This window comes from Toxorhynchites rutilus, chromosome 2, assembly GCF_029784135.1.
Source record: "Toxorhynchites rutilus septentrionalis strain SRP chromosome 2, ASM2978413v1, whole genome shotgun sequence".
Classification (NCBI taxonomy): domain Eukaryota; kingdom Metazoa; phylum Arthropoda; class Insecta; order Diptera; family Culicidae; genus Toxorhynchites; species Toxorhynchites rutilus.
Genome location: NC_073745.1, coordinates 159,222,495 through 159,283,442, shown reverse-complemented (window position 1 = coordinate 159,283,442; position 60,948 = coordinate 159,222,495). Strand labels below are relative to the sequence as shown.

The following is a 60,948-nucleotide window of genomic DNA, read 5'->3' as shown; positions in this document are numbered from 1 at the left end:
ATTGAGCTTCTAATGAAAATTGACTATTCAGTAATGAATATGTGTTCTATGTGATGTAACGATGTTACACATTTACCATACGGTTAAAAAAAAAAAGTATTAACTGTAGACTAACGCTATAACTTCGATACAACTTTTACGAGGTACTAGATCGCGGTCTCTATCCTGTTGTACCGAAAGACGCCAGAAGGGTTTTGTCAGCGATTTAAATCCACATGCGGTTGTCTGTGTGATCGCTGACGAAAGGGATTCTCGGGTCGATCGCCATGGGTCAATATTGGGTTTGAAAAGGATTGAAAGGTCTCTTTCAGTTCAACCGGCTTAGAGAACGGATCTACGTTTGAGTTAGTAGGAAACAATAGGAGTTCATACACAAAGAAAGTGGTTATAAGGTGATAGAAGTTCTGCAAGTATAAAGTGATTAATGATTGAAATTTGAATTTGAATTTAGATCTAGATGAAGTAAAAGAATCACAGTGAAAGTCGAGAAAATTATAGAGAAAGATTTTATTTTGAGTGGTGTATTAGTTAAGGTAACTATACAAAAAGTATGAAGCAGCAAGTAGCAGCAAGTGCACTTGTTCTCGACCACCGAGGGAGCCACAGAAAAAAAATACTTGCAAGTACTAGAGTTAAGGCAAATTTGTGATTAGGGATAATTTGAATTTAATAGAAAACAACTGTATAGATACTGTATTTCACATTATAATTTATGTTGATTGAATTTTGGCTGTTTGGAGGCTTTTCAATTGTTCGGTTTTCGGGTTCGAGGTAGCATAGGCTCTGGGAAGGCAAACCTTCAAAGGAAACCTTTCCATCCTGGATGTTTTGAATACCAATTTGATTGAATTCTATTCCTTGGTGAGCGCCAAGACAATTCAAGTGTGGGTTGAAGATCGTTGGTAGGAACTCGCCCTGAGGTCTCACGGTCGGGCACGGGAAACTGAAGAGACAAATCTCGCTCCTTCACGGCAAGTGTAATAACTTGCCTGGCGCTTAAGTGAAGGTTGTATCGCCTCCTTGTCCTCGATATCCTTCCTCCCGTTACATTTGGCGCCCAACTAACGGTTTGGTTCTAAAAAAAACAATTGTATATATTATTATTGTTATTTGAATTTGTAGATATATTGAATTGAATTTATTATTAATAGGGTTAGTTTAGTGGTTAAAATTTGAATTATTAGTTTTTTGTAAAATAAATATTCGGATAAGTTATTTGAAATTCATAGTTTTGAAGACTTTAGTTACAACTTCCTCGAAGTTTATTTGAATTTGTATTGGGTAAATTGGATTTCATTTTCATTTCGAAGCTCCACCGAATTGTTCTGCATCACACTTCACATCTTGGAAATTGAGACAACCTGAAATAAAAAGAAAAAAATTTTATTATTAAAATGAATTTTCCAGAGGGAGAAAATTTGGAATCGTATATAAATCCAAATGATTTGGTAGTGGATGAAATTAATTATGAATTAAAATTGAGGTGTTTATCGGTTGAGGGTTCACTGCAAGAAAAACGTCAACGATTACGGAAAGCGCAAGTTGAGGAAATTAGAAAACCGGTTGTGTTCAGAGTAAAGAAAACAATTACTCAAGAACACGATATCGTGAAATCAAATATACAAAATATTAAACATTTACTTGAATTGTTTCCTGAACCAAAATATATTTCGCGACTCAGGCATTACAGACTTAGAATTTTGCGTTCGAGTGCAGTCACAAGAGAGCAGCAACGGTTGAAAGGTGAATTAGTATCAGAAGTTGAGAATTTACTAGACAGATTCGGAAATCCTCAAGACAGAAGAAGCAGCCAAATTTCATCGTGTTTACGGCTGAACTTCTCACAAGACCAAACGAAAGAATTTGAACGTAGGATGGAGGAAGAAATTGGTTTGAATTTTTCGGGGGTTCCAGAGGTACCACGAGTGAATGACAACATGATTGACATACAGGAAGCGATTACTGATCTTAGTCAGAGAAATTCCACAACAATCGGTCGAAGTGAACCTCAGGGATTGTTAGATGAAGCAGCAGGAGGTACTGATGTAAGAGTTTCACAGTCTATGAATGAAGGAATGGTTAGACAGCACGATTTACTGCTTTCTGAAGAACTGACGACAAATAATAATCAAGGTTTACGTGAGCCTCTTTTACCAAGACGACGTGAGCAAACACAAGGCCGAAGCACTGTGAATGAAAATCAGGCAATAAATATGAACCAATGGAAAGAGGAAATGAACATGTACATTCAACAAACAATATCAACCCAAATGGCAGCAATGATGAGTCAAATAACTTTGCTGGTGAATCAACAGAGGACATCGACACCACCACCGCCAAGATCATCACCACCTCCGCCACCGACTTCGCAACTTTTAAATGTCGAGTATATGAACTATCCGAATTCGGTTGCATCGCATGTTTCAGTAGAAGAAGCATTCAGACCGTCAGCATGGAATCGACCGTCGTATGACGCTAGAAACAAAATGCAGGTCCCGGTGAATAAATGGAGAATTTTCTTCAGTGGCGATTCTAGAGGACCAACAGTAACCCAATTTTTAAATCGTGTGGAAATCTTACTATAAATAAAATCGCTAAAAAATAAAGCGCGGTCGTCGTGAACAGTCGTAAACGGTCGTAAATGTTCGTATTCTTGACGTAAACACAAACATAGTGAGAGAGTGAGCAGCTGCGATGCGTTTTTTGTGTGAGAGAGTGTGTGCGTCTGCGTTGTTGCGAGAGTCTGAGTGCAACAGCAAAGCTATTCCAATGACTTTGCGGTAAACTTATTAAAACATAGAATTGGGCCGCTAGTTCTGGCGAAAAATAACAGAGTGACAGAACAAGAGTTGTTGAGTCAAGCGAACTTTTTCTTCAAAGAGGGGTCAGAAGCAGAAGACTGGTACTATACCTTCTGTCACAAATTCACGAATTGGACAAACTTTAAGCACCAACTTCGTTTGCGTTTCGAACAGCCAAATAAGGACAGAGTTATTGAACGTGAAATAATGGATAGAAGACAGCTACCACAAGAGACATTCAACGCGTTTGTGGGAGCTATCGAAAAATTGGCTCAACAATTAACAAAACCATTGAGTGAAGATAGAAAATTGGAAATTCTGCTTGAAAATATGAGGGATAGATATAAGCCTTTTCTAACAATATATCGAATAGATCGTATCGAGGAATTGATTACTATTTGTCATGGACTCGATAAGTCAATGTACAGGAGTTATTCGAATTTTCAAAGACCAAGAACACATCAAATAAATTGTGTAGAAGAACAGGGTTATTATTATGAGGAGGAGGCAGAAGAACAGGTAAATGCTATCAATCAGGGAACCGGGAACCGAAGAACAGCTTCTGAACAGACTCAAGGTTCACAGAACCAGGCTTATGGAGAAAATCAACACAACCAACATACCGACAATCAAGCAAATATATTATGCTGGAACTGTCGTAAATTTGGGCACTTTTGGCGCGATTGTAACAGACCGAAAAGAATATTTTGTCATTTTTGCGGACAGATGAATTGTATAACATCGAATTGTCCGAATAACCACCGATTCCCGTCAACGAGGCCGGAAAACGGAAATTCAGGAAGCTCATAGGAGGTGACCTTTCTGTTAAAAGCAACAATCCTCCGAACATGCCAGCATTAGGGTACATTGAGCGAAATGATCAATGTTTCCACAAATTTTCGTCAACTTTCCGAATTAATACGAAACCACAAAAATGTCCCCACATTTTGGTCAACATTTTGGGTACGAATATTGAGGCACTTCTGGACTCAGGAGCAAGCGCCAGTATTATAAATTCAAAAGAATTTATTGAAAAACATAAATTTATTGTGCACCCAATTAATTTAAAAATTAAGACAGCTGATGAAACATCATATAAATGTGAGGGAGTCGTGTTTATTCCATACACATTTGATGGACGCACGAATGTGGTTCCAACTCTTCTAGTTCCACAAGTGTCGAAAAAGTTGATTTTGGGAATCGATTTCTGGGATGCATTCAAAATAACACCAGCCATCACAGAGAACGGAATCATCAGAAGCTTGACGACTAATGAATATGAGGAAGAATTACACTTCGTTGAAGACCATTTCGGAGAAGAGGAAGATGCAATAGTATTGACCGTGGAACCAGGAAATATTCAAAACCACGAACCATTGATGGAGGATGCAACCTTGGAACTTTCGTTTGCCGAAACACCAGAAAATAAATTGCTGAAAATCACCACAGAGCACAATTTGACGGTAGAAGAAATGAATAAGTTAAATGAAATTGCAGATCTGCTGAAAGGAATTAATGGAGGGAAATTAGGGCGAACAGAGGTATTGTCCCACAAGATAGAACTAATTGATGGAGCAAAACCTAAGAAGCCAGCTCAATACCGATGTTCACCGCACATACAAAAAGAGATTGATAAGGAAATCAAAAGAATGCAAGAACTTGACGTTATTGAAGATTCTCAGGCTGAATGGTGCAACCCACTACTCCCAGTGAAGAAATCTTCAGGAGAATGGCGCATTTGCCTAGATTGTCGACGAATTAATGACGTCACTAAAAATGAAGCATACCCCTTTCCAGATATGCTTGGCATTTTAAGTCGCATCGAAAGGTCTACATATTTTACTATTATAGATCTGTCGAAAGCATACTGGCAAATTCCCTTGGAACAAACAAGCCGAGATTTCACTTCATTTCGAGCAGGGAAACAGCTGTTTCGGTTCAAAGTTATGCCATTTGGACTTAAAGGAGCCCCGATAACACAGACGAAACTGATGAACAAAGTTCTGGGTTTCGATCTGGAACCTTACGTATATGTTTATCTTGACGACATAATCATAACGTCAAAAACTTTAGACGAACACTTCAGACTTCTCAGAATCGTAGCGGAGAGATTGAAGCAAGCAAATCTAACGATTAGCCTTGAGAAATCTAAGTTTTGTCAGAAAAAGATTAGCTATTTAGGATACACATTATCTGAGCACGGATTAGCCATTGATAGTGAGAAAATTCAACCAATTCTAGACTATCCGTACCCTAAAACACCGAAGGAGATCAGAAGGTTCATAGGAATGGTCAGTTTCTATAAACAATTCATTGAACACTTCAGTGACCTAACAGCTCCGATTACTGATCTGTTGAAAAAAGGAAAGGGAAAGGGAAAAGTAAATTGGACAAAAGAAGCGGAAGAATCTTTTTTAAAAATGAAATCTGTGCTAACTTCGCCGAATGTGCTTGCTAACCCAGACTTTAGCAGCCCATTTATAATAGAATCCGATGCGTCAGACGTAGCCGTAGGAGCAGTCTTGGTGCAGATTCAGGAAGGTGTACGCAAACCAATAGCTTTCTTTTCCAAAAAGTTGTCAGCAGCTCAAAAGAAATATGCTTCAACAGAAAAGGAATGTTTAGGAGTTATATTGGCCATAGAAAAATTTAGACACTATGTCGAAGGATCACGCTTTACGGTTATAACTGATGCCCAAAGCTTAATTTGGCTGAAGAAAATCAGCGCAGAGAAAGGTTCAGCAAAATTGATCAGATGGGCACTCAAACTGCAACAGTACGATTTCGATCTGCTATACAGAAAAGGTTCTTTGAACATCACAGCAGATGCGCTTTCGAGGATGGTTAACAATATAGATACCCAAGATTTGGACTATGAGCATCTTAAGAAAAATATCTCCGAAAATGACGTGAAATTTAAAGATTTCAGGATTAAAAACGGTCGCGTTTATAAATATGTGTCATCGGAACTTTCAGACTCAAGATATCAGTGGAAATACGTTCCACCAAAACATGAGCGATTACAGATATTGCAACAAGCACACGATGTTACACACTTTGGGAAATTCAAGACCTTGAAAAAGCTTCAGGAGCAATATTATTGGCCAGCTATGGACAACGATGTACGTAAATATTGTCAAGGCTGCGAAACCTGTAAGCGAACAAAATATCCTAATACAAATCGAACACCTCTAATGGGTAGGCAGAAATTGGCTTCTTTGCCTTGGCAAACAATTTCAGTTGACTTCGTAGGTCCCTTTCCAAGATCAAAAAACGGAAATTCTGTTCTGCTGGATAACAGATCTGTTCTCGAAGTTCGTAATCATTCAGCCGCTTCGTGAAGCGAAAACGAAAGCGATGATATCGTTTCTGGAAAACATGGTGTTTCTAGTATTTGGTATTCCAGAAATACTAATATCAGATAATGGTGTACAGTTCAAGTCAAAAGATTTTGGAAACTTTTTAAAACAATATCACGTTACGCATTGGAGGAATGCCAACTATCATCCGGCGAATAATCCAACCGAACGAGTAAATCGTGTGATAGCAGCTATTCGAACATACCTGAAAGGAGACCACAAAGAGTGGGACAAAGACATTCAAAAAGTCGCGATGGCAATTAGGACATCAGTTCACGAATCAACTAATTTTACGCCATATTTTATAAATTTTGGTCGTAATTACATTAGCTCAGGAGCCGAATATAAACGGTTGAGGGAAACAGAAGATGAAGTGAATTTTGAACCAACAGAGATAAATGAGAATTTGAAAAAAATCTTCGAAAAAGTTAAGGAGAATCTTAAAAAGGCTTACAATAGATACGCGAAGTACTACAATCTACGTTCGAATAAAAATTTGCTTACGTTTGAAATAGGAGAAACGGTGATGAAGAAAAACTTTGTCCAGTCCAATAAATCCAAAAATTTTTCTGCGAAATTGGCAGATACGTTTTCCTTGGCGAAGGTAGTAGGAAAAATCGGATCGTCCTGTTACGAGATTGAAGATTTGCAGGGAAATTCTTTGGGCATATATCATGCGTCCGATCTGCAGAAGAAATGAAATTAGAATTTTTTTTTCAAGCTATGTCTCTTGCATATATGCAGAGTTACTAAGGATATTATCCATAAAAATACAAACTGTTGTTTGGGATCCACAGATTGTCTCTAACAACAATTAAAACTACGAGCAATCCTTGTGAAGTGTAGGTCCTAAAATACCTGCAATGTAAATAAAATTTTAGTTCCGAATTGTTTGGTGAAATTTAAGAACTATTCTTGTATAGGATGGTCCAACAGGAAAGTTACAGCCCTATGAATTAGCGGTCAGCTTACCTGAAACGGCCCGGAGTTCACCGAGTTGAGCAGAGAAGGGAGAGTACGCTGGAAGTCCGTGGGAGTCTGTAGGGCCAGATGATGACCAGGCTGCAATTCGTTCCGACTTCTCTTTGGTCCGATCCTAAACAAATTAAAATGAATTAATTGATTTCACAATATCACAGTTTGAAACAAAAAAAATAGAATATTAGAGGTGAAGTATTAAATTAATAATACTCACTACTTACCTTTATTACAATGCAAATCTTTTTAGTTGCAGTTCAATCACTCCGAACTATTATCACCGATTACAAAAAATTCAAAGGAATAAATGAATTCGCTTTTGTTTGAGATTGTAAACAAACCTTGTGTCAATATACTGTCAAAAACTTATCGTTTTGATGATAAGTCAAATACAGAGATGTGAGCCAACATTGTATTGGAAACAGTTGATTTCATTTGGAACTGGGTTACACCGATATTTGTTCAAATAATATTTATTTGAAATCAAGTTAGTTAGTGATTGCAGAACATTTTGGGTAGTTTTCGGTTTTTTTTTTTAGGTTTCTGTTCGGAGTTTTCCGGATAATTAAGATTTGTTTTTTAGTTGTTGCATAGAGCGAAGTTGAAATGGATTTTGGTTGATAAGTTATCAACATACCCTTATAAAAAAATAAGGATATTGCTTGGTGTGAGCAGGTTTTATTCCAGAAGGTGTTTTGGAGGTTGAAGAAAAATAAAACCCAAGATGTAAATATCCACATTCGTGTAAACCTGGTAACATGAAGTCTTCACAACTGAGAATAGTGTTAGAGTAACCGGTTAGCTAAAGATCTATTTGAAATATTTCTAATTCTAGAATCGACTTTCGATAAAAATATAAACACGATATGATTAACTAATTTATCTTTTTGGTCATAAAAAATAAATTCAGTTTACTTCATTTATTTTTTACCGTTAGTAGGGGGTAATGTAACGATGTTACACATTTACCATACGGTTAAAAAAAAAGTATTAACTGTAGACTAACGCTATAACTTCGATACAACTTTTACGAGGTACTAGATCGCGGTCTCTATCCTGTTGTACCGAAAGACGCCAGAAGGGTTTTGTCAGCGATTTAAATCCACATGCGGTTGTCTGTGTGATCGCTGACGAAAGGGATTCTCGGGTCGATCGCCATGGGTCAATATTGGGTTTGAAAAGGATTGAAAGGTCTCTTTCAGTTCAACCGGCTTAGAGAACGGATCTACGTTTGAGTTAGTAGGAAACAATAGGAGTTCATACACAAAGAAAGTGGTTATAAGGTGATAGAAGTTCTGCAAGTATAAAGTGATTAATGATTGAAATTTGAATTTGAATTTAGATCTAGATGAAGTAAAAGAATCACAGTGAAAGTCGAGAAAATTATAGAGAAAGATTTTATTTTGAGTGGTGTATTAGTTAAGGTAACTATACAAAAAGTATGAATTTACAATTAGGCCTAATTGAGTTTTCGCTTGAAGATGAAATTCCTTCAAGCGAAGGTGCCAATCTGGGACTGTTGAAATCCCTATACTTTGGCCGGTTCGACCTTTGGCATCCGGGAAGGCCGTGTGTCGCGCACGATAAGCCCGGAAAAAGTCACACAACAATCCGGAGAAAGCGCATACACCATTACGTGCGTTACCATCTAGCGAAGACACCACTCAGCGTAGCAGCAAGTGCACTTGTTCTCGACCACCGAGGGAGCCACAGAAAAAAAATACTTGCAAGTACTAGAGTTAAGGCAAATTTGTGATTAGGGATAATTTGAATTTAATAGAAAACAACTGTATAGATACTGTATTTCACATTATAATTTATGTTGATTGAATTTTGGCTGTTTGGAGGCTTTTCAATTGTTCGGTTTTCGGGTTCGAGGTAGCATAGGCTCTGGGAAGGCAAACCTTCAAAGGAAACCTTTCCATCCTGGATGTTTTGAATACCAATTTGATTGAATTCTATTCCTTGGTGAGCGCCAAGACAATTCAAGTGTGGGTTGAAGATCGTTGGTAGGAACTCGCCCTGAGGTCTCACGGTCGGGCACGGGAAACTGAAGAGACAAATCTCGCTCCTTCACGGCAAGTGTAATAACTTGCCTGGCGCTTAAGTGAAGGTTGTATCGCCTCCTTGTCCTCGATATCCTTCCTCCCGTTACAGTGATTTTCACGTGTTTGACAAAATTATGAACTGAAATTGTGTTTCGAAGTGATTTAAAATTTATCGATATCCCTCATCTATCTTTATATATTAGGCTGTCAAAAAAGTCCTGCGGTATTTCCGCGAGGTGTCGTTGTAAGCGCGTAGTTCTAGTTGTATTCATTGTATCGAGTCATACTATAGTTTGTTGGAAAGGTATTTTTATGCGCTATAATATAGTCCTTTTTTTTCCAAAATATATATTTTTATAAAGGCTCATATGGCGTTAGCCTCACGGGGCCGGGAGTTCAATACAATTTTTCTTATTATCTATGTTAGTAATATGTAACCGATTACTCGCGGTTGGCTCGAGGTTAGTATTACAAGTGTTTTCGTAATTGGGATGTTGCTGTCTCCAATGCTCTGTACGTGTGCCCGACACGGGATACTTCCTATTGGGATGCAGCTGACCATTAATCAGCAACGCCCCCCTAGTCTGTACCTCATATCTAGCGTGGTGCGTCTTTCTCGACTCGAGGAATCCAGGATAGAATGGTCACTAGCCGGCGCAATCATCAGTTCGTGTAGAATTGTCATGAGCGGTACAACCTTTGGCTCTGGTTGAATGATCAGTGGACCGCACAACCTTTGGCCCGTGTGTCTGTAAAGAGTGTGTGTATGTATTGCCGCGACTAAGTAAAAGTTTATTGATCGGATAGGAGGGATATGAAATGGGGACACAACGAAGGAGACATCATTAAACGTTGACATCGGCGTTTCTGAGGAACAGGTATAGATGAAGCAGAAGATCAGGATCACGGCTACCTAAGATATCCCGGACGGGGATATCCGATTGTCTGCCTTGTGCTCTTAGTGCTCTAGAGAGCTGAGAGCGAGCAGCATGGAACCGGATACACGACCAGACAACATGCTCGATGTCGTGGTAGCCATCGCCACAATCACAAAGATTGTTTGCTGCGAGCCCAATGCGATAGAGATGCGCGTTTATGTTGTAGTGATTGGACATAAGCCGAGATATCACGCGAATGAAATCACGACCTACATTCAATTCCTTGAACCATGCCCTCGTCGAGACCTTAGGGATAATCGTGTGTAACCAACGACCGAACTCATCTCCACTCCACATGCGCTGCCAACTTACGAGCGTATACTGACGAGGAATGTGGAAAAATTCATTATAAGCAATTTGCCTTTCAAAAAGTGTGCCTTCTAAAGCGCCCACCTTAGCTAGCGAGTCCGCTTTCTCATTCCCCGGAATGAGAGGGAACCCATGCTAAGGTAATCTTGAATAATTTTTCGACCAAAACACTCAATAGTTGTCTTATTCTTGTTAGGAAATAAGATGAGCGTTTATCAACCTTCATTGAGCGGATTGCCTCTAATGAGCTGAGACTGTCTGAAAAAATAAAATAGTGGTCGATGGGCAATGTTTCAATGATCCCCAGTGCGTAGTATATCGCACCCAGTTCAGCAACATACACGGAACAAGGATCTTTGAGTTTGAAAGAGGCACTGGACCCGTTTATGAATGAACCGTCAGTAAAAAACATTTTATCAGATCTATCTATGCCCCCATATTCTGCCGAAAATATCGGCGGAATAGAATCTTAGCGTAGATGATCTGGGATTCCATGGATTTTTTGTAGCATGGACAGATCAAAAATGACAGAGGAATTGCAAAAGTATGGGAAGCAAACTTGGTTGGAGATGCCTGGTGAAGGGTGCACGTCGTGGGTAAGGTACTCATGGTATAAAGACATAAAACTTGACTGAGGAGTCAGTTGGAGTAGATTTTCGAAGTTATCGATCACCAATGGATTCATGATCTTGCAACGGATGAGAAATCTGTAGGATAATTCTGTGAACCGAAGAGTAAGCGGGGGTACTCCTGCCAAAACTTCGAGACTCTTCGTATGTGTCGAATGCAAACACCCCATGGCTATATGCAGGCAACGATATTGTATTCTCTCCAGCTTGATAATATGAATCCTGGCAGCAGATCGGAAGCAAAAACTGCCATATTCTAATACTGATAATATCGTTGTTTTGTACAACTGAATGAGGTCTCCTAGATGGGCACCCCACCATGTTCCGGTAATTGTTTGGAGAAAATTGATTCTTTGCTGGCATTTCTGTTTCAAATACGCAATGTGTCTTCCCCAGGTACACTTAGAATCAAAATATACACCCAGGTATTTGAAAAACATAGAGTGTTGGATCGTTTTGCCGGATAGGTAAAGCTGGAAATGGGCGGGTTCGTGCTTCCTAGAAAAAACGACCATTTCAGTTTTCTCCGTAGAGAATTCGATACCCAGCTTGAGGGCCCACGTGAACAGATTGTTCAGGGTATCTTGCAACGACTTTTGCAGAACGACGGGATTAGTACCCGTGATGAAATAACTCCATCGTCTGCAAGTTGTCTCAGCGTGCAGTCTCTAGTTAGACAATCATCCATATCATTGACGTAAAAACTGTACAAGAGGGGGCTTAGGTAGGAGCCTTGTGGTAGGCCCATAAAACTGTATCGAGAAGATTTCAAGCTGCCATGATTGAAAAACATGTGCTTTTCTGACAGTAAATTGTACAGGAAATTATTCAGAATTGGTGAAAGGCCACGATTATGAAGTTTCTCTGAGAGAATTTCCATGGAAACTGAATCAAATGCCCCTTTGATATCGAGAAAAACGGAAGCCATTTGTTCTTTGCGAGCAAATGCGATTTGGATTTCAGAAGATAGCAGCGCGAGACAATCATTTGTCCCTTTACCTTTATTTGTCCCTTTACTGCGTATTTGACAGCAAATTGTTCGCTTCAACCCACTTGTCCAAACGAAGTAGAATCATTTTCTCTAACAATTTACGAATACAGGATAACATTGCAATCGGCCTATACGAGTTGTGATCGCAAGCCGGCTTGTTGGGTTTCCGTATGGCTATCACTCTCACTTGTCTCCAGTCATGCGGGACAATATTCAGCTCCAGAAACTTGTTGAACAAGTTCAGCAAACGCTGTTTTGCCAAGTCGGGAAGATTCTTCAACAAGTTGAATTTAATCTTGTCCGACCCCGGAGCTGAATTGTTACATGAGAGGAGGGCAATTGAGAATTCCACCATCGAAAAATTCTCATAGTCGCATTGGAGCGGAATATCGCGTACGACGCTTTGTGCAGGAACGGAATCGGGACAAACCTTTCTTGCAAATTTGAAAATCCAACGGTCAGAGTATTCCTCACTTTCATTTGTATGGTTCCAGCCACGCATTCTCCTAGCCGTATTCCAAAGAGTGCTCATAGCGGTCTCCCTTGACAAACCATTGACGAACTTTCGCCAATATCCACGCTTTTTTGCTTTAATCAGACCTTTTAGTTTGGCTTCTAGAGCTTGGTACTTTCGAAACCATTCCACTAGTCCAGTTTTCCGGAATTTTTTGAAAGCGGATGATTTTTCAAGGTAGACCTTTGAACACTCCTTGTCCCACCAAAGTGATGGAGGACGACGTCGTAAAGTGGTAGCAGGAACACGTTTCTTTTGAGCTTGAAGTGCGCTTACGTAAATCAAACTCGATATAAAATTATACTCTTCGAGTGGAGGAAGTTCATGCAAGGAGGAAGTTCATACAAGTGCTTCAGATATTATTTCTGCAAATTTTCTCCAGTCAATATTTTTCGTGAGGTCACACGCAATATCGACTGACTCACGAGAACCTGATTCATTGGCGATCGATAAAATTATTGGCAGGTGGTCACTACCGTGGGGATCTTGGATTACCTTCCACGTGCAATCCAGGGATAACGAAGAAGAGCAAAGTGATATGTCTAGCATGCTTGCCCGTGCAGGAGGGTTGGCTATTCTAGTTGCTTCCCCAGTATTCAAAACTGTCAATTTGAAGTTGTCACACAGATCATAAATCAAAGTGGCACGGTTGTCATCGTAGAGTGAAACCCATGCTGTTCCATGGGAGTTGAGGTCACCTAAGATTAGCCGCGGCTCCGGCAGTGCCTCGATGATATCAAAAAACTGATGGCGGCCAACCATAGTTCTTGGAGGAATATATATCGAGGCAATGCAGAGGTCTTTGCCATTGATTTGTGTCTGGCAAGCGACAACTTCAATGCCTGTCATCGATGGGAGAGTGACTCTATAGAAGGAGTGGCATTTTTTGATCCCCAATAGTACGCCACCAAACGAGTCATTTCGATCGAGGCGAATAATGTTGAAATCGTGGAAATTCAGTTCGTCTGCTGAAGAAAGCCATGTTTCACAGAGGGAAAATACATCACAGATAGAACTATGAATTAAAAATTTAAATTGATCTAGTTTAGGGATGATGCTTCTGCAATTCCACTGTATTACAGTGGTCAAATCCTTGACCTCTTGCACTGAATCAGGCATCGAGGGAAATGAACGCTGCTAAAAAATCACATTTTTCTTTCAAAAATGTTCTCACAATCGGAAGCAAACATAATACTATGCTTTTAAGAGGGTCATTTATATTTAAAGCATTTAAAATATTGTCCACCAGGTCAGAAAGCGCAAGCAAGCCAGATTGTGGCTGTTGCCTCGACCGCGAAAAAGGAACAGACGTGTTGGGCTCTGCTCCGGGAAGTGCTGAGGACCCCTGGTACGTAGAGGAACCGCTTAAACCAGGAGGTACTTGCTTCGGTCTATTCTCAGCACGTTCGATACGAGGTTTCATTCCAACTTGGGAAGTTTCGATCTTCTTTCTGGGGAGTGATGGAAAATAAGTAATTTTTCTTTTCCTAATGGCACCCTGCGATGTACCGGAACTTCCTGCATTGGGAGCGTCTGCAACAGGCTCGTCGTTCTGCAGAATGGAGTAGGGATTGTCCTGAGTCGTTGAGGCGGAACTCTTAAGCATTTCTGCATAAGTCCGCTTGGAACGTTCCTTTAAGGAACGCTTGAGTTTTTCCCCTCGTTGTATGTACACCGGGCATTGAGAAAGATCATGGGGGGCCCCGTCGCAATGAAGACACTTGCACTCTTTTGCGCAAGAAGTCCCATCATGACTCTCTCCACAATCTGCGCAACGTTGTTTATTGCAACAATAGGCGGCCGTGTGACCGAGTTGCATACATTTGTTGCATTTCATTACCCGGGGTACAAACAACCGAACAGGTAAACGAAGAGCACCTATTGCAACGTAGTTTGGAAGAGCGAAACCCTCAAATGTCACTCGAAAAGAGTTTGTCCGATTGAGAACTCGTTTGTCATTTTTAAGTGACACAGACTTCAGTCGATCGCATTCAAGAATCTTCACACTTTTAAGTGAGGAATTCTTGAAGCGACCGACACCATCGAGTATCTCTTTTCGAGTCAAACCCTTTTCGTTTATTACACCGTCTATTTCAACGTTGCAACAGGGTACGTATACGCGATACTCAATCGCAAAGAGATCACAGCGCGTTATTGCATTCGCTTGGGTCCTGCAAGAGACGACAACTCGTAATTTGTCTGGCCCCATCCGAGTCATATAGTCCGAGGACATATAGTCCTTGACAGTGTTTTGTTTAGTTAAGTCGTTCGTGAGTTATAGTGTCGCAAATATGGAGCAAAATTAAGAGAAAATCCGACATATTTTACAGTACTACTATGACAAAGGCAAAACTGCATCTCAAGCTGCCAATAAAATTTGTGCAGTTTATAGACCCGATACAGTTTCCATTTCCACCGCACAACGATGGTTTCAACGTTTTTGTTCTGGTGTAGAGGTCGTCGAAGATGCGCCACGCTCCGGAAGGCCTGTCGTCGAAAATTGCAACAAAATCGATGAATTAGCCGATAAATACCGGCATTGTAGCAGCCGTAGCATCGGCCAAGAGCTGGGGATAAGTCATCAAACCGTTATTAACCATTTGAAGAAGCTTGGATTCACAAAGAAGCTCGATGTATGGGTGCCACACACGTTGACGCAAAAAAACATCTTTGACCGTATCGACGCATGTAAATCGCTGCTGAATCGCAACAAAATCGACCCGTTTCTGAAGCGGATGGTGACTGGCGATGAAAAGTGGGTCACTTACGACAACGTGAAGCGCAAACGGTCGTGGTCGAAGCCCGCTGAAGCGGCTCATACGGTGGCCAAGCCCTCATTAACGGCCAGGAAGGTTCTGCTGTGTGTTTGGTGGGATTGTCAAGGAATAATCTATTATGAGCTGCTTCCCTATGGCCAAACGCTCAATTCGGACCTGTACTGCCAACAACTGGACCGCTTGAAGGTAGCACTCATGAAGAAGAGGCCATCTTTGATAAACAGAGGCCGCATTGTCTTCCATCAGGACAACGCCAGGCCACACACTTCTTTGGTGACGCGCCAGAAGCTCCGGGAGCTCGGATGGGAGGTTCTTTTGCATCCGCCGTATAGTCCGGACCTTGCACCAAGTGACTACCACCTGTTTTTGTCCATGGCGAACGGGCTAGGTAGTCAGAAGTTAGCCACAAAAGAGGCCTGTGAAAATTGGCTATCCGATTTTTTTGCCAATAAGGAAGCGAGCTTCTATAACAGGGGTATTATGAAGTTGGCATCTCGTTGGGAACAAGTCATCGAACAAAACGGCGCATATTTGACTTAAAACAGATGATTGTAACTAATTTTATGAACAAATGAAAATTCAAAAAACCACCGCGGGACTTTTTTGACAGCCTGATATATAAATGTTCTGTTCGTTTGTGTACTCGTCAAAAACTCGAAAAGTACGGAACCGATTGAGCTCAAACTATGATACAATATACAAAACAACCAAACACGTCTAGGATTGTTGTTACAACATAAAAAAAAGAAAAAATCAACTCAACCATGCAACCACAATGTGCCACAGCAAAGCGTGGCAGGGTACAGCTAGTTAATTATAAAATAATAAAACTAATTATAAAACTATATAACTAAATATTGAACCTACAACAATTATAACTACTTGAGAACAACAGAATAGAGCGCTTTGAGGGACGAACGGGAAAGGTGATAATCGAAACACAAACTACAAAGATTGAACACACGACACATACTGGTTACGGGTTCATTGTTGCCGTAATTTGTTCGAGATGGTGGAAGGTACAAGTAGTTACGGGTACGCAAATTGCGACGACTAATGTTAAAATTAATTAGGTATAGCAATTCGGGGCAATCGATATTTGATAAAATAATATCAGATACAAAAAGCGCTTTGGCAACATTCATTCGAGAGCCCAATGAATTCAATCCTATGAGACTACAGCGATCCTCGTAGCTGGGCAGATAATTTTATTTTTTTACTTCAATTTTTATTTATTTTATTCATCAAGCAATGAAATACGAATGAAACGTTGATCGTAAAAAAAATATATTTCACTGTTTACTGCCCTCTAAATAATGAAATCGTTTTTTAATCAATATTGAATTCTATAATTTTTCTGGAAAAAAATTGATTTTTTTGACTATGTATGTCGATGTAAGCGTTGGTCTTAGGTTTCCTAACTTCTTTACCCTAAAAGTGGCGAAGATAGGATATAAATTCAAATAGTAATTTTGTCACATACCTGTGGAGTGTGGCGAAATTCGTTCGAAAACTTTACACCGCAAATTGTCAAACATTCACGTTTTCGTACTAAGCGCACGTTCATGGGTCCAAACGCAGAACTGTTCGTCGATTGATCTTCTGATAGACCCTTTAAAATCACCTTTTACTATAAAATTTGTAGTACTTCTACCAAAACACATTACATTATCGACATTATAATATCAGATTATTTTCAGACACAATTCTAGTTCAAGATTTTTCAACCACTTGCAAATACACTGGAGTCGCTTTTTACGCGGGGGATACGTGACGCGTAAACAAAAACCGCGTAAATTCCAAAATCCGTGTAAAAATAAACCGGGTAAATTTCAAAATCCGTATAAAAATCTAGCAAACAGTTAATTATTAGTTTAAAATGCAACCTATATTCTAACAATTGATTAAATGATTTTTTTGCATTCTACAATCGTGATATCTGTATCTTCTTTTATTTCTCAGCTACTAATCAGTGGTACAATACAAAATTATTTTTTCGAAAAGTCACATCAATAAGCACATTGAATTTTTACGCGGTTGATACGCGCTGCGTAAAAAAAAACCGGGTAAATTTCGAAATCAGCGTAAAAAAACCGCGTAAATTCCGAAATCCGCGTGAAAATAAAAAGCCGCTTAAAATAAAACCGCGTATAAAAAAACTGCGTAAAAAGCAACTTCAGTGTATATAAACGGATGTCTGTCTGTCTGTCTGTCTTTCTTATGGACTCGGAAATTTCTGCATAACTCGAGAACTAATCAAGCAAATTGAACCAAATTTGGCATATGGAGGTTTTAGGGAGCAATAAATGTTTCTACGGTGGTTCGACACACACACTCTCTAAGTGGAAGGGGGCTGCTATACGAATGAGCTTGAGCTTGAGCATGGGTAGACTGTACAATAAGTAGTTGCTCTCCGTGATTGACCTGAACCAACCAAATTGCACAAAGAACACACAGAATGACGCTTGGGACTAGCAAATCATTCTCGTTGTGCAATTTTCGGTGGTTCGAGCTTTAAATGGTCAATAACAACGTCCGCCACGTCCTTACAGTCACCAGGGGAAGGGAAGGAATGCTAGTATGATAATCGCCACCCGGAGGCCAGAAGGGTCGCCTCTATAGCGTGGTTCCCTAGCGATTATCATGGAAAGGATAGTTGTTAGTGGGGAAAGGTAAGAATCAGGATTCACTGCGGTAAATGATGTGATTAATGTCAATGTCAAAGCCATATGAATTTAAACTTAAGATTTTAATTTTTATAATTAGTACTTATCTTGATTTTTCTGACACATCTTGTGCTTCTCTTTCTCATATTCTTTCCGGGAAAGCTGCCAGTCCTTTCTCCAGAGAAACACATTCCCTCTAACAGGTTATATCATGCACTCAACACAAAAACATTCGTATACATGTGAAAGAGAGAGTGGAAGAAGAAACCGAAATAAATTTCGTGCGGCGACACATTATAACACTACAGTAACTATTACTTTATGATAGACTTCAATAGGGTTGGGGAAAAATAAACCGACGATATGATTTATTACACGACGACGAATTACATTACATTACACGACTCTCTCATCTATCGTATGTTAACACGAAGGTGAAAGTTGTCCCTGAGTAATATGAAGTAATATGAGAGCACCACTAGAATGAACTGAATCGGCGATACAATTCATAACTCGTCACACGTTAAATTCTTTGACCTATTCTATATTTCAACACACGGCCAAAGGTATCCTTATGCAATCTTAGCGGAAGTAAAAATGCCAACGAATCGATTAATCCGTCATTAAATTTTTTGGATATTTCCTACGCTCTATTCAATCTCGTAATCATCTTCCAACGAGAAAGTAACACTTTTTAACACAATCGCTAGCCATTCTCACTAAAACTAAACAAACATGTTCTGGCAACATTGCTTGCACCACAAGCTACTGAATTCTTAGCCGTCACAGCCGAAGAATAAAGTGCGATTCACATACAACATCCACGTCACGTTCACGTTCCGTCCCGTCACGTTGCGTCAGTTATTCTTCCAATCAGTTCTTATGCAAACATTCACATACACTGGCAACGGCAACTTCGACTTGCCGTTGCTGGTGTATGTGAATGCTTCAATAGGAATTGCATGGAAAAATAATTAACGCAACGTGACGTGACGGAACGTGAACGTGACGTGGATGTTGTATATGAATCGCGCTTAATGCGTCATTCTCACTATGTATCTTCCTCTCACTTCCACACAAGATAGATCAAACACACAAACATCATAACTTCCCTTTCCTGGCGATTTGCACATGAGCGCAGCCATTTTTCTTAAATTGCTACTGCTATTGAATTTGATGAAGCGGACTCGATTAGGTGCAAAAACCTAGTTTCTTGCACAAACACATACAAGATAAGTCCCGATGGAACCAGAAACAAGACGTTATACGAAAGCAACCGAGCAACACTCACAACCGCACTTAGCATGGAAATAAATTTTTTTCGGCGAACAAAACATTTTATGATTTAAGCTTTTTGAAAACTATTCAGGGAATTTGAGCAAACTCCACTCAATTCCAATGACTAAGACAAGAAGCTCAATTAACCATGCGATTAACGCATTTTAGACCGAAACAACAACAAAAACACCGACATTATAGAAGAAAAAAGGAGCGGAAACAAGCAAGTCTGATCCGCGCCATCACTCAACTCACCTTCCAGGGAAGGGGGCTGCCATACGAATGAAACACTTCTGCATAATTCAAGAAATAATCAAGCAAATGGAGCCAAATTTGGGATGTGAGAGTTTTTGGGTACGAGAAATCTTTCTATGATGGTATGACACCCCTCCCTCCTCTGGAATGGAGAGGGGTTCTCATGAAAATATTACACATATTTCAACCAAACATATTCCAAACAAATATGACAATTAAAAATTTTCGGAAAACTCGGAAGGAAAATGGGAAAATTCGGAAAATATTATGTAATGTAATATGTTCTACATTTACATAGTGACAAGTGTTGTTAGTCCATTTGATGTTTGCACTAACGAAATTGATCTTTGTTCGAAAGTGGAAACTTATTTTGATGTGATGAAACGCACTCCTATATCTTCTTCTATCTATATTAGGGTGCCTATGAAAATGATCATCTCGAATTTAAAAAAGTTACCCCATCAAAAATGTTCACCACCTCGAAAAAAAACACCCTATGCAAAATATCAGAGATTTTTATACGGATTTTGAAATTTACCTGGTTTATTTTTACGCGGATTTTGGAATTTACGCGGTTTTTGTTTATGCGGCACGTATCCCCCGCGTAAAAAGCGACTCCAGTGTATATATACAGTCATTCCATGTCAAACCGATAGTGGTTCTCAGATTTTCGTGAAAAGTGGTAGTTTCGTTCCTATTAGCAAAATAATAGACCTGTATTTTTTTTTTTTTTCCAATATGGTGCCCATTTTCATTTTAGGGTGGAAAAATGTTACACTTACAAAAATTTTAGGTTTTTATTTTGTCATTATTGATTGTATTTGTTTTTATAGTTTTCATTGTCTCGGGACTAAGGGCGCTGTATTTTTTATATTTTTTCTTGAAAGCTGAGGATTGTTTACATAACATATCCAAAATTCAGGAAGGCGTTATTTTTTGTTCTAAGGTTATGATTTTTCAAAATTAACCGATGGTACAAAAAATCAATTTTCCTTTTTTTTTTCAAAAATTAATAACATTTGAAATACCGATTCAGATGATCAATATATCAATTTGAAGCCAATGTATTGGATATATATGTAAAAAAACCTCAGCTCTCAAGAAAAAATATAAAAAATATGGTGCCTTTGGTCCCGAAACCATGTAAACCATGAAGACCAATTACAACCAATAATTGCGAAAACAAAATTCTATTTTGTTCATAAGTGTAATATTTTTCTAATCAAGAATAGATCATTGGCTTGAATTTGATATGTCTATCATCTGAATCGATCCCGTAGTTCAATTGTTACGAATTGTTGTCTTGGAAAAAAGGAAAAAAAATGATTTTTCGAACCATTGGTTAATTTTTAAAAATCATAACTCAAGAACAAAAAATAACGCTTCTCTGATTTTTGAATATGTAATGTAAAAAACCTCCTCAGCTTCAAGAAAAAATATAAAAAATATAGCGCCCTTGGTCCCAAGACCATGAAAACTATAAAAAACAAATACAATCAATAATGACAAAATCAAAACCTAAAATTTTTGCAAGTGTAACATTTTTCCAAGAAAGTACGACTATCGTCCATACTTGATGCCCCTAGTCGGTTGTGAATGATGTAACAGTAAGCTTTTAAACATTTTTTTTTCTATAAAATGTAAAATTTAGGATTGACAATGTTCAGGACATTTCCATGAAATCATGTAATTTATTTATGTAAAAAGTGTATGCCTTATTGTCGACGATATCTATGAAAACACGTACATACAATAATTCAAACAAACTAACAAATGAAGATTTCCACAATGTTTCTGAAATTTCATCATTCCAATTTTAGGATGTTTCAAGGTAGATTCTTTACTTTTCTATGGTGGTATTGAATTAATCTTATTTATTGTGAGAAGGCAGGACAAATTACATTTGAATTGTTTCCTTCTTTTTTAAACTTTTCCAAAATCTGATGTCACATGCAGCTGAATTTGTTCGGGGCTATAAGCTATAAGCCTACAACAGATAAGAACATATGGTCGGTATTAAATCAGAGGGACCAACTCACAATGCTGAAAAATTCAAGTTATTGGGCCTGATTCTCGAATACACTTCAAATACACTTCACAGTGGAAACGGAATGAAACGTATCCGCTATGACAACGGTACGGTGTCGACAAATGGATACGAGATTAGTTTCTCACTAAATTTATCATTATAATATCAAATTTTCTTCAGATGAAATTTTTGTATGAGATTATTATATCACCCCAAAACGTACATACCCCAAAACCCACAGAAATGATCTCAATCATAAATGCAGAATAGGGGGTCTCCGTAGCCACATTAGTTGCGCGTTCGCTTAGTAAGCGATCGATCGTGAGTTCAAAACTCAGGGCCCTCATTGACCATCTTTGTGTTGTTACAGAATAACTACGTCCACGCAACAATCATCAGCGATGGAGATCCATCCACGGTCGAAATAAGATCGATTCATCCATACAACTGCTCTGCTCTGCAAGAAACATCGGACTTCTGTTCTATAAATAACTCAACAATGATCAATCAACTGTCTCCGCTGTCCGGTCTAACTGGATAATGGAAGAACAGAACGAAAACTCTTACGCCTATATGGCAACTGTGTAAATGTGTACCATATGCAATGGTATAGAAGGGAATACTCTAACGCCGAAAACATGGCAACTGTGTAATGTGCTAATTATAGATATGATAAACATGTGACATATACACGATTGAAATTCGGCTCTGTTACAGCTAAAATGCTAATGAGCCTAAAATAAACAAAAGGGATAAAAAAAAAATGCAGAACCACTTGTCGTAAAAACTTGATCCATAGCAGAAACAGTTCAGAAATCAAGTTACTTCTAACTACATTCAATGCGATATTCTTTTTCACATCAAACCCACGCATCAATTTGCGCCAAGCTTGTTCCGCTCACATTATGTGCACATGTTCGCAGTTGAATATGGAATCTGGTGTTTCGGAGCGAGCACGTGGAGATATAATGGCAAGCGGGAAATGTCGAAGGAACATCGGTCCCACGTGAAACATTCAAAACTTGATCTGATGTACGTCATTTAGCAGTTGGTATCCTCACTGATTATTTATAAATTGGTATTCTTTTCGGGGAAACGAAAAGTTGCATTTCAGCGGTATAAGTTTGAGAAAAGATTGTGCGTTTTAACCGTAAAAAAAACTAAACTAAAGAAAATCTGGAATTTCGTTTGTTGGAAATTTTACAGAAAGTATGCGAAGAATCAATCTTATCACGTGCATAGAAGTAGTAAAGTACATTTAAATAGCAGTTGAGATGTGGAGGATGATTTACCATGCTCCGGTCGAATATCACCGACAGGTGTAAATATGACCTAACAAAGTCGTTGACGTAAAGGTCACTGAATGTCAAGCATTCATAAAATGCGAGTTTGACATGTCGACAAGATTCGGAAATGGACCATGACCAAATTTCAACCATGCATGAGAAATCATATGAAAGTTTGGAATTCCTAACGGATTCGTTTTAATATGACCGCAGTTTTCTTTCAGAGAACTTAAGAGACTTGTTATGATTACAAGAAATCAGAAACAAATGCAAATGACAACCTTTTTCAACCGAATAACATACGCAACAACATGCACCTTCAAAATAAGCCCGGATACAAAATTACTAAATACAAGCAACACGTTTAGATCCCTCATAGGCGTATAGCTGTTTGCTATTTCCGAAAATGTCGAACATAATCGTTTATTTGCAAATGCTGATTAATTTTTATAACTAACATAACGTCGCTGCTATTATCATCGTTTCGCCAGAAGTTGTCATAATGTATTATCGCATTACATGGGAGTGTTCATTTCTCTTTTATTGCTGACATTTCGTGCCTTTTCTCCTAGCTAAGTGGCACACAATTCTGTACGTAAGAGCAATTTAATTAAGCACAATAATCTTACGAAACGTTTAACTCTTACACACGAACGTGACGTCGATAGGATCACTCTCGAAAGGTGAGTGCGGGAATTATAATAAACACTTATCGTGGAAGAGAGTATTAGAAAAATTGTGTGACCTTAGTGACTTTCCTTCCCATGAAAATACTTTATAAAACACTTAAAATGCTGGGTACTGTCGAAGATATTTGGGTGCCCCAACAAATATCCCTTCCAAATCGTGAATAAATCAATCTATATTATATGCTGGGAAATAAAATTCCTCATCCAAAAAAGCTCAATATATATTCGCGTTTACAGCATTGAGCTTCGTGTGTTCAATTTTTGAAGCGAGAATGAACATTTTTATATTATTATGATGTGTTACCAGCAATTTCTAATATTGCGCAAATATTAGGAAATTTATATAAAAATGATTAAGTAAAGTTCAGTACTACGTGTTTTGAGTAATCAAATAATATGAAGTAAAAATGTTTATCCAAATTGAACATGAACATGAAGTGTGGTGAATTCACTTCACATTCAATAAATCCTTTTCCAATTTTTTAACCTCTTTTATTTCAAATATGTACAGACGGTTGAAAAATTCCTACAAGCAACAATTAATAACAAGGTAAGTACAAATCTTTGAATTTCACATTAACTTACGTTTAGTATTTTTTACAGAATTCACAATATATATTTTTATTTCAGCTAATCCAATTCTCTTCTAAGGTTCTTTTCAAATTTCCCTTTCCAGCTTTACGCAATTCACTTTGATGCCTTTTGTTTACCACTATTTGACATATCGTCCTTTTCCATTTCCATCGTTCCTCTTCCAAAATATTGGAGAGAGGTGCGACGACTGTGTAGTTGGAGCAATGATGTTGCGTCAAGGTGACACAGTCGTAACACTCCCCCCGGGTAGACCTGTCTCCTGGTTTACTTCTCTAACGTGCCGAACGTCAAGTACCGCCAATTTAACCACTGGGCGCTCGTACACCCCTCCGGTTGCTGTTTGTACTGCTGCAGATCTTACCCTTCCGTCTTTACCTTTGTTCACGGAGATGACACGCCCTTTGGGCCAGCAGTTTCTCGGAAGTCCAGGGTCGACTATAACCACGATGTCACCCACCTCTATTGCCTTGACGTCGCTTAACCATTTTGTCCAAGAGAAACCATTTTGCCCAAGAGAAAATGGTTTGGAGTAAGAACAGGCGCCTCTGGATCGTCAGCCGGTACATGCGTCAACGGACGTGAGTTGATGATGCCCTCAATCTCAATCAACAAACTCCGAAGAACTGCGTCGCTGAGTAGGCAGCGTGGTTGGATCTGCTGCAGGTTCCGTTTCGTTGTTTGGATCAGCCTTTCCCAGGATCCTCCCATGTGGGGGGACGCTGGAGGGAGAAAGCTCCATTCAGTGTTAGGGCTGACGATCTCCTGAATGATCTTTTCCTGGTCCAACTCCGCCAATGTCGCCTCGAGTTCCTTGCTGGCGGCCACGAAATTTGTGCCGCGATCACTGAATATCTGCTTCGGGACGCCTCGTCGCACCATGAAGTTCCGGATCACCATGATGCATGAATCTGCATTAAGTGAATGCGCTACATCTATATATACCGCCCGGGTCGTCAAGCATGTCACTAGTACGCCCCACCGTTTTTCCGATCTTCGCCCTACCGCCACCATAAGCGGACCGAAATAGTCATTCCCCACGAAAGTAAATGGTCTACTGTACGCCGCCAATCTAGCTGCTGGAAGATCGCCCATTAAAGGCGCCTGGGGAACTGCTCTCTGGTTCTTGCACAGTTGGCAGCTTGCCTTTACGTTCCGGAACACCACACGTAGTTTCGGGATCCTGAACACTTGCCGTAGCTCGTTAACCACGGTCTCGTTGTTACGGTGATGATAGCGTTCATGATAATCCCGTACAATTAGTTTTGTTATGTGATGCTGTCTCGGAAGGATGATTGGATTTTGTGTATCCATCGTAGTATGCTCGCTCCTGCTGATTCTGCCACGCATCCGCATCACCTGCTGCTCATCCAGAAACGGGTTCATCGGGTAGATCGTACTCTGCATGGGTAGTGCCTTTATTGTGCCGTTGCTACTCGAAAGAATGCTGACTTCCTCAGGAAATGATTTTTCTGTGCATCTTTGAAGAGAAAGTTCGAAGCTTGCTGCAATTCTGTGCTGGACAACGAACCGCATTCACGCTGGATCATCGAGCGCTTGCTTCGACTGTTCCTTAAGAACCGAAATACGAATGCTATCGTGCGGACCAGTCGTTTCCAATTACTGAAATGTTCCACGTTGATCAACGATTCCACAACAGTATCATGGTGAAGTAAGTGAGCACGTATCTCCTGCTTGGTTGAACCTGTTGTGAAAGGCTCGACCGGCCAATTGTCGTCCTTCTGCCATAGAAACTCCGGTCCCTTGAACCACCGACTTTCGCTTCTCAGATCTGGCAAACGTTGCCACTTGGTAGCTTCATCCGCGACATTATCCTTGGTGCCGACCCATTTCCAGTCTGGGATCTCGCTGGTCTCCAAGATGTCACTGACCCGAAAGGCCACGAACTGTGAGTAGCGCCGATGGTCCGATCGTATCCAGCACAGTACGTCGCGAGAGTCGGTCCAGAAGAACTTCTTGTTTACTTTGAAGGATAGACTGCTAGTCACGGTGTTTGCTAATCGTGCTCCGACGACTGCGGCTTGCAATTCGAGCCGAGGGATCGATACGAACTTCAATGGGGCGACCCGGGACTTTGCCACTACAATTGCACACTCCACAACGCTACCTCGCTGAAAACGTAGATATACTACAGCTGCATAGCCGTCCTCGCTGGCATCGACGAACGTATGTATCTGCACATCCGTTTTTAAACCTATCGACGTGAGTAACCGGTAGCATCTTGGTATGCGGACATCACGTACCGATGGAAGCACCTTCAGCCACCTCTCCCATTTCTCATTGATGTTTTCTGGGATTTCCTGATCCCAACTGATTCCCGAGCGCCAAATCTCCTGAAGCAGGACTTTGAGGAAGATTAACAAATGTGAAAGAAATCCCAGAGGGTCGAAGATGGCCATCAATGTTCGTAGCACCTCTCTCTTAGTTGGTCGTCGTTTTCCTGACAATAAGACATTATCGTGCTTCGGCGATAGCTTGAATGTGAGTATGTCCATTGCAGTGCACCACCACATACCAAGGATCTTCTCAGTGGCTAGTTCCGACCCAAGATTCAGACTTTTATCATCGATTGATTCGTTATGCAAAGCAGTAAGAACAGCAGGAGAGTTCGATATCCAATTACGCATCTCGAACCCGGCTTGCGCGTGGACGTGCCGAACATCTCGAGCCAGCTGAATCGCTTCGTCTTCCGTCTCCGTACTAGCTAACATATCGTCCACATAGTGATTCTTTATGATTGCTTTAGCTGCGGCGGGATACTGTCCTGCATGTTTCTCCGCGTTCATATTTTTTATGTACTGGGCACAGCTTGGTGAACAACAGGCACCAAACGTCATCACTTGCATGACGTAGGTACTCGGTTCCAGGTCCGTCGAGTTATACCGCCATAGAAATCGCTGGCAGTCTTGATCATCCATCGAAATTCTCACTTGATGAAACATCTCCCTCAGATCACCGCAGATAGCCACTTTGTTCTCCCGAAACTGTATTAGTACGGATACGAGGGACGTCATCTGATCCGGCCCAATTAGCAGCATCGAATTCAGGGATACACCGTTGGTTTTTGCTGCAGCGTCCCAAACGATGCGCACTTTTCCCGGTTTGTTCGGGTTGAGGACAGGAAAGATCGGAAGGTACCATACTCGTTTCTTCTTCTCCGATAACTCCTTCTTCGATAGTTTGCGGATGTATCCCTTCTCCAGATATTCACCAATTTGCTTACGGACCACTACTGCTACCTCAGGATCCTTCTTTAGTCTGGATTCTAAGCAACGCAGCCGTTGCAGTGCCATTGGTTTGCTGTTTGGAAGGCGGAAGTCATCATACTTCCAGAGCAATCTGGTTACGTAGTGTCCACTTTCGTCCTGTGTTATTGTTTTGAGGATGTTTTCAGCCCGTTGATCTTCGGTTGATACTAGTGAGGGTTTGGGTTTGGCAATTCCTAAGTTTTCGATGGAAAAAAAATCGATTACCGCATTCTGGAGTGTCGCATCGTTCGTCCCATCGCAGGAACACCTTTGCAGACAGATACCCTACGAGCTCTTCGCTTGACTCCGTACCACCGTGTATAATCCACCCCAGTCGCGTTTTTGTGGCGATTGGTTGGCACAATTTTCCTTCCCTTCCTTTCAGCGGAAGTGTCAGGTTAGCATTGTCGATTCCAATTAGAATGCGTAGCTGTACATCATGGTATGATTCAACCGGAATACCACGCAGATAGGGATACTGGTACGCTAGCTCATTTACGTTTACGGACCGGTATTTTTTATGGTTCTTCTCTATACCAGAAATTTCAATGTCCAGCTGTAGTGAATCGTTCTCAAATCGGCTTTTGTTGCTCGTCCAACGAAGACAAAGAGGTACCGCCTTTCCACTGAGTCTTAGCTCTGTCGCGAGATCGGAATCCATCAACGTAAGAGACGATCCATCGTCTAAGAATGCATAGGTTTTCACAGTTCTTTCAGGACCGTATAGAAAAACGGGAACGACACGGAATAGCGTCTTATTCGTGGACTTCAGATGTGTGTTGCACTCTCTATCTGCGGTACTCTGCACAGTAGCTATCGGTGAAGGTTCCTGACGTGAAGCATTTGCATTCGTAGAGTTATCTCGATGGTTGTTGTGGAGAAGCTGATGATGCTTGAACTGACATCCATTCTTTCCACAAACTTGATGAGATTTGCACGACGCTTTGTGCTTCTTCAGGCATTTTCTGCACAATCCAAGCTCCTTTACTGTTGCCCATCGGGAGTTATAGCTAAGTTCGGCGAACCGTGCACACTTATCGACGCTGGGGCAACAGCATTTACACACAAGGCAGGTTTGCGATCGTGGATTAGACGATGATGACTTGACGGATTGATTAGTCTCGCTCCGCTCGGTGTCCTCCTCTTCCGTGTGTGCGTTTAAATACGCTTGATCCTTTTTGCCAACGGCTGCTTTCGAATCAAATCTCGGTAGCGCATCAATCGGGCAAACCGTCTCAGCAAGATCGCACAACCATACCGAGAAGGTGGTGAGATTTACACACGAAAGAGTTCGTCGATATTTCGCCCAGTCAACTTTGAATGATGAAGGTAGCTTGTCAACGAGTTCACGTAGAAGCACAACGTTGTAGGAGTATTCGTCCAACTGGCAGGCTTCGATCGTTGCACACAGGTTCTGGACAGCCACAGAAAACTCAATAAGCGTGTCCAGTCTTTCTGACTTCGGAGGAGGAGTGGTCTTGATCAGCGCAATCAAATTATGCACGATGACTTCGAGATTGCCACGTGACTGCTTCGAATGCTTTCCCTTTCAAACATTTCTGAAGGCGCACCAGATTCTCTTCTGGTGTATAGCCACACATATTCGTCGTGGTAATGAAGCTTGAATAAAATAATGGCCACTCCTCGGGAGTACCACTGAACAACGGAAGTTCCCGTGATACTGCTTGGCGAGCGGCCACTTGGCTACGCGATAAGTTGAGTCCATCATCTTCCACGGCCATTTGTCTCGGGGTAGATCGTTGTGCTGGATTAAATCCACTGCTATGACCTCCATGGTTCTCGATCCGCGATGGAAGCTGGGTACTGACATCTATCCTCATCTGTCTTAATTCGGGAATTATTTGACACGGCAGCTGATTCGATTGCACAACGGGTTGCAGTAACAAGTGATTTTGCTGGGGGTGCGGTTGTAGCTGTTCCTGCCGCACCACGGGTTGAGACGGCAACTGATTCTGTTGAACGGTGATTTGAAGTGGTAAGTCCTGACGTTGCTGAGCTCCTCTCTGTGGAATTTGGTCTGGTTCAGATGTTGGAACTCCTCGCATCCACTGATTCACTTTGTTGTTCAGTGCTTGATCATCTTCTTCGAGTCCTTCGCCGTCCTCGTCCGTCTTCGAGTCTTCGGCCATTTCTCGTAGCAACGTAGTTTCTTCCGGAGATACTCCCGTTTCTTTGCTTGTTCCTCTTCCTCCAGTCTCCTTTCTTCTTCAAGAATCTGCAATTCCAACTGCAACCTTTTCTCCTTCCTGGATACTCGAATATTTGTTCCGGAACGCTGACTGGCGACCTTGCTTCTTGTTGTCAGGAGCTTGTTGTCCTAGCGGTGCGAATCCGATACTTTTGGTCGTCCTCGCAGGTTGGCTGGCGACCGGCATATTCCGTGACGAAAGCGGTGTGCTATGTTGCAGGGAAGAAATAGGCTGAGAACCACTGGAGGGTACTGTAAAACATTGAGCTTGTGTGAACACTCCTGGATAATAGCTTGATACACACGAACTCGGCGGAAAGATCACATAAGAGGACTGTGTCAAAGTGGACGGCGGCATGGAGAAAGGCAGTGACAGATTGGGCATTGAAATCTGATTAAATTGTTCAAATGTACCAGACGGCACTATCGTAGTTGATGGAACGGCGGTAGTCAATGGAACGTACGGAACGTGAGGAACTGTGGGGGTGTACATAGGGGGTGGAACTTGTATATTTAAAACATGCTGCATTGATTGCGTAACAGGCGCAAGTGGCTGAGCCGTTGTCGTAATGACGGCGGACACAAAGTCATCTTGCACTACCGCCTCGAAGTTCTCTACTAATTGAGTTGCTTGCGACGATGTCGGAATGTATCCATAAACATTTGCAAGTGTACTTACTGGCGGAGCATTTGGCGGAGTTCGATACGTCTTACTTTGCTTCTTGATTCCTCCCGAAGGGGATCCGGTAGCTACCTCACACGAGAAGCAGAAAAAATCCTGATTCACGACGTTCTCGGTGACGCCCACGCATGCGAAATGGTACCAGTTGTCGCATTTGTCGCACTGAACCATACGACTGTTGTCCAAGTTTGTGCAGGCCTTGCAATGACGGTCCATGGTCGTTTCGAAGACAGCGATCTCCTCCTGTTGTTGCTCGTAGCGTCGTGGCATGGCGTTAGACTCCCGGGGGTCTTCCAGTCAGGATAAACGAATTTTTTAATGTGGTGAATTCACTTCACATTCAATAAATCCTTTTCCATTTTTTTAACCTCTTTTATTTCAAATATGTACAGACGGTTAAAAAATTCCTACAAGCAACAATTAATAACAAGGTAAGTACAAATCTTTGAATTTCACATTAACTTACGTTTAGTATTTTTTACAGAATTCACAATATATATTTTTATTTCAGCTAATCCAATTCTCTTTTAAGGTTCTTTTCAAATTTCCCTTTCCAGCTTTACGCAATTCACTTTGATGCCTTTTGTTTACCACTATTTGACATATCGTCCTTTTCCATTTCCATCGTTCCTCTTCCAAAATATTGGAGAGAGGTGCGACGACTGTGTAGTTGGAGCAATGATGTTGCGTCAAGGTGACACAGTCGTAACATGAAGTATAAATATTATTCAAATTTTAACAACTTAACGCTACCCGAGCCAGTCGTCGACACCGTACATTCGTCATCGCAGATTATTTATTCGTAAGATAGTAAGGATACACACGATCGCTGGGCACTTTCCTTTTTATATCGATCGATTTAAAAAAAGCGATATACAGTATGCATAAAAAGTTTATCCACCCCCAGTGAAAAAATAGATTTCTTCCAAAAAACCCACCAGAAAATTAATCAGTTAATTGTTGTTCAGTTTATTATTATTTTTGTAAAAACAAAGCCAATTCATGCAAGTTCAAAATTTAAAAAAATTGTCTTGCATTTGGTACATGATGTTAAGAAAAAATTGAAAAATAACGCAACTTATTTTTCCAGATCTTGATTTTGTCATGGCTGCTAAACAAAAGCTTATTCCATTTGTTATCGCAGGGTGCTAGGGCACCTTGGTCATGCTGAAGCAGTCCTTCCGATGTCACTTCTTGCATGTAAGAAACATCCGTAAGAACATTTGATTCCGACCTTGGCAGATAACTATTGTTTTATGTTGAACGAACGACTTTGACTTTGTATAAAGATTAGCGTTACGAAACATAAGGGTGAGGGCGGTTTGTCTTGCGTCACTTTTTGTTACATAGGGGGGAGGGGGTCCAAAAGTCGCATTTTTAGTGTTACGTTATTTGTGCAAGACGCCCTAGTTGTCTTTGAAGAACGCCTCGATCGCTTAGCTGGTGAGATAGAATCACACTTTTTGTACATCTTCAGAATCCATTGCGTACACTTGAATTTCATCTTTTATAAAATACTGGCTTTACAGGATATCTTTAGATAAACAGAGCGTGTGGCTCTGAGAACAGTAGTTGGAGGCAAAAGGGGATTGATCTACAACTTGATAAAAGTTAAAAGCCTCTTGGCTTAAGCTGCGTGTTTTAGTTTGAGAAGAACTACTTTTTTTACTGCGGTCGATATTTCGAGTGATTTTTGTTCGTCATTCCTCCGGTCTTAATACAATTTTAATTCCTACCAATTAGTCGTCTCTACATTTCTTGCCTTTACCTGATACATGTTTTTCATTGTCCTTAATCTCTACCGATAACTATACCTATTCCTATTTTCTACCCATTAAGCTACCTGCGCAAAAAAACATTTTAACTTTGAAAAATCATAACTCAAAAACTAAAAAACGCCGCTCTGATTTTTGGATATGTTATTTGAAAAGACTCAGCTTTCAAGAACAACTATTTAAAAAAAATAGCGCCCTTGGTCTCGAAACCATTTTTTGACGTAGGACTACGTCTAACCGGAAGATATAGGGGGTGAAATGGAAATCTAGGCACTGAACAAGTAGGAAAAAATGCAAGATTTGGAACGCTTATAACTCGAGCATTTCTCCATAGATCGCAAAGGTTTTTGCATCAATTGATAGGAAATATATCTACGCATCTATCATAACGAATAACATTTCATTTTTCTTGAGATAAATAATTGACTAATTGTGAAATATCAAGCATTGTCAAAATGCACTATGTGCCCATTTTTGATTGGTCCATTTTGTGCTCCTCAAATCGTACCGACCAAAACGGGCAACCAGAGCAGCAGCGAAATAGAATGAAGCACGATTGGAAAGGAAAAAGAAAAAAATGAACGAAACATTGGTCGCAGTCTCACACATGCGTAATTCTCGAGCCAGCCAGTCAGCTTAAAAATCATTCTCATTCAAACCGTACACCACATCGGTTCGCATCACAACACATCAACAAACCAACCCAAGCAGCCATGTCTGGACATGGTAAAGGAGGAAAAGTGAAGGGAAAGGCAAAATCCCGCTCGAACCGTGTTGATCTGGAGTTCCCGCAAGGGTAGCTAGGCCGAGCGCGTTAGTACCAGTGTACCAGTCCACCTAGCCGGCGTTATATAGTTTCGGCCGCCGAAGTGATCGAGTTAGCTGGTAAAGCTGCTCGCGACGATAAGAAAACCCGCATTCGGAACAGAACACATTCGGTTCGGTGGACATCAAGACAACAGGCAGTTGCAGCGAGTGGCGAGTGGCAAACGCAATCGCAAAACGGCATCAGGTAGCAGAAGGAAGGAAGGAAGGTATTGTATTATAGAGACTTTAAACTTTTGCAGTTCATTCGTCTCTAGCCTTGAGAAAGACCCTTTGAAAACTCTACTCTATTCTACTCCAGCGCTACCACCTCCGCCCTCTTGCCTTGAGAAAGGCACTCGATCCCTCGCCGTCCAGCCCGTCCAGCAACGATGTTGTCCAGTCGGTGTCCACACAAAGAATGTGATGAGGTAGCAGAAGAAAAAAGTTTGTTCTTTATACAAACTGCTTTGGTGGCGAATCCAGAACAAGGCGGCATCGAGGGCGTTCGAAATGGTTTTTTTCAAAACCACGAGTACTAAGTTTTCTAAATTGGAACCATTCCATAAAACAAGGCGCTTTCCAGGGCCATTAAATCTTCCAAAAAAGAGTTTAGGAAATACAGTTCAATGCTTTCTAAAACATTATCCAAAATAATAATAAAACACAAATTGATTTTTTCATAATTTGTTTGTAAGGATCTGATGAGTATGTGAATTTGGCAGTTGTTCTGAGCTTATTGATAGTTGGGGACTTTCCTGATTATTCAATTTTCACCAATTCTTAAATTGTTTCCAGATTGAAAGTACAGTAATTTACAATTAGTTCGACATTTAGCTAATTGGACGGACATGTAATGCGACTTATTTAGTTGGACATTTTTGTAAACATAGAGATCCAAATTATGACCCCACATTGAAAGTCGACACTGTACCACTGTCATCGCAAATGTTCAATTACAGGTTATAATCGCCTCCAATGCGACACTGAGTGGCGCTTCGGCACGTCGCATTGAATGTAATTTACTGAACAACATGTCACAAAGCTGGATGGGAAGAAATTTTCCAACTGTGAAAGCTGTGGCGAGTGGCACCAAATCGCTAAACAGGAAGGTTTAGCCGAACAAGATGGGGATATCGAGTGATAACAAACAATAAACTCTTTAGATTGAAGATAATTTTGTGATCCTGAAAAGGACCCTTTTTAGCCTGCATGTGAATCCAACGAACAAATCGTAATGAATGTATTTTTCTTCTTCTTTCTTTGTTTTTAAGAGGCTTTAAACTTTGCAGTTCATTCGCCTCTATGTATTTTTTTGCCATCGCTCCCTTTTAACGCTCATTCGTTCGTCTCGTTGGACTCGCCCCTCTGGCTGAGTCTGCCGATTTGTCTCTATCCTGTGAGTGTGTACCACTAGAGTATAAAACACGCGGACCCCAAAAAAATATCTTATTTTCTTTCAAACCGTAAACCCGTGTAGTTGTACGGCATCGGCATCGTGGACGTAACAAAGGAGGACAAGTTAAGGGAAAGGCAAAGTCTCACTCGAACCGTGCAGGTCTCCAGTTCCCTGTTGGTCGCATTCACTGATTGTTCCGCAAGGGTAACTAGGCCGAACGGATTGGTGCCGGAGCACCAGTATACCTAACAGCGATTATAGAGTTTCGGCCGTCGGAGTGCTCGAGTAGACTTGCAAAGCTGCTCACGATAATCAGAAAACCGGCATCAAGAACAGAGCAGCTTCGGTTCGGCGCTCATCAAGGCAACAATTAGTTTCAGTGAGTGGCAAAGTGTTTCTCCGGCACGTCGCATTAAATGTAATTTACTGAACAATATGTCACAAGTCGGATGGGAAGAAATTTTCCCACTGTGAAAACTGTGGCGAGTGGCAAACGCAATAGCTAAACAGGAAGGTTTAACTGAACAAGATGGGAATATCGAGTGATAACAAAAACACAACACCAAAGGTTCTTTTCAGAACCATCAACATGTTCATAAACAGTAAACTAATCCATTTTTCAGGTAGATAGGTAGGTATTCACGTAGGAGAAGAAAATAAAACAATATATTTAAAATATATATTTAACAAAAGCTGTCCCCTTTGTATAGTCCTACGTCACTCCGGTTATGTCCCCGACATTACCCACCCGTCTTTTTTATTAAATCGTTTATTTTTACAGGCTCAGTTACATAAGTTTAAAGGAGCCAAACTCCTATCTGTATTGTTACAAGTATATATAAACATTTTTCATTAATTCTAATGTTAATGAAGTAGAGGACCGATTACTCGCGGTTTGCTCGAGTTTAGAAGGGTGACATTTTTTTCAGGAAAAGGGAGGGGTATAAAAAAATGTTGACAATGTTCACATTCATCACACTCCATGCTTAAGCTTATCTTATATCTAATATGTATTTACATTTCACCTTATTCTATTGTTAGTAAGAAGGGATTTGATTTCTCGCGAAGGAAAAGGAAAAGGAGAATATAAGAATATAATGACAATCACACACGAAGATCGATAACTTTTAGGAAGACATATATTTGGGACATGTAATCAAGGTCTAACCGAGCCAACACATCTCTCACCGGCACATTGGGCTGCCTTCCTCTGGCCCGAAGAGAGTTCTCTAAATTCGATCTGGCAACAAGATACCCCTCGCACGACCAAAAAACGTGTTCGATGTCGTGGTAACCTTGGCCACAAGCACAGATATTGCTATCGGCAAGATTAAAACGAAAGAGTAGCGCGTCTAACGAATAGTGATTGAACATGAGTCGAGAGAAGGTGCGAATAAAGTCCCGACTCAAGTCCCGACTTTTGAACCATGTTTTGAGGCTAACCTTAGGGATAATCAAGTGAAGCCACCGGCCCAATTCATCTTCGTTCCACTTACGTTGCCAGTTAGCGATGGTATTTTTACAAACTAAAGAATAAAATTCATTGAAGGTGATTTGACGCTGATAAATATCGCCTTCAATTGCACCTACCTTTGCTAATAGGTCAGCCCTCTCATTACCCGGAATTGAACAATGTGAAGGGACCCAGACAAAGGTAATGTCATAACAGCGTCTGGATAAAGCACTCAAAATTTCTCGTATTCTCTCAAGGAAGTACGGCGAGTGCTTTTCCGGCCTCACTGAACGGACTATCCGTTACAATGTAATAGTGTTCAACAGGTCGTGAGGCGACGCTGTCCCAGTGTATTGCTGCCAATTCAGCAATATACACTGAGCAAGGATTCGGAAGACTGTGGGAGGTGCTATAAAATTCTCTGAACACTCCAAATCCTCATTCATAGAGGACCCATCAGTAAAGTACATATTATCACAATTGATATCGTAGATCGTAGGAACGATCCTCGATCGATGATAATCTGGAATTCCATGGATTTTCTCCTTCATGAACAGATCAAAATATACAGAGGAATTGATGTAGTCAGGAAAACAAACACGGTTGGGAATATACGAAGAAGGATCAACCTGCATGGAGATGAATTCATGATATGAACTCATGAAGCCTGAATGAAAATTTAGCTCGATCAACAGCTCAAAATTTCCGATCACCACTGGATTCATAACCTTACACCGGATGAGGAACCGAAGAGATAGTAAATTGAAGCGATCTTTTAGTGGGAGTACGCCTGCCAAAACCTCGAGGCTCATGGTATGCGTTGAGGGCATACATGCCAACGCAATACGGAGACAAAGATACTGAATTCGCTTGAGTTTAATGAGGTATGTTTTGGCAGCTGATTGATAACAGAAACTGCCATACTCCATCACTGAGAGAATAGCTGTTCGATACAACATTATAAGATCTTCGGGATGGGCTCCCCACCAGGTGCCGGTAATTGTACGGAGAAAGTTTATTCTTTGTTGACATTTTTTACTCAGATACCTAATATGGGCCCCCCAAGTACATTTGGAGTCGAACCATACCCCAAGATACTTGAATGACATAGCATGAGTGATCGGTTTACCCAAAAGTTGAAGCTTTGGTTTTGCTGGTCTATGCTTCCTAGAAAAAACCACCATCTCTGTTTTCTCCGTGGAGAATTCGATCCTTAGACCAATGGCCCAGGTTGGAAAATTGTTCAAAGTATCTTGTAGGGGTTCTTGCAGGTCGTATTCTTTTAATCCTACGACAGACACCACTCCATCATCCGCAAGTTGTCTTAAGCTGCAATTTTGTGTAAGGCAATTGCCAATGTCGCTTACATAAAAGTTGTACAAAACTTAAACAGGAGCCTTGAGGGAGGCCCATGCAAGAGACCCGACTCACTGCCGAGTCCCCGTGAGAAAAAATTCAAATGTTTCTCACAAAGCAAGTATTATAACATGTTATTCAATAGAGGCGGTAGACCCCGAGAGTGTAATTTGGCTGACAAAACCTCTATTGAAACTGAATCAAAGGCCCCTTTTATGTCCAAGAATACTGAAGTCATTTGTTTTTTTCGGCGTAAGCCATATGAATTTCTCAAGAAAGCAATGCAAGACAATCATTCGTCCCCTTGCCCCTGCGGAACCCATATTGTGTATCTGAGAGTAGGCCATTCGTTTCAACCCAACGATCAAGGCGAAACAAGATAATTTTCTCCAACAATTTCCGTATACAATACAGCATTGCTATTGGGCGGTACGAATTGAAGTTGAACACGGGTTTCCCGGGTTTTTGAATAGCTATAATTCGCACTTGTCTCCAATCATCTGGAAAATATTATGCTCCAGAAACCGATTGAATAAATTCAACAAGCGATGTTTCACCACATCGGGGAGGTTTTTCAACAAGTTGAACTTAATTCTATCCGTTCCTGGAGCCGAATTGTTACAAGAAAGGAGAGCAAGAGAGAATTCTACCATCGAAATCTCGGAATCAAGATCGCACCTACCTTGTGGTATATCTCGAACATTTTTTTGCACGGGAGCGGAATCGGGACAAACATTCCGTGCAAAATTAAAAATCCATCGATGTGAATATTCTTCGCTTTCATTCGATGAAGAGCGATTTCTCATGTTTCGAGCCACTTTCCATAATTTTTTCATTGACGTTTCTCGTGACAAACCTCCCACGAAATTTCGCCAATAAGCACGTTTTTTCACTTTGATCAAGTTTTTAAATTGATTTTCAAGGTCCAAATACGTTTGAAAATTCTCAATGGTTCCACGTTTCCGCAAAGCTTTAAATGCGCTCGATTTATCCTGATAAAGCTTGGAGCATTGGCTATCCCACCATGGATTGGGAGGCCTTCGAAGAATAGTGGAGCCTGGGGTTTTCGTTTGAGCGCGAACCGCGCTGTCATATATCAAACGAGAAAAGAAGTTATACTGCTCCAATGGAGGCAAACCATCTCTGGAATTGATGGCTAGAGCAATTGCGTCCGCATACTTTTTCCAGTCAATGTGTCTTGTGAGGTCATATGCCATGTTTATAGATTCAGAAGAATTCGACCCAATGGTGATAGAAATTTTGATTGGCATGTGATCACTACCGTTGGGGTTCTGGATTACATTCCACTTGCAATCTAACGATAGTGAATTCGAGCAAAGCGAGAGGTCAAGAGCACTTGGGTTAGCAGGAGGTTTAGGTACACGTGTTGTTTCCCCAGTGTTCAAAATGGTCATATTGAAGCTGTTACAAAGGTCATATATCAACGATGAACGATTGTCGTCGTACTGTTCCCCCCAGGCAGTTCCGTGAGAGTTGAAGTCTCCCAAGTTCAATCGTGGCTCAGGAAGGAGTGAGAACATGTCAACAAGTTGCTTGCGGATAACCGCAGCTCTCGGAGGCCAATACAAGCTGACAATACAGAGGTCTTTGCCTCTGATGTCAGCAACAAGCAACAGCTTCGATCCCCAATAAGTGGCACTAATTAGTCCCCAATAGTACCCCTCCGTATCTGTCATCACGGTCCAAACGTATAATATTAAAATCGTGGAAAGAGATATCATCTCGCGAAGAAAGCCATGTTTCGGACAGAGCAGAAACATCACAATTGAATTTATGAACTAGAAATTTGAATGTATCCAATTTAGGGATAAGACTACGACAATTCCACTGTAAAACAGTGATATCTCCGACCTCTCTATTTGGATTAGACATCAGAAGAGATAATCAAGGAGGGGCCATGTTTGCATCAATTGTTGCAAAATTGTCTTTAATACTGGAAGCATTGAGATGACAATGGTTCTGATGGAATCGGAAACATTAAAGCATGTGAAGATTTGAGCCACAAGGTCAGTCAACTTTATAAATCCCGATTGGGAAGTTGAACTGGACGGAGAAACAGGGACAGTTGGGGTTTTTGATGTCCCCTCGTGTGCTGGGTCGTTCGAAGGTGAATCATTCCCACGGAAGCCAGGAAGAACCTGATTTTGCTTGTCCGCTGCACTCGATTTTTAGGCATGCTAACAGGGGGTAGAACCGGAGGGGCTTGTCCTTGAACTTTGGGAGTGGTCACATTTTTGCGCCGGGGATTCCCTTGGAAAATGAACGGTGTGCCCCCGTTAGCTGTGTCCGCTTCCATTTCGTCAACGGGCAACGTGGCGAAGACATTTTGTGTGTTGATTGGTTGTTGTTGGGCCAGTGCGTTTTAAACGTTCCTTCAAAGAGCGCTTCTGTTTCTCCCAGCGACTCTTGTAAGTTTCACGAACTGAGAGCTCGTGTGGGGATCCCCCGCAATATGGACAATTATGCTCAGTCGCACTGCAGGATTTCCCCTCATGTTACTCTCCGCAAGTGGCACAGCGCTCCTTGATGGCACAATAATCTGAAGTGTGACCAACTGACTTGCAGTTGTGGCAAGTCATGGGCTTTAGCACGAAGAGTCGCACAGGCAGTCCCAATTTGTCCACCATGACGTAGTCAGGGGGAGCGGAACCAGCAAAAGTTACTCGAAACGAGTCTGACGGCGTGAATTTAGTTTTTCCCTCTTCTTGGGATACTTTACCTAGTTGGCGGCTGTCCAAAATTTTGATTTTGATTATATAACTCGATAGAGGCTAGGGAAGGGTAGTCAGATTATATTTTCCATTTTTAACGCTGCTGTCCCTTGAAATATATATATATTCATATAGACCGCATAGTTTTACTAGAAACACCGCTCTCTTTTCCCATTCGTTGCTCTCCGCAAATGGTGACCGTATGATGACGTAATTTCTCTCGTATCATTTATTGCTTTGCACTTGTCTGTGCAGTGGGTTTCGCTATAGTAGAGCGGGACGATATATGCGGTTCAAACTTGTGTGCAGGCTTCGAAAATGGTTTGCGATGTTTGATACAGCTCGAATATGCAAACAACAGTCTTCGTTCCTCTCTTGGTTTAATCATGTAATGTTACACAAGTGATTACTGTCATTCATACAAGTATCTGAATGATCCTCTCATATTTGGTTATATGTTCGTGAGAGGTTACTTGCATGACACATTGTGTATCATTCGATTTTGATCGAAATCCAAACACTGATGTCTACGTATCAGCTACGCTTGATCTTTTTTTCCTGTTGTTTCCTGTTTTTACTATTGTTCGCTGTGATGTTAAATCCACGAAGTGTGAAATGATCGGTGTTAAGTCAAGCCGGACCATGTGACATTTTTTTGATTTCGAGAAAAACGAGTTTAAAGTTTGGTGCTATAAGGGGTTTTCATTGAGCGTTTAGAACAATTTCGATAAGTTATTCCTGCTGTACGCGTGATTATCTAAATCTGATAAATGTGGAATGTAGTTTACAAAATGTTTAACCTAATACAATCAATAATGTCTTTCATTTCTGTACTGGGGTGTAAGTTCAAAGTTTCGAAAACGAGAGAGTGACGCTGGACTGCAAGGTTTTGAACGTTAATACCTCTTTACCGGCTGAATGCACTGGTATAATAATCACTTCATCCGAAAGATAAAATGTCAACGAGTTATGTGATTGTCACTTATTGGTTCAAAAAATCGCGTCAATAGCTTAAAAATTGCTTTGAAAGCAAACCATTGATATCATAACTAGCTCATTGATGATGATTGGTGATCGCAATGTGTTCCCGAACACGAACGAAAAATCTAGGCACCTGGAGAAACGGAGCGAATACATGCAAGCTGTGATTTATTTTGCTCTCTTGCATTAGTGTTTCGGAAACCATAGCGGACACATGCAAGGCGTGAGTAATCTTACTCGCATCAGTTTCAGTTCTGCTCTCGTATGGAACAGTCATGAAAAATTGTTTGCGTGTGAATGCGTGCGAGCGAAGGAATATTCGCACCCATTTACGCATTTGACTTAGTGTTCCCGTGATGCAATTCAATATCACATGTTTCTGTTCTGCTTTCGCATGGAACAGTCATGAAAAATTGCCACATCACGATAAAAACGAAATGAATTTTATGCAATGTTATATACTTTATTTCGTTTCTATTCTTCGCATGGACTTCTTCTTGAATGGCGTTAACGTTCCCAGTGGAACTTTTACCGTCTCAACGTATGCATTAACTAGCGTCATTTATTAATACTTATTTGAGATTTATTAAGCCAAATAAAACGCCTTGAATATATTCCAAGGAGCAAGCTCTAGATACGCGTGACCACAGTGCAAGTCGAAGGAAATTTCTCTTACGAAAAATCCCCCGGCAGGAACGGGAATCGAACCCGAACACCGTCATGGAGTGATCATGAAAAATCTCAGAAACAAAAATGAATAATGTATGATGATGATGACCCACCTCATACCCCTACAAAGGTTTGAACTGGCCGATTTATCTAATAGATAATATTTATATTTAACCAAATTAAGATATCAGTATTATAAAACAAAACAATGAACTGACTCTGTTGCAGGCATGAATTTCTATTAATCGAACATCATAAATAGGCAAAAACTTTAATAGAAAAACAATGGTCCTATCCTTATCGACATTATCATAATGATAATCCCAACTTCAGACCCAAAGTTTTTTAAGGCATGTCAAGAAAATTTCCAACCCGGGAAGATCCTTGACAGATTGGGAATCGAACCTAATATCTAAAAGTGTCTACTTAGAACATGATAGAGATCTACCACATTCAGAAATACTCGATATAACCATCTTATAAAAAGATAGTTTACGACAATTCTGAATGAGCTATCCCCATTCCAGTTTCCACTTCAGACCCACATAAAAATTTCATTATGTATCAGTGTTCTGCCAGTGTTCCATTAACATAGTCCAGGCCCACCAAACGCGTGCGAGGCTCAAACTCTCGTAGACAACGCTTATTACTTTTTTTTAACAATATACATTAACAGAACAACAACAAAAAATCATCATCATCAGTACGAACATGGTAGTTGAACCTGTAAATAAATTTTATTAATTTTTATCAATTGAAAACATAAATGAATGATTTAGGAAAAAAAAATATAAAACCTGTTTACAAAACAGATTTTACGTGTGAAATACACATTTTCTTGAACTCTGCCATTGTTGCCGCACGTTTAATTTCTCTGGGCATCGAATTGAAGAAATTTATACCTTTATGTATCAAACATCTTCAGTTGCTTTTTCAAGGCCATTCAAATTCCATTGGTTCGTTTCGGGACCACCAACAAGTTCGAAAGAGTTGAATTTTATGTTAATAACAATTCCATATACTCATCCGAAAGAAAAACTTGCAACAATCTTTCAAAATATTAATTCATATATCCATTAAGAATTGATTCAGATGCAATTTCAAATAAATGATTACCGAGCCAACGGTGGACCTACGTCTACCTTGCGGTTATATCACTGATATAACCCACTTCTCGTTTTATTTTTGCGACTTGGTCCGCTCTGACTTAACACCGACCAAATAGTTCACGATATCAAAGGATACTGAGCTGTGTTTAGACTGACTGTTTTGACTAGTTCGTACGCTATTGTAACGATGTTTTCGTTGAATTAGCCAGTAAACCGTTCCCTTTAAATATAAGACCGATGATGTCCTTTCATAGGTTAGTGCCGATCGTAACACAGCAATACGCAAGACTTGCACAATGACACACAACACAGAAACACTAGAACACTGGTGGAACAATAGAGATATTCAAAATATCATTTCAATACTTGAGGCCACCTACAAATGATAGCTGAAAATATATTAATCAATGTTAATAATTCATGCAGGGGGCCTCCGTAGCCACATTGGTTGCGCGTTCGCTTAGTAAGCGATCGATCGTAAGTTCGAAACTCAGGGCCCTCATTGACCATCTTTGTGTTGTTACAGAATAACTACGTCCACGCAACAATTATCAGCGATGGAGATCGATCCACGGTCGAAATATGATCGATTCATCCATACAACTGCTCTGCTCTGCAAGACGACACATCGGGCTGCTGTTCTATAAATAACTCAACAATGATCAATCAATTGTCTCCGCTGTCCGGTCTAACTGGATAATGGAAGAACAGATAGAAAACTCTTACGCCTAAATGGCTGCTACTGTGTAAATGTGTACTATATGGAATGGTATAGAAGGGAATACTCTAACGCCGAAAAATGGCAACTGTGTAATGTGCTAATTATAGATATGATAAATATGTGACATGTACACGATTAAAATTCGGCTCTGTTACAGCTAAAATGCCAATGAGCCTAAAATAAATAAAAGGGACAAAAAAAAATTCATGCAACAATGCAATAAATGGTTGAATTTCCAGTACATGTTTGCCGTTAAACGTTAAACAACAAGTTTGAAAAGTAAAAGTACGGGAAATACAAAAAAGAATAATTTTGTTACCGAACACAATGCTCATACAATGTATTTACACAACCACAGACATCCTTTCATTATAATCCATTAAATTAAATTAGCATTAAATGTTTAACGAACATTCTTTGTGCAAGCAACCAAAAAATAATTGCTGGTCCTTCCGCTTGGAGGCAGGATTTATCCACATCTCTCTCTACAGATACCTTCAAATTAAAATTTATGTGCGAATAGTATATCCTCTCGCCAGTATTGCGATGCCCGCGTAAAATCGCACATCTCCTTTTCCGCCGCCACATTCGAAGAAGAAAGCTCAGTCCAAGATTATTTATCTGCTACTCGTTAACTGTTCATCGCAAAGACGAAGGGAGAATTCCTCTTGCCTCACGTCTCTGGAGAACCCATTATTTCATTTTGCGCCTTCGAGAAAATTTATTATATCCTCACCTCAACCAGCAGGTTTATTGCTTTGCTCTCAGGGTAACCTCGCCGCCTTGTATGTGATTCCTCGCATTGGGGAACCATCGAGATCGTGACCCAAAAATAAGAGGTCAGACATAACAGGAAAGAGGATAGCATTCCGAAATCTACAAGGAGCACTCAAGCCTTTTCATCGGTAGAAAGGTAAACCGTACTGGAGTGGAAGAGGTTTCCGTTACATCAAAAGATGCACTATATCTATAGGATTTCATATTCGACGAAAGACCCAACAGTGGAATCTATGACCTGCGAAACTCTATCATCTTCTCTGACAGATGTGCGGCGGGAATTATGAGATTACGTTGAAACTTTGTGAAGAAGATTTTCGGAATACTCACGCTTTCTGTGGCACATATGACGATGTAATACTAGTTCTCGAAAACTATCCCGGAGTGGAACGTGAAGTAATCCAATTAATTATTGTTCAATCAATGCTAAATCCTCGTCGTATATTCCGTGATAAGCTGGGGTATGTATAATTCACATGGATTTAGGCACTGAAAGTGTTTTGGTGGATGAGTTATGTGGCTTGATTAAACAGTCTGCGGTTGTGCCACGAAAGTTGCAGTTTAATAGGAAAATTTATGGGATGACTGTAATTGAATTTTACGATGAATTTTGCTGTCTAGGGCACCAATTTAGCGAGTATGTTCTGTGCCATAATCAATGTATGTGCAAGATCACACTTTATCTTACTTGTATATAAGACAATTATTTATTATGTGTTAACAATGCGTGTAGGTTTTCGTTGAAGAATTTCAGATCCTTCAAACAATAGCCACTCAAAACATTGACTAAAAATACAGGATTCAGTAGTGAAACATTCAAATTAGTGGATTTAACTAACATTTTGGCAGTAAAAAAGTTAGTGTTTTTTAATGTGTTTTTATTCATTTAATCCCAAAAAAACATAATAAACTTGATTGTTTCCATCAATCAAATTTTGGAACTCGATTCCTATCTGTTTGAATTTCTCTGAATCAGAGGTGAACCAGCCCAGGAATAAAAAAAATAAAAACAAAATAATCATTTCACTGCAATATCATTTTAAACAATTACTGGTAAGCCTTCGATTTGAATCTTTAAAAAACAAGAATTTTAATCCACTGTTAGAACTTACTGCAATAATAAAAATAGCAAATTAACTTGTTCCATAAACCAAAAACAGGTATTTTATAAGTTAACTTTCACAAAATGTTTGTAGGAAAATTTTTAGTGTAGTGTATTCCCTAAATCCTTGTGAAAGTTCAATATTGCCTGCAAACATTACAACTTACTGCAATATTTGAAGAATTACCGAAGATTCAGTGAAACTCTATAAAACACCCCTTTTGACGTAGGACTACGTCTTTCATTTCTATACCGGGGTGTAAAATCAAAGTTTCGAAAACGAAAGCGTTACGCCGGAGACCGAGATTTTGAGCGTTAATAGCTCCTAAACAACTGAACGAAATGGTATGATAAACACTTCATTCGAAAGATAAAATGTCTACGCGTTATATACTTGTTACTTTTTGATCCAAAAACTTGTTTCAATAGTCTTAAAATTGCTTTCAAAACAGGCAATTGAAATCACCAATCGGTATATAAGCGAGCGGCGCTCGGAAATCCACTCAGTTCTAATTGAACAGCGATTGGAGCATGTTGTCGCTGTTGCGGTGAAGCTCTTTATTTATCATGAAAGCGCGGATGAACGGTGTCACCAAGAGCCTGTTTGTGCACCCTAGGCCAGAAGGGAATCTATCAGGAGGAGAGTGATGCCACAAACGGTTCCCTGGGAAGACATCGCTAAACACACATACACGCGCGGCTATTAACAGGTGGTTATCGAGTTGGCATTAACCACTGGTGGGCTTCCAGTATCGAGGAAAATGTGGAAATATCTAATCGTTACTGAAAATAATCTGCCAGTTCCTCTGGTTTAAAAATACATTCATGTGAAAGAGTTTATTTGAATTATTAAACTCATGTGAAAGAGTTTATTAAACTTCAAACAAATGATCTCTAAATCAACGATAGTCCTACGTCACCCTTGCGGTTATACCATAGATATAACCCACTTCCTGTTTTTTATTTAAATTTTGTATTTCTCGTAAAGCAATAAATTAGCTTTGTATAGAATTTATCGAAAATTTCAAAATTACCTTTCGATTTGATTATAATTATTGAAATTATTCTTTATAATATACGAAGGGGAAAACTTTCATTTAAACAATAATATCCCTGTATAGAAAGGTCATACAGAAACATTGTAGGAAACAAATGAAAGCTGGTTGATTAGGCTAATTGGATTTGCTATTGAATTAGTCCGTAAAAAAATGTGTTAGTCCACAAAAAACAGAAAGAAATCGATTTTTTATTTCTTTTCGATAATATTGCCGACCCCACCCACAAACCCCAAGATAAAACATTTCCGTAGAATATTAAAAAAGCACGATAGTTGAAGCTTTGAAATGGTGTAATGTTTTGTCTCAAATTCCGAACAGTCTCAAATTCCGAGCACTTCATTTTTAAATGTAAATTTACTAAACTTTAATGTTATAAATAATGGAATAATGAAATCCCTGACATTGTTTTAGGTATATAATAAATTTCAACATCATTTACAGGTGTCGATATAACCTATAATTTATAATACTAAGCGTTTGCAAAAAAGTGACAGTATGTGACAAAATGTTTGCGTTAGCAAATTCCGTAGAAAACAAGCATAGTTTATATCTCAGTATTTGTAGTTATTTTAACTATTTTGTTTGCTGTTTTCGTGTTAAGTGATAGAAAATGCTGCTTTTCTTAAACGTGTTTTGGTTCATCCTCGAATTTTATCTATTTCCTATCTCTAGAGAAATGCCTTCGTAGTGCTAAAGCAAAATCGGCTATGGCTATGGAAATGCTTAATGGAATGGGATAGAGTGGACCACTCTATCTACAAGAGCTGTTCTGAAAGTATCACGATTTTTGTATACCTACGGATTACTTATAATCGATTTCAGTTGATGACGTGCTCAGGCTTCCGGCACGCTTTGCGTTGTTTACGTCTTTTCGACCCTCCTAGAACATTGTTTCGGACTCCGATAAACGTTGTTTCGCTCCAAGGTAGATTCACCAGATGTCACAATCAACATTCGGAATGTATTTTTTTTTTTTTCCAAAATATATATTTTTATAAAGGCTCATATGGCGTTAGCCTCACGGGGCCGGGAGTTCAATACAATTTTTCTTATTATCTATGTTAGTAATATGTAACCGATTACTCGCGGTTGGCTCGAGGTTAGTATTACAAGTGTTTTCGTAATTGGGATGTTGCTGTCTCCAATGCTCTGTACGTGTGCCCGACACGGGATACTTCCTATTGGGATGCAGCTGACCATTAATCAGCAACGCCCCCCTAGTCTGTACCTCATATCTAGCGTGGTGCGTCTTTCTCGACTCGAGGAATCCAGGATAGAATGGTCACTAGCCGGCGCAATCATCAGTTCGTGTAGAGTTGTCATGATCGGTACAACCTTTGGCTCTTGTTGAATGATCAGTGGACTGCACAACCTTTTGCCCGTGTGTCAGTAAAGTCGGAATGTATTCGCGCACTTAATTTTATTTTTCACACTAAATTTGATACAGATGCTTTGATCCATTTTTGCAATCTAGAATCGAATATACGTAACCCGCGTAAATTCGAAGTCGCGATACTTTTTGAACAGACCTCGTACAGTATGAAAAAAAGTTTTATATCTCAAATATTGCTTTTTTAAGAAAAATGGGTGGATTATATCTATGATATAACCGCAAGGTTGACGTGGGACTACCTTAGCTTAGTATTGTTTGTATTGATTAAATTTTTGACTGAATGAAACAATTTCCGAATTCAATTAAATTCAATATATTTGCGTTACGAGACCGTGTTAGGGAAACGCATTCTAGTCTGCACAAAAGCAAGCGAGTACAAAAGTATTCGCAGTTTGCATGTATTTGCAACACCTTGGCTTAGAAGTCTTTATAGGTAAACAGATTTCTGTCGGAACAAAAATACTCCCGACCTGCATGAATTTGCAATCCCAACTTCCCTAGACACCTTGGTTCTGAAGCCTGTGTTGAGAAAACATATTTTAGTCGGAACAAAAATGCCGAGATTTTTCAACAGATGACGCCACTAAAAATGAACAAAATTCATTTCGAGAGGTTCATCTGTCACTAGCTTGTGTGTGAAGTTACATGACATTTCGTTTATTTGTTCACAAACTACAGTTGTTTAAGTGTCACTACCTGAGTATAGAAAATAGAAAAAGGGGAAAATAGAAAAAGAAAAAATAGAAAGAGGTAAATATAAAAAGAGAAAATAGAAAAAAGAGTAGATATTTTGATGAAACATTGTTTTTTGATGGAAAAAAAACAGGAAGTAGGTTATATCTGTGGTATAACCGCAAGGGTGACGTAGGACTATCGTTGATTCAGTGATCATTTGTTTTTAGTTGCATCTGAATCAATTCTGAATGAATGAATAAATGAATATTTGGGGGACTTCGAAAACGAGAGCGTTACGTTGAAGGCACAATATTTAGCAAAAAAAGCAATCACACGAAAGTTGTATAATGCATAATACATTGCTTGTATTGTGATATGATTTGTATTACATTTCCAATAGACAAAATATCTGCTGCATCAAATTAGTCTACATTATTTTTGCGTTCACTCATCCTTTCTCAGAACACCCATTTCTCTTTTGAGAAATTGTTGGGTAAACATCCCGAAAGACGTGGTCTTACGTTGATCGCACTTGATTGAAAAATCACAAAACCAAATGTATTTGGTCGCAGTTTTATATGGATAGAAAACATCAAAATAAACTCTTTCGCTTGAATGTTTTTTTTTCAATTCCCAGGGGAACTGGCAGATTATTTTCAGGTCAGGTCAGGTCAGGTCAGGTAATAAGCGCTTTCATGATGAACGAAGTCAGCTTCACCAGAACACCAGAACAGCGACAACATGCTCCAATCGCTGTTCAATTATAACTGAGTGGATTTCCGAGCGGCGCTCGCTTATATACCGATTGGTGATGAAAGCAAAAGCTGTTTTGAAAGCAAATTTAAGGCAATTGAAGCAAGTTTTTGGATGAAAAAGTAACAAGTATATACCGCGTAGACATTTTATCTTTCGAATGAAGTGTATATCATACCATTTCGGTCAGTTGTTTAAGAGCTATTGACGCTCAAAATCTCGGTCTCCGGCGTAACGCTTTCGTTTTCGAAACTTTGATTTTACACCCCGGTATAGAAATGAAAGACGTAGTCCTACGTCAAAACTCCTGAACAATCAATGCAGTAGATGACGAAATGTTATTCTACTTCTGCTTCTTCCAGAACGACAGTTTATCGGTGGTTTAGTAAATTTAAAATGGGCCGTACAAGCACCGCAGATGCACCTCGCTCTGGAAGGCCAAAAGAGACTACTAAAAATCGTAAAACAAGTGCATCGACTCGTTTTGAACGATCATAAAGTAAAGTTATGCTAGATTGCTGAGGCCATAGGTATTTCAAAAGAACGAGTGGGATACATTTTGCACGACATTTTGGATATGAAAAAGCTACCCGCGCGATGGGTGCCGCGTTCGCTGACCATCGACCAAAAACAGCGGCGCGTTGAAGGATTCAACCGCCAGTTTGGCGTTGTCGAAGCGTAATCGAGTGGACTTCTATAGGCGTTATGTGACAATGGATGAAACGTTACTACGTTATTACATTACACTCCTGAGTCCAATAGGCAGTCTGCAGAGGCATATTTCAAAGACTTAGACGTTTCGTACTACAGAAAAGGAAACGAAATGTTGGAAACTCGCTATACCAAATGTATTGCCCTCGAAGAAAACTATGTTGAGGAATATATATAGCTTTGCCCAAAAAACGATTGTTTTCATTAAAAATCCAGGAAATTTTCAGTCCATGTAGTACGATTGAGGTTCAGAAGTCCCCAAACCGTGACGAGAATCAGAATATGGTCGCAAAAAGACGTGTCCGGAAGTTGTACGACCAGATGTTAACGAAACCACACTGCTACGTAATGGATGGCGAGACATATGTGAATGCGGACTTCTATCAGACTCAAAGTATCAATATCATGCCTGCTGCCGTCTTAGTCGTTCTGGAACTGTTTACGGAGGCTCGGAAGGGGTCCCCCAGCCGACACTTCCAGGCTAGTACGCATGTATTGGTGACTGCTATGCCCCTGATGCTTTTCTAAATTGCAGCTCCTCGTTAACTATAGGCCACAGGTTTGCCGTGTTGCTTTGGAAATCAGTCAATGCCCTCCTGACGACAAAGATCCACCCAGTAATTCTAACTCACTGCAATTGGTTGTGGATACACCAGAACGCAATGTGATCCGTGCTTGGGGAGCCCTGGATCCACCCGACCCAGTCGAGCGGTTTGCTGGTTCCTGCGGTCGAGGTTGGTGAAAGGGTTCTCCAGCCTGTGTTGACAGGCAAGTATCTTATTATTCGCGACGCTCCTTCTTTTGATGCTTCGTCGAATTGCAGCGGAATACCACAGGTCATTGGCAGAGTCTCTATTCCCAACGTCGCTGATGCCAACGGTCCAACTGGACTTCTGTATTATCAAAACCTTAGCGGAATTAACCCTCGTTAGCGAAGTACGCGATTGCTTGCAGCAACGGCTACTACGACATCTACGCGTTTACTGAAACGTGGCTCAATGACAACACCATTTCAAGTCAGCTCTTCGATGGTAATTACGCCGTTTTCCGACAAGATTGATCACCATCTAATAGCAACAAAAGTTCTGGTGGCGGTGTCTTGCTGGCTATTCGTTCTCGCTATGAGTCGCGGTTACTATCCCCTCCCGAAAGCTTGGCGCTTGAGCAATTGTGGGTGTCGATCAATGCGGGCGACTCAACGCTCTTCATCCGTGTGGTGTATATTCCTCCGGATCGTGTAAACGACAATACTCTTATCGAAAAGTATTTGTTGTCGCTCGACTGGATTATTTCTCTTATGTGCGCGTAGGACAGTTTGACGATCCTTGGAGGTTTCAATTTACGTGACGTTAGATGGGTTAGATGGGAGTAGAACACCCATGGTTTTTATTTCCCCACATCTGACTCATCGACTGGACTCGTATCCCGTAATCTGTTGGAGGCTTATCACACTTCAAGACTCGGACAAAAGTGCGGAGTTATGAATCGTAACAACCGTATGCTTGACCTTTGCTCTGTGAGTGAGGAAATGTGTTCCAGCTCCGTAATACCAGCTCCTGCTCCGCTCGTAAAAAGTTGCATACATCATCCCCCGTTGCTGGTCAGCATTGATTTTTTCGTACACCGTAATTACAAAGACACGACAGAGAGCATATTCTACAACTTCGACAAAGCCAATTTCGACGAGATGAACAATTTCCCCTCAAACGTTGATTGGGATGAAGAACTGGCCAATCGCGACGTCAACGACGCTGCATGAACGGTATCATAATCTATGCCATTGATCAATTTGTACCTAAGAAAACTAACTGTAAACCTCTTAATCCTGCCTGATCGAACTCGGAGCTTAAGCGTTTGAAGAAACGGAACATGCTTCGGGAACATACCAAACTTCATACTGAATCTACGAAAGCGCGTTATTCCAAGTAATTCGGACTACAGACGATTAAACGATCAACTACATCAAGCGCACCTAAGACAGCTCCAACGCTGTCTGTTAGAGCTGATTATGTATTAGAAAAACCGTTATGAAATTGTATGCATTTAATTTTTTCATCCGCGATCTAGTTCGCATTGCTTTTCATTAATTCTAAAATGTATTACCATCTGTTCAAATTGGTCATAAAAAGCACAACGTAAGGAATAAAACACACGGTATTTTCAATCGTTCCCCAAAAGTGTGAAATTCTCGAATATTGTTCGAGATATTTTTCCATCCAATTGTGTCGCGCAGATTACGCGTACAATCGGTTTAGCTTATCAACTGTTTCTTAGTGGAAAAGAACAGTTTTATTGCAATTCCCGTCTAATGGGGGTTTCGTTGAAGAAAATCACCATTTTTGCGGAAATCCGGTTCGAAGAAAAGGATTTCGAATCGCGTAACCGCGAAGTTACCAGTTTAAACCCCGTCTACTTGTCGAAGTTAGTCCCCCGTCCCCATCACTGTCTGAAATCCAACCCTAAGGGGTTCTGGCAGCACGGGAATACTCAAAGGAAGAAAACAGGACTCCCCTCAACCGCTGCCACCATTCCGGATATTGCAGGACTATTTCGTAAACAGTTCAGCTGCGTTTTCAGTAACGAACGAACAAACAGTCAGGACGTAGCAGCTGCATCTCGCCACGTTCCTTTCTCAGCCTTCTCGAGTGGACCGTTTGCTATACCAGAGAAATGGTTAACTCAGCCGGGAGTCAACTGAAAAGTTCGAGAGGTTCCGGTCCTGATGGTATTCCGTCCTTGGTTCTGAAACGCTGCTTGTCTGCTCTAGCAACACCTCTAGCCAATACTTTCAATCTCTTCCAGAGGTCGGGTGACTTCTCATCCTGCTGGAAGGAATCTCACGTTTTTCCAATTCACAAGAAGAGTTGCAAAAGGACTGCTTCGAACTATCGTGGAATAGCTGCTTTAAGTGCTATGTCGAAGCTTCTCGAGCTAATTAAAGGGTGTGTCACATCAAATTGCATCACGGAAAAAACGCTGTAGAAATTCGCCCAGTAGACCGATCCTTTTGAAAATTTTAGACAGTAAAATAAAAACTATTAAACAACTTTTGGCATTTTCTTTTTATTCATACTTCGAGCCCAAGCCCGTATGCTCGCACCTTCCTCTTTACCCCGTCCATAAGGTTCTGTACAACGTCAGGTTGTAGTTTTTTTTTGAACATAAATCCATTTTCTCTTGAAGTCCGCCTCCGATTTGACAACTTTTGGGTTCTTCCGGAGGGCCTGCTTCATAATCGCCCAATATTTCTCTATTAGGCGAAGCTCCGGCGCGTTGGGCGGGTTCATTTCCTTTGGCACGAAGGTGACCCCGTTGGCTTCGTACCACTCCAACACGTCCTTTGAATAGTGACACGAAGCGAGATCCGGCCAGAAGATGGTCGGGCCCTCGTGCTGCTTCAATAGTGGTAGTAAGCGCTTCTGTAGGCACTCCTTAAGGTAAACCTGCCCGTTTACCGTGCCGGTCATCACGAAGGCGGCGCTCCGCTTTCCGCAAGAGCAGATCGCTTGCCACACCATGTACTTTTTGGCAAACTTGGATAGTTTCTGCTTGTGAATCTCCTCCGGAACGCTGAATTTGTCATCTGCGGAGAAGAACAACAGGCCCGGCAGCTGACGAAAGTCCACTTTGACGTAGGTTTCGTCGTCCATTACCAGGCAATGCGGCTTCGTCAGCATTTCGGTGTACAGCCTCCGGGCTCGCGTCTTCCCCACCATGTTTTGCCTTTCGTCGCAGTTAGGAGCCTTCTGAACCTTGTATGTACGCAGGCCCTCCCGCTGCTTGGTCCGCTGGACGAATGAACTTGACAAATTCAGCTTATTGGCGACATCCCGGACCGAACTTCTCGGATCACGTCTAAACTGCTTAACTACGCGCTTGTGATCTTTTTCACTGACGGAGCATCCATTTTTGCCGTTCTTCACCTTCCGGTCGATGGTTAGGTTCTCGAAGTATCGTTTTAGTACTCTGCTGACCGTGGATTGGACGATTCCCAGCATCTTACCGATGTCCCGATGTGACAATTCCGGATTCTCGAAATGAGCGCACAGGATTAATTCACGACGCTCTTTTTCGTTCGACGACATTTTTCCAAATTTACGAAAAATTGACAGTGAAGCATGGCCAACGTGATCTATACACTCTTATCTGATTATAAGCGAAAGCTGAAGATATAATTCCTAAAAATTAAATTTCTACAGCGTTTTTTCCGTGATGCAATTTGATGTGACACACCCTTTATTCTCGAAGAATTGGTTCAAAACTTCGCCCACTGCATTTCGGTGGACCAGCATGGTTTCATGTCCAAGCACTCGACAACTACCAAGATGATGTCCACAACTTGCCCAGCTACAAAAGTCGCTATATGTTAATACACTTGAAATCACTTGAGGCGAGACGTAACATCACGATGGCATGGTTCATTGGGGACCTACTTCAAGGTAACATCAACTGTACTTCGCTGTTAAGCTGTCTTAATATAAACATCCGCCGCCGTAATTTACGCTCGCATGTTTTCTTTTGCGTCCAACCCTCACGAACAAATTACGGATTTAACGAGTCCATGCGAAGGATGTACCGTGTCTTCAACAGGTACTAAAGGGCGAACACGAAATTATTGCGACACCGAGAATGTCATGCCAATTTTCTTATAATGTTTAGAATCAAACCAAAATTTTAGGGTAGTTTTATACATATATTTACTTCGAAAATCAAAAGAAAAGTTAATCGATGGAGCCTTGAGTGTAAAATTGAACGCATTTTCGCTTGATGCCCTCCATCAAAGTCTTTACAGTGTCATTCGGTACCAGTTTCTCAGTTTTTTTCCATTTTCTTAACATGTCCTTCTCGTCTTTGACTGTCTTCTTGCTCTTCAGAAGTTCCCGCTTCATTATTGCCCAGTACTGCTCCACCGGGCGCAGCTCCGGACGGTTTGGCGGGTTCATGTCCTTTGTAACAAAATGGATAGAATTGGCCTCATACCACTCCAGGACTCTTTTAGAATAGTGGCATGATGCCAAATCTGGCCAAAATAGCTGAGCTTCGTTGTGCTGCTGCAAGAACGGCAAAAGGCGCTTCTCGAGGCACTCAGATTTGCAGATCTCGCCATTTACTGTGCACTTTGTCACGAAGGCTCACACTCAGATTTTATATACGTTTCGTCGTCCATCACACAGCAGCCATATTTTGTCAGCATCTTCTCGTAGAGCTTACGTGCCCGAGTTTTAGCCGTCTATTGTTGCCGCTCATCGCGGTTTGGGAAGTTCTGTACCTTGTATGTATGTAGTCCAGCTCTCTTCTTTGCATTCAGGACGTAGCTCTGCGACATGCCGATCTTTTTAGCCAAATCACGGCTTGAGACGTTGGAATTTTCTTTAATCATCCGCTTCACCTTTCCCTCCGTCTTTTTGTTCTCCGGTCCCGGTTTTCTTCCAGCTCCTTTGCCGTGGTCCAACGTCAACCACTCCTGGAACCGCTTCAACACTCGGGAGACGGTTGAATGGTGAATGTTCAACATTTTTCCAGCTGCCGGTGCGACAGGTCAGGAAATTCCAGGTGTTTGGAAAGAATTTGTTCTCTCGACTCGCGTTGGTTCACCTCCATTTTCGTTGAATCGAAAAACACGACTTCGAGTTTGACAGCATGTAGACAATACACATCAATGAGAAAGTGTGCAAAATTTGGTTGATTTTTACCCAATTGTAAAAAAGTTATGCCCTGTTGAATGTGTCGCAATAATTTCGTGTTCGCCCTTTACGATGTGTTTGACTTTAATGTTTCGCGTTGTATAAATAAGATTTGTTTCCATGGAGTTTCTAATTAATATGTGTAGTTTAAGTCGTAATTTTCATGTCATTGGGATAATTATTGTATCTGTTGGCAAATAAATAAAATAAAAGAGCGTCTCCAAAATCAACTTCTCCCTCTTCTGAAGGCTATCGACGGTCAGGCGATCTTCTGGCCGGATTTGGCGTCGTGCCACTACTCGAATGACTAGACTGGTATAAGGCGAATGATGTAGATTTCGTGCCGAAAGATCTAAACCGCCAAACACTCCGGAACTGCACCCAATAGAAAAATACTGGACCTTCTTAAAAGGACCTAAAGTGCTGAAGAATGTAGAAGAAATTAAGAAAGCATGGGCTAATATGCAAAAAACTATCGATTTTCAGGTCGTGCAGAAACTTATGACTGGGGTTTAAAGTGTTACGGCGGAAGGACTCGCGAATGCGGCAAATAAAACGGGATAACTATGAAATATAGTTTTAACACTTCTATACTCGCGCATTGCTCTGCCAGACCGAGAAATCAATAATTCGTTCATTTTTCAGAAAATATATGCTGCTTTTGCATTTGTATTATTGAATTCGGATTCTAATTTTGAAGAGTATATTCGCATAGACGGCATTACGCTTCGTGTGCTTTCATTGGGAGGCGAAAATAATGATGGATATTCAGGTGGAATAAACATGCTTTAAAATCAAAAATATGCATGAAAATTTACTTAAACGTATCAAATATTTATTTTATGTGATGAAATAAGAGGTTTTTTATCGATATCCCAGAAACATATTGAACGAAAACTGTGTCTAATGATGATTTTTTTATTATAATAGTAATTATTTGTGGAACAAACAGGAAATACATCGACAAATGGTTAAGTGAGTGTCAGGCCTACAAAACAGGTGTTCAAACAATATGAAGTAAAAATTTTCATTCAAACATTTATAATTTTAACACTGCACTTGGCCCTTCTGATCTGATAGAGTTATTTAACTCCCAAGCACTAATATCGCCATCAGACACTGTACATTTGTCGTCGCAAATATAAACAAATCAGACTATATAACGCACACCAACAAACCACCGCGTTCGTGAAACTGAAAACGTTTTTTTATTACATAGTCAGTTTGGCACTAACTTAGTTTCAAAAACGAATTCGCTATAAATTAATAATGCCAAAACTAACTGCAATTGTTTCTTTTTATTCCCTGAAAATTCGGTGATAATTGAATAAAAACTCAAATTTTGAGAATGAATTTTGTGTGCAGATTTTAAACGGTACACCCTTTAGTGAAGAATTGCTAAATTGCTACAGTGGAACCACGATTATCCACGAGCGGATGATCCGCGGATTATTCGCGACAGCGAGTTCCATAGTAAATCTACTTTCCGAAATTTGTCATTGAGAGGTAGGCTTATGATCTTTTGTTTTGGCCATTTTATTTATTTATTTTGGCTAACAACATGGCCTGATTCACAATTTTTCTCCAATTAACTCGGTCCGTGGCTATCTCTCCCCAATTCCGCGGGCACTCCGTGATCTCAATAGTTCGGAAAGAACACGAGTACTTCCGGTGGAACTGAGAGATCGTCAATTTCTCGTCCCGAGTTTTCAAACGTTAGTCCGTTTTCATCGCCTGGGTATGTGTCGATTAGTCCGGTTCAAATCCTCTTGTGTATCGTTCGTTGCTTGGTTTTTTAGTGGTGCGGCTTGCAAAGCCTGCAACCAACCCCACTATCTCGCGGGAGGACCTGCTGCTTTACATCCCGAGTACCACCAGGACTGGGCAAAGACGCTAATAGAGGCGTCAATTCGTATAGATGAGCTGTTTCCGGGCCACACACACCCTAGACAGTTCCCCTGAAAGTGCAAGCCAGAAAAACGATCTATGACGATTATAATTTCAGATCCGAACGGGAATCGAACCCGAAGCCCCCACCATCTTAGCAAGCGCAATGCTTACCACTAAGCCATCGGAGCCATATTTTTCACGTTATCTAATCACTGGTGTACACGACCTTGTAGATGAATAGTTTAATGATTTCTGCATTGATAGTTTTCATGCTGAAATATGTATCTTTTTTTTAGTTTCCTTCATTGCGTTATCCACGTTTTTCGTTATTCGCGGTGTACTTGCCAGACTATTCCACGGACGATCGGGGGTTTTTTTTTCCAATTCATTTATTTGTAAAGCTCAATCGCATGATCTTTGCGGAGCCACTAATTCATGATTTGTTTATACAGAATTTCAACTTAAATCAATGTTTAGTAGGTTTCGACCGTTTACTCGCGATTTACTCGAGGTCAGGTAAGGGATATGGATATGAGGTATCGTTGTCTCAACCGAAAGTTGCCGTACGCACTGTAGCGTTGTGCATAATGACCAGGGATAGCATCTGGCGTTCGACTATCTATCGAGGGTGGGCAACGGTGAGATGAGGGAACAAGACAAACAAACTAATAACGTAAAAGAAAAAGACGGGTGGGTAATGTCGGGGACATAACCGGAGTGACGTAGGACTATACAAAGGGGACAGCTTTTGCTAAATATATATTTTAATTATATTGTTTTATTTTCTTCTACCTACCTATCTACCTGAAAAATGAATTACTTTACTGTTTACTTTTTATGAACATGTTGGGGGTTTTGAAAAGAACCTTTGGTGTTGTGTTTTTGCGTTTTTTTTTACAAACTTGATTCTTGATTTTTTTCTAAAGGCTTTGTACTTATTAAATGCTCAACGCCGGGCATCTTTCGGCGTATGCATATATCGTACAATCAAAATGATGGCTGTGATAGGGAATGCATAGGTAGTCATCAACTCATTCACTATCATATATTTCATTATTGAGCACATTACCGTACCTTAAACTGTAGTTTCGGAGACGAATGAATTGTAAGATTTGTAGTATCCGTAAACAAAGTAAATAAAAATAAAAAAGAACTGAGGTTTTGGAGACGATCTGTTGAAAAATAAACGAACTATAAGAACTTAAAATAAGAACAGAGCAGCAGGAAATACATAGCTCATCATGTTGCTCCTTAGTTATTTTCCTATACAATGCAGATGTAACGTCAGTCAGTCAACCAAAGAAAGCAGTTCTTGCTACCGAGAAAATTCGTTAATGCCATCCTGCATACAATGTGTTGTAATTTGAAGCCACTTTTAATTCGGAAACTATACATGGGTTTGTGAAAACTGAATGATCAATTTAAAAAACCCCAACCAGTTCAAGAACAAGCATAATCAAAACAAAACAGTTTATATTATATGTCATATTATGTCACTTTAGAATGCATTGGTATTGTGAAAAACTTTTAATAACTCTTTTTTGAATGATTTAATGGCCCTGTAAAGCGCCGTGTTTTACGGTGGCTGGTTTTGCCACCAAAGCGGTCTGTATAAACAAACTTTTTCTTTCTTCTACCTGCTGCCGTTTTGCGATTGCGTTTGCCACTCGCTGAAACTAGTTGTTGCCTTGACGAGCGCCGAACCGAAGCTGCTCTGTTCTTGATGCGTGTTTTCTGATTGTCGTGAGCAGCTTTGCAAGCCAACTCGAGCACTCCGACGGTCGAAACTCTATAACCGCTGTTAGGTATACTGGTGCTCCGGCACCAATCCGTTCGGCCTAGTTACCCTTGCGGAGCAATCAATGAATGCGACCAACAGGGAACTGGAAACATGCACGGTTCGAGTGAGACTTTGCCTTTCCCTTAACTTGTCCTCCTTTGTTACGTCAACACGTCCACGTTGCTGCTTGTTTTCTTTTTATGATGTGATGCGATGCGATGCTAAACGATGCCGTACAACCACACCGGTTTACGGTTTGAAAGAAAATGAGATATTTTTTTTTGGATCCGCGCGCTTTATACTCTAGCGGTACACGCTCACAGGATAGAGACAAATCGGCAGACTCAGCCAAAGGGACGAGTCCAACGAGACGAACGAATGAGCGTTAAAAGGCAGCGATGGCAAAAAAATACATTCATTACGATTTGTTCGCTCGTTGGATTCACATGCAGGCTAAAAAGGGTCCTTTTCAGGATCACAAAATTATCTTCAATCTAAAGAGTTTATTGTTTTGTTATCACTCGATATCCCCATCTTGTTCGGCTAAACCTTCCTGTTAAGCGATTTGTTGCCACTCGCCACAGCTTTCACAGTTGGAAAATTTCTTCCCATCCAGCTTTGTGACATGTTGTACAGTAAATTACATTCAATGCGACGTGCCGAAGCACCACTCAGTGTCGCATTGGAGGCGATTTTAACCTGTAATTGAACATTTGCGATGACAGTGGTACAGTGTCGACTTTCAATGTGGGGTCATAATTTGGATCTCTATGTTTACAAAAATGTCCAACTAATTATGTCGCATTACATGTCCGTCTAATTAGCTAAATGTCGAACTAATTGTAAATTACTGTACTTTCAATCTGGAAACAATTTAAGAATTGGTGTAAATTGAATAATCAGGAAAGTCCCCAACTATCAATAAGCTCAGAACAACTGCCAAATTCACATACTCAGCAGATCCTGGCAAACAAATTATGAAAAAATCAAATTGTTTTTTATTATTATTTTGGATATTATTTTAGAAAGCATTGAACTATATTTCGTAAACTCTTTTTTGAAAGGTTTAATGGCCCTGATAAGCGCCTTGTTTTATGGAATGGTTCCAATTAAGAAAACTTTGTACTCGTGGTTTTGAAAAAAACCATTTCGAACGCCCTCGATGCCGCCTTGTTCTGGATTTGCCACCAAAGCAGATTGTATAAAGAACAAACTATTTTCTTCTGCTACCAGCTGCCGTTTTGCGATTGCGTTTGCCATTCACCACTCGTTGCAACTGCCTGTTGACTTGATGTCCACCGAACCGAATGTGTTCTGTTCCGAATGCGGGTTTTGTTTTCGGCGCGAGCAGCTTTGGCAGCTAACTCGATCACTTCGGCGGCCGAAACTATATAACGCCGGCTTGGTGGACTGGTGCACTGGTACTAATGCGCTCGGCCTAGCTACCCTTGCGGGGAACTCCAGACCGACACGATTCGAGCGGGTTTTGCCTTTCCCTTAATTTTTCCTCCTTTGCCATGTCCAGATTTGGCTGCTTGGTTTGGTTTGTTGATGTGTTGTGATGCGAACTGATGTGGTGTACGGTTTGAATGAGAATGATCGTTACGGCAGCGGAGCGGGGATTTTTAAGCTGACTGACTGGCTCGAGAATTACGCATGTGTGAGACTGCGACCAATGTTTCGTTCTTTTGACGTAGGACTACGTCTAACCGGAAGATATAGGGGGTGAAATGGAAATCTAGGCACTGAACAAGTAGGAAAAAATGCAAGATTTGGAACGCTTATTACTCGAGCATTTCTCAATAGATCGCAAAGGTTTTTGCATCAA

At 40.5% G+C, this 60,948-nt stretch overlaps 1 protein-coding gene and 1 long non-coding RNA gene across 2 annotated transcripts; both read right to left on the bottom strand.

Annotated features, from left to right (window-relative positions):
* Positions 1 to 657: 657 nt before the first annotated feature.
* Positions 658 to 7,479, bottom strand: LOC129765454 (uncharacterized). The gene is made up of 5 exons (XR_008741434.1): positions 7,363 to 7,479; positions 7,133 to 7,256; positions 6,939 to 7,018; positions 6,665 to 6,845; positions 658 to 1,361 (listed from the first exon to the last, which is right to left on the bottom strand). It is a non-coding gene; the product is annotated as an uncharacterized LOC129765454 (long non-coding RNA).
* An 18,077-nt stretch (positions 7,480 to 25,556) lies between these two features.
* Positions 25,557 to 29,557, bottom strand: LOC129766279 (uncharacterized). The gene is made up of 3 exons (XM_055766798.1): positions 28,979 to 29,557; positions 27,633 to 28,935; positions 25,557 to 27,574 (listed from the first exon to the last, which is right to left on the bottom strand). Exons 1-3 carry the CDS (start codon positions 29,555 to 29,557, stop codon positions 25,557 to 25,559), a joined length of 3,900 nt encoding a protein of 1,299 aa, XP_055622773.1.
* Between the last annotated feature and the right edge of the window lie 31,391 nt (positions 29,558 to 60,948).

Excerpts from the sequence above, each read along its gene's own strand:
- LOC129766279 (XM_055766798.1), bottom strand. The coding sequence starts at position 29,557 with ATGGCCGAAGACTCGAAGACGGACGAGGACGGCGAAGGACTCGAAGAA. Across the intron at positions 28,936-28,978 it reads ATACACCAGAAGAGAATCTG|TCACGTGGCAATCTCGAAGT; the intron begins GTGCGCCTTCAG and ends CATTCGAAGCAG. Across the intron at positions 27,575-27,632 it reads ATGCGACACTCCAGAATGCG|TATCAACCGAAGATCAACGG; the intron begins GTAATCGATTTT and ends AACCCTCACTAG.